The sequence below is a fragment of the Nematostella vectensis genome, chromosome 15 (assembly GCF_932526225.1).
Source record: "Nematostella vectensis chromosome 15, jaNemVect1.1, whole genome shotgun sequence".
NCBI classification, from domain to species: Eukaryota; Metazoa; Cnidaria; class Anthozoa; order Actiniaria; family Edwardsiidae; genus Nematostella; species Nematostella vectensis.
Window position 1 is genome coordinate 2,058,065 of NC_064048.1, and position 70,316 is coordinate 2,128,380.

The following is a 70,316-nucleotide window of genomic DNA, read 5'->3' on the forward strand; positions in this document are numbered from 1 at the left end:
TTGAGGAGTGTCATTGTGTGGTGGGTACTCCCACAAGCTCCATCCAGGTGGCCTTGCGTGCAAGCTTGAGTGTCATTGTGTGGTGGGTACTCCCAGAAGCTCCATCCAGGTGGCCTTGTGTGCAAGCTAGAGGAGTGTTATTGTGTGGTGGGTACTCCCAGAAGCTCCATCCAGGTGGCCTTGTGTGCAAGCTTGAGGAGTGTCATTGTGTGGGGGTAATCCCAGAAGCTCCATCCAGGTGGCCTTGTGTGCAAGCTTGAGGAGTGTCATTGTGTGGTGGATACTCCCAGAAGCTCCATCCAGGTGGCCTTGTGTACAAGCTAGAGGAGTGTCATTGTGTGGTGGGTACTCCCAGAAGCTCCATCCAGGTGGCCTTGTGTACAAGCTTGATGAGTGTTATTGTAAGGTGGATACTCCCAGAAGCTCCATCCAGGTGGCCTTGTGTGCAAGCTTGAGGAGTGTCTCATTGTATGGTGGGTACTCCCAGAAGCTCCATCCAGGTGGCCTTGAGTGCAAGCTTGAGGAGTGTCATTGTGTGGGGGGTACTCCCAGAAGCTCCATCCAGGTGGCTGTTATGCATGTTTTTGATTGATGTTACCATGGAGATAGCGTGCTTGATCGGAGAGAGCGCGCAGAATTTGTAGACCAAGAAAGCAATTGTTTTAGCTAATCTGAATCCCGATACGTTCCAACTCTTGAAGAATTTGATACAGCCTGCTAAAACCGAAGGACGACACGATAACGTATGATGTTATTGTGAAAACACTGAAAGAACACACGAAGCCAGAGAAGTCTGCCCTTGTGGCGCGATACGAGTTCGATAACCGTTATCGCAAACCAGTGGAGTCCGTAAGCGAGTACGTGGCTACGCTCAAGCACTTGGCTGGAGATTGCAAGTTTTCCGATGAAGTAAGAAGCGAAAGAATGCGAGACAGGTTATTGTCTGGAATTAGAGACGACAAGATGTTGAGAGAACTACTGAAAGAGAAACTCGTCGACTTGAACTTTGAAAATGCTGTGCGAAAGTGCCAAGCGGTCGAACAGGCAAATAAATATGTCTTGGCATTTAGGACGGAATAGCTCCATCTCGAGGTGAATAAACTGGAGGAAAATAATGGCCAAAAGCATTTTTTGCGAGATGGGGATACCACAGGGGACCCAAGGAAACCACCCCAGAGTGCTACAGTTTCAAAATGTTACCGCTGTAACGGGAAGCACGACCCACAGTCCAGCGTTTTCAGTCAATCCAAGTGTTTCTCATGTGGCAAAATAGGGCACATTAAGACAGCATGCCGGCAGGTCAAGCCCAATGAGAAACCACAGGCACCCATACAGGGGTCAAGGTTATGAACGAAAACTATGGGAGAGAGGAAACATAGGGTGACGATGGATGGCATGGATTGTATGGAGTGGGCTCTAAGCCATCTAGGTAACCCACCAGTGTCGACATAAAGGTAGAAGGGTTTCTAATGGAACTAGATACTGGGGCTGCTGTCTCAGTTATATGCGAGGCCAAATAACGCGGGTGTTTGCGTCATGTGCCCCTGGAACATACTGATCTAAAACTACATACCTACACAGGAGAGAACTTGGTTCCGCTTGGAGCCATAACAGTCAAAGTGCGCTACGGAAACCAAGACACTTCCCTTCCCTTATATGTCATTCCCGGGAGTGGACCCACCCTGTTCGGCAGGGAGTGGTTACATTCAATCACCCTGAACTGGCCCTTGTTAAATCCAACCGCAAGCAAGAATTTAGAGGATGTACTTAGCAGCCATGCTTCAGTTTTCAAGGAAGACCTTGAACACTTAAGGGCATCAGGGGTAGTATTCAGTTGAAAGACGGCGCTTTCCCTAAGTTTTTCAAGGCTCGCCCTGTTGCGCTGGCCCGGAAGCCTGCTGTGGAGCGTGGTTTGGAAGCTTTAGAAGCGCAAGGAATAATTAAGAAGGTGGACCACTGTGACTGGGAGGCCCCAATTGTAACGCCATTCAAGAAGGACGGAGAAGTGCGGGTATGTGGAGACTTTAAGGTCACAGTCAACCCCCGATTACGAGTGGACGAGTATCCCCTGCCACGCATCGAGAAGTTATATGCTAGCTTAAGTGGGGAGAAACAGTTCAGTACCCACAATCATGCGTGATTCAGTGGAATACTTGGGTCATATAATCTCTGCGGATGGTCTCCATCAGTCCAAGACCAAAACTGGAGCTATGACACAGCTCCCCAACCCAGAGAACGTTGAACAGCTGCGCTCATTTTTAGGAATGGTACAGTATTACTCACGGTTCTTGCCTGATTTGGCAACTCACCTAGCAACCTTACACCAGCTACTACAGAAGGGTGTGTCGTGGGTGTTCGACAGGAGCAGAGTTTCAGGAAGGTCAAGGGCATGCTGTCGGAGGAGCGTGTCCTTACACACTTTGACCCGGACTTACCTCGCCTGCGACAGTTTTCGGTTGAAGGCGGGTATTCGTACCAAAGCACCTGGGGTGGGGGGGTGGAGGGGGTGGGTGTTAGGTGGATAGATAATCTGGAAGGGAGGAAACTGTGGAACATATATGATGGCGTGGAATGGCAAGAATGGGGATGACAAAAATAAGTATATAGAGTTACAAAATGGAAAGGTGGGATATTTCTTAGAGCTCTTCAAAATGTAAAGCAACCTTACGTGTATTCTAGCACAAGGTTTATCATCAGGAGGTAAGACCAGGTACTAGTCAAATGCGCAGGGGAGAAATGAAACTGGGAGCCGAGGGATGCTAGGGGGTGGGAGGAAAGATGGAGAAGGTCTAGTGAGAAAGGAGTTCGCATTTAAGATGTGTTTCAAAGTGAATGAGTGGCTAGCCAATTCACCTTACCCCTACACGTCTACGTAAGGTTGCTTGGGGAAGGAAGGGGGGGGGGGGACGGTGTTGTTGTATGTGGACACAGACCTTTGACTAGGTACATTTTTTTCTTTTGCTTTCTTCTTCTTCTTCTCCTTCTTCTTCTTTCTTCTTCTTCTTTATCTTCTTCTTCTTCTTCTTTACTTTTATGATTTCTTCTTTTTTTATTTGTTTCTTGTCTTTTTTGCTTGATTTCTCGCTTTGACTAGTTGTTACGGGTATGAAAAAAGGACATCGGTGTTTGAGTGATGTTTTATTACTATATATAAAATTGATTAAGTAGATGTGTTTTAAAAGGAAACTTTACAATACATTTATGTCTACAATAATATAAGTCTAATATATAATAACAAGGTGTAGGGTGTTATGTAAAAATAAATGTGAAGAATTACCTGTAAATGTCTGTCTATATGCGGCTGCGGTGAGTTGTGGTGAACCGTTACAATATTACGTGAGAAATGTATGCGTGATAACGGATGGTGCGATTGCGCGATCAGCTCGTGCACATCAAAGACCCTGTGCGCGCAGAATGTTCCACTCCCATTCCCAAGCACCCTTTCCCCACTCAGTCCACTCATCCACCATCCCCACCACCCCCCACCACCCTATATAATGACTATGTAGATGATGACACCCTTCTCCACATGCTACTCCCTCCCTCCCCTACTCCCAACAACCCGCCCCTTACCGATACTGATATTGATAACCTTCTCACTGATGAGGATATCGATAACCTTCTCTTATTCACCTCTCCCGTTAGCTCGTCACCTCCATCCCCTTCCACTCCCACCACTCACCAACCCAACCGCACCCCTACCCACAACCCCCCTCTACACCCATCTCCTACTTCTCCGTCCCATACCTCTCAGGGACATATATCAGCTCCCTATATTAGACCCCTTACCTATGCCCAAATTACTGCCAATAACCATCCTACTACCTACCCACCTGCACCCTCTACCTCTACCCTAGTTTACCCATTAGCCCCCACCCAGACCACCCATCCATCCACCCCCTAAGAAATATCCCACCTTTCCATTTTGTAACTCTATATACTTGTTTTTATCATCCCCATTCTTGCCATTCCACGCCATCATATATGTTCCACATTTTCCTCCCTTCCAGATTATCTATCCACCTAACACCCACCCCCCCCCCTTCCCACCACCACCCACCCACCCCAGGTGCTTTGGTACGAATACCAGCCTTCAACCGAAAAAGGTACAGTATTACTCACGGTTCTTGCCTGATTTGGCAACTCACCTAGCACCCTTACACCAGCTACTACAGAAGGGTGTGTCGTGGGTGTTCAACAGGAGCAGAGTTTCAGGAAGGTCAAGGGCATGCTGTCGGAGGAGCGTGTCCTTACACACTTTGACCCGGACTTACCTCGCCTGCGACAGTTCCTCTTATGGGCTAGGGGCAGTCCTGTCACACGTGTTGGCAGATGGTAGTGAAAGACCAATTGGAGACGCATCCCGCTCATTGAGCAAGACAGAAAGAAAATATGCTCAAATTGAGGCTCTGAGTTTGTACTGGGGCGTGTGTAAGTTTCAGATGTACCTAGAGCGGCGGAGGTTTAAGTTGATTACGGATCACAAGCCTTTTAAGTATATCATGGATCCCGGAAAGGGAGTTCCAGTTACCACGGCAGCACGACCGCAGCGATAGTGTCTTTTCCTTGGTGCATTTTCGTATAAAATCGAGTACCGTGGAACCCAAAAGCATGCCAACTGTGATGGATTGTCGAGGCGTCCGCTAGTGCAGTGCTGTTCCATATGAGTGTTCTTGATGTGTCACCGGTCACTGAAAAGGAACTTCGCCGCGAAACCAACCGAGACCCACTCCTTGGTAGAGAGGGGATTGGGAGGGGCTGAGGTTAACCCGGACTTGGCACCCTACAGCAGCCGCAGGGAACAGCTTACTGTCTGTCACGGCATCACCATGTGGGGTAACCGTGTGGTGGTGCCACCCAAGCATCGGCGGCGAGTTCTTGACATACTACATGAGGGTCACATCGGACATGTAGAGCAACTTCGCTCCCCCACTCCAGGAGAAGGCAGCGAGGTGTTGGACAAGCCGGCTGGATGAGAGCTGGACAACCCGGTATACCCCGCCCTGCCTAGAGGCAGGTCCGACTGCATCGATGTTAACGACAACAGAGTTGACACCGACAGAGCAACCTGTGGCCGAACCAGAGATGCCAGAGGCCATTGGAGATGTTTCGAGCCCCACGGCACTGCGATCATCTCAGCCAAGTACTACCCGCACTGGGCTTGTAGTAAAGCCCCCTGAACGTTTTCAGGACCCGTCCTGTAACATACCCCCCTTGTCAGCTTCGTGTTTGTCCTCGAACACAATAAATTACAAACGATTATAAGTATCAAAACAAAAATAAACTTGGACCTAGGATCTTCCTTTTCCAAACACCAAAGAACTTTGGACACCGTCCACTGTTCATTGTCCGATTCTATCAATATTGGGTTCTGCCGGCTTCCTTTTTGATATACATACATATATCCGCTCTCGGAAGAATCTGAATCACAAGGCGACACAGGACAGTACTGCATTTCTCCCACCATGGAACTGCTACATTAAACTGCTACAGAATCCGACGATGTAGGAGAACATTCTGGTCCTCCCGATTTAATTGGAAACACGTCAAAATGTTTATCAAACTGATGTTGATTGAATATCAGGGTATATCTAATGCCCTTTCTGATAACTATTGTTTCCTCCATCCGCAAGATCTGCAGCTTTCCTTGAGCGAGTGACTTGCCATCTGTGTAAGAAGCAGGACAGAACAACATGAAATCTACAGAAGGCTGCCCTCGTATACAACAAACTTTGGTCAAAGTTGATGAAGATACTTTCTTTAATTTTATCAATGTCCATCTTAACTTTCCTCAGCTTGTCTGTCAACCGTCCATTATATTCTGTATACAAGGAGTCAAGTTCATTCATTATCGTATAATTAATGTTCACTGTCTTTCGTTCACTTCTCTTTTAAAGACTTGAAGTACCGGTGAATTATAGTAGGATCCACGTCCCACGGCACAAACTTAAAGGAATTATTCGTGAAGAATGGGTAGATGCATATTTAGGGGACTCTTTATCTTCTGTGTTAGAAATTTTTATGTCCTCTTGCTCATTCCTTTTCTTATTTGCTTCGTCCTTTTGGACGAGCCGGGGAACTCCACCAGTGTAAGGGGACTAGCCGGGGATCTCCACCAGTGTTAGAGGACTAGCCGAGACGAAGGCGAGGCTGGTATTTTCAAACTTTTAATTGTCCGCAGTCGCAACCGCAGAACAGCAACCACAATATACAGCAGCCACACATAAACATAGAGTACTAGGCTCTCTACATTTATACGCTAGAACCAGACAGCAATCTGTGTGGTGGTGCCACATGAAAGGAAATAAATGTAAAACAAATCAAGAGAGAACAGGGAGAATTGGATACATTCGGCAAAACGAAGCAAACAACGAAAAGCGTGAGGGCGTAGGAAATCACAGAGTTGGTTTCTCGTCCCTACCTATTTACAAAAATAATGAATGAAGTTCTCTAACAGCGCTCGACTACAACATTTTCCCACGAAATAACGATAAAAATAATGATGTCTAAATCTAGAGGTGAACATGGCATGTGGTTTCGAAGAACATTCAACTTGCCAAATCAAATGTCCGAAACGAAAAGAAGAAACCACGATTTTGCCACGTATAAGAAACTGGACACTCCCTGGATTTAGACGCGCCAAAAGGTCATCGAAGCGGAGGGTTCACGGGCGTGCTAAAATCTAGACTAAGGAAACAAAATCCAAATTATCCTTAAAAGATAAACAAAACTTCAGTCTTTTATGATAAGAACATGAAATACTAGACGACAAGTAACTATAACCTAAACAATATGACAACCCGTCCTGTAATAATACTTCCGTATTGGGGCGACAAGGGCAGTCCCAAGTAAATCTGTCCCGTTTGCGCTCTCCTCAGCCTGTTTCAAGTCCACCATTCTTCCTTCACACATTTCCTTTTCTTTATGTCCACTGATGTCCCACTCACAGGGAACATCCTTTTTCCTTCCTTCTAGGACATAGTCTTCAATTTCTCGTCGATCCCGTCTCCCCAAATACTGTTGTGTTTCATTTGCTCCTTTCCCATTTCCACTATAAATTTGTGCAGCATGGATTTGTTCTGCAAAAAAAGCCATTATATGAACAAAAACAAATTTATCATATATTACATGAATATTATTTACCTGGGAGAAAGACTGTCTCTTCTCTGAAGTGTCCCTCTTCCATCAACCTCAGCTTGGCAGACACTGGTTAAAATTGATAATTTCGCTTTGTTATTATGTTGCTTTTTATTATGCTTATTATAATTATGATTATTATGCTGATCATTATCGAATGCTACAAGGGTATCTCCTTCTGAGAAGGGAAGCAACTTCATGGAAAGGTTATTCAGCCAGGATTTTATAGTAGAAAAGGAGCCACTTGGATGCATTTTTCCGTAAAGATCAGCAATAGCCTTTTTTGATGTAAGCGAATACAGCACGGTACTTGTACAGAAACTTAGAGGAGATATAAATCTCCTATTGCAAAGCTGATATAAGTGCTCTGTGGCTGCAACCTTCAGGAGGGTAGGCGTGTGACGGTCACTTAATCCATCAACAATCTGTTGAACTAGGGGGACTCGTTCTGACATCCACTTGCTGTTGTCATGTTTGGATATTATCTCAATGTCATTGGGAACCCCTGATTAATCTCGAACATCAGATTATATTTGCTCTTCTTGGGATTCTATAATGTGTGCAACAATCTGATCTTGGTGATCCCTGTCAATCTTGGATAGAGAACCCTGCATGTCATTAATATCAATTATGCAGAAGTCATGGCGCAGTCCTAATGCCTCTGCTAGCTCTAAGCTAAAGCTAGCCGGCAAAGAAACGCTTTCATGTAGTAGCCGATTCAGTAGTATCTCAGCCTCATTATCTTCAGACTCACTGGCTGTATCTGTGTCTGATGATTCCTTGCTTGTGGAAGGGCATATTAACTGTTTTGTTGTTGTTGGTCTTCCAGATTTTTTAGTCAAACATTTGCAGGTCTCTGTATGTGCCGTCCATTGCACTAGAGCTTTCTTTGACACAAATGTTTGTCCTTTGATTTTTGCTTTTTTGAAGCGTCCCAATGAGAGAATGCATTTATAGCACAAATATGGCGGGTGAATAGTCGGAAGATCTTCCTGGACTACAATGCCAAAGAGACCAAAGCAATCACTTTCGAACTTTTTTACTCCAGCTTTTCTTGAATCATTTTTAATATGAGCAGCACAGACCCTGCATTTCGTTTTCAGATAATTTCGATGAGAATCTGAAACAATCAGCAAAAAAGATGAATACTAATTAATCAATGTCGATATAATAACTATAATAATAACTTTAATTGATTAATGTCGATATAATAACTGTAATAATCGAGCGCAAGGTCTGTACGGAGAAACATCAGACTGAGGTCTTGAATGTACCCAAGGCCGCAGGCCGTGCAAAAAAGACCAAGCCCTTCAGACGTAAATAGAAGAATGATCTGTGCGCCCAGATGAATGAAAAGCGAAGCAAAAAGGTTACTTGGTTCATTGACCGTTGTGATAAGCACCGTGATCAACGACTTTTCGGGCTATTTATTCCTATTTTTACCTTTTGGGAGCTACAGGCTTCATCCCAAGGTGCTTTAGATCCGAACAATGAGAAAAAAAGCCCAGAGGTCGGTCTTCACGGCATGAATAGGCTACGGTATGTTAAGAACTCTTGAAGTAAAGAAAACATTTAATTTACAAAGAAGCTGCAGTATCTTGGGGTAGTTGCATTCCTTGTTAACAATTCTTTTGCTTGTTTGTCCGATATGAATAAGCTTTGTATTTCTTGGCTATCGGTGGAGCTCGCCGGCTCGTCAGATTGTTTTTCTTCTTTTCAAAATGTTCTTTTGGACAATCTTGTCAGGATAATAAAACTCCTACTTAAAGTGAGCGTCGTCGTCCATTCTTGATTTCTGTTTCTTTCTTTCTTTTTTTTTATTTTTTTTGGTCGAAATTCGCAAACTCACTCAGCTATGTAAAAAAAAGCCCGCTGCGAAAAAAATATCCATAACTGCCCACGGGCAATATTTTAGGATTCCAGCCCGCTCAACAGCTAATCAGGCCTTTGGCCTCGGTCAGTATTTTCAAGACCTCGGTCACGGTATTTCATGATACGGACCTCCCAGCTGGTAAATAACATATATTTATTAGCTTAACCAGATTTTCAGAGTGAACTTTTCCCATCATCACAATACTGTTGGCTAACCAGTCAAAGCAACTTTCACACATCGAAAATCAGCCTGAAACGTCCTAAAATGCTGCAATTAGGCACTAGCTTTACCGCCATGTCAAACGACACAGCCCACATTGACAACCTTCCCTTGTTTCCTTATTCTTATGTAGGTGTTGGGCAAAGCTCACACGAAATTGTTAAAAGAAACCAAATGTCCGAACCACTAGCGTCGCGGTCACATAGAGACATACCGCTTTCCAAAGCTACATAACTCCTCATTATCGGAATATTTTTTTCTAAGCCCAGAAAAACTATTGCATAGAGATCTTGGCAAATTTCTACATGTGTTTGGGTTCGAAATAGGTAAAAAATGGCGCAAAAATCCCTCTATGTTGGGTACCGACTTGCCAAATGAATTACAAGCGTGGTTTCTGTGCAGAGCAGATCATTCACAGGTGCGAATCGGACAAAGCCTTTGCAACATTTTTCACATTTCCATGATTTTTTTCCTGGTGTAGGCATGTTTCATAACAAATGTCACACTTGCTGAGTTTCTGTTCTCAGTAAATTACCATAAGCGTTTTCTTAGGAATTAATAAGGTCGGTTTACTGTCTAGAATGAACCAAGTCATTCAGACCTACAGTTCGGACAAAGCACTTCATTAACCTTATTCGCATGGTTTCGGTCCAGGTCAAGGAAAAGTCATTAAAGCCGCATTATCACCGGTTTACTTCCGGTCGATTACGAAACAGTCTCCGATGATTTTTAACGGACAACGCGAAAAATATTTTAAAATATTGACCTCCGAAAGTAAACTGGTCACAATGCGGCTCTTCTCCCATTCATCACATTTGTACGGTTGCAATCCATGATCAATCATTATCAATCATTACTTAACATTTTTAGGGCTTCTGTCTTGAGTGAATGATTAAGCCTGTCTTCAGGTGTGTTTGTTGGGTGAAGCACTAGTCACATTCATCACATTTGAATGGTTTCTGTCCTGAGTGAATCATTACGTGTCTCTTCAACTTTCCTGATTCGGTAAAGCACTTACCACATTCATCACATTTGTGTGGTTTCTCAGATAAATTTAATGCTTTTGATGTCTCCTTTACAATACTTTTTAAATCAAATAGTTCTGGCTCAACTTTTATTTCCTGTGTACATATCAAATTCTGACACTGATCAGAAGGTTGCTTTATAGGTTTCTTCTCTGACATGACTTCCTTGACTTTTATCACCCATAATACAAATGAGGCCAGAATCACTCAACTCCTATCCCTGAAAAAGAAAACAAATACTTCTTTAAAGCATTTTTGACAAATGGGGGAGTAATAAAATTTTAATTAAAAAATTGCAGTATCAAAGAAAACAGGAAACTTCGCAAGCGTCAAGCATTGTAAAGTCACCACAAATATTTATAATAATAAAAAAATAAAAGCAATAATAATAATGATAATATTAATAACAATAACAATAATAATAATAATAGTAATAGTAACAGTGACAGTGTAATAGTAAAAGTAATAGTAATAATGATAATGATAATAATAATGATAGAAAGATAATGATAATGATAATTTACAATTTGATTGAAAATAATAAAAAGGCAAGACATAATATATTCAAGCTAATTTAGGTAAATATAAGATTTGTAAAGGTAATCATATGGTTTTTGAGTTTAATTTGGAAATAATTTGCGCATGTGAGATTTTCAAAAGCACAAATTTCACGAGTCGCTTCGGCGAGTGCAACCACAGGCAGCCCAAGGCTACTGTCAGTGGTTTATAAAGGAATGTATGTGGGAATTTATATGTTAGCGAAAAAATATTTTATCGTAAAAAATAAAACTTCAGACCATGTAATATTGTGTTTGAGTCTTCCTTTATTTCAATTTTGCCGATAGAATGTCAGTAGAGTGAGTTTGAAGTCTGCTATGAATTGTGTTTCTTACTGTATGTAAATGACATTCTATCAGCAAAATTGAAAAAAAGGAAGACTCAAAACACAATATTACACATGGTCTAATTCAATTTCAGCTTTTGAAAAACTCACAAATTATTGTCTGGCAAAGCATTCCAGAGTCTGGGTGCAGCATACAAAAAGGTCTGTGTCCATTTTTAATTAGTTTTGCTGAAGGTTGTTTCAATAGATTTTTCTAGGCAGACCTGAGGCTGCTGATGCTTCCAGGAAGAAATCAATTGGAGCATATATCCACACTACAGGAACATCAGAGAAAGACACAACCTGATATACAGTGTGTATACCCAGATCAGGACAATTAAAGTCTGTTAAAATATGGGAAAGCGAAAAAAAATGTTACATGACCTAATTAGTAACTAAATCTCATATTCATGTGTGATGTAGTAATTACATAGTTGCCGTTATTACCATGTTTATTTGAAGGTGAGTCAAACTTTTGTTCACATAGTTTGAAAGTTAACGGTGAAATGAATTTAATGCTTTACATAAACCAGTCCTTCTGGTAAATTAACACCAACTTTTTGGGTGGGAATGGAGCACTGTAAAATGCTTTTACAATAGAATGGGTGTTAGGAAAAAACACTGACCATCGACACTTCGAAATTGAAAACATTTACAATAAGTACTGTATAAAGGTTGAAGAGTGCATGCAATATACATAACAACAGAGTCCTATAGAATAACACAACCACACAAAAAACCTAGTCACAGACAAATACTATCCCATAATCAGTAAAATGGTAAAATGAAGTAGATTATACTAACCTTCTCCCCATGCGTCGACACGCGACTCGTCCGCCATTTTGTTCTCTTTTGTGAAACACACAGGAAGCCCAACAAGTATGAAAGATATTTCTTTTGGTGATTACTATTTTAGAAGCTTACTTTTTCATGAAATTTATGTGCAAAGGAAATTATGTCCCATACATCGCGGGATGACAGATTGCATATTGCAATTAAAAATAAGGTTTGTTCTAGCGTTTGATCTTGCATGTTTATTTGTTTTATGGGCACGCTCTGAGGGGGGGGGGGGGGGGGGGGGGGAGGGCAGGTGGTTTCATAGAAACGAGTGGGAGGCGCGAATCGCCCCTCCGAGCCCCCCAGCCCCGTCTCTATATATCAGGCAGATGATGCTTCACGTACATAAACAATCGGCAAAAGCTAATGTAGGCCAAATCGATTTCACGTACATAAGCTTTTGGCAATTGCTAATGTAGGGCGGGCGCGTTTCGCGTACATGAATAATTAGGGCTGTAGGCCGGGCGCGTTTCACGTACATGAATAATTAGGGATGTAGGCCGGGCGCGTCTCGCGTACATGAATAATTAGGGCTGTAGGCCGGGCGCGCTTCGCGTACACTACTTTTTGGGGCAATTGCTGAGCTTGGTACTTAGTAACATACGTTTTAAGGACTTTGTGACCCGCACCCTAACAAATGAAGCTGTTATGAAGTGTCATGGCTATATTTTTCCAATGATGCAGTTCGAACCCCCAAGGACTTGCAATTAGACATCCGTCTGTCCTGTAGTATACCGAGCGTTCGAAGGATGAAGTGCGGAAAAGATTATTGCGGGTGGCTAAAGGTCGGCCACGCAAACACGTGCGGCCGGAGGTGCATGGACACCTACTGCAAGGTGCACCTCCAAAGGCTCCGTAAGGGCAGCCCTCTCCCCGTGCCGTGCAGGGTCTGCGGCATAGGGACTCATTCGGAGACGCGGTTGTGCCGCCCCTGCGGAGCGAATCGTGAAGGGCAGAGGATGCGTGGCATCGAGAGGCGCGCTCGGGGATGGTTCGCACTCGTCCTGTCTGACATCGCAGCCCGCAGTACGGTCAATTAGAGACTGGGTGGCACAGGGTATACCCAAACGCTCAGTTAGAGACTGGGTGGCACAAGGTGTGCCCAAACATGGACGCTTACATAGAGGAGGTTCTCGGTAGCATGCGTGACAAAGAGGCGCCCGCCGTACTGGCAGGGCTGGTCCAGAACATCCTGGACGGGGACATCCCCGACGATGTCAAACACAGGCTGCTTAAGCCGCTCGTACCGGCGAAGGTGTGGACAGAGGAAGTCGACCCTTTGCTGCCGGAACGGCGGGAAGAGGGCCCGGAGAGCTTAGACCCCGAGGAGTACTATTCTCTCTTCGTCGGGGGCACCCATCTTCGGTTCCCAAGCGTGGATGCCACTCTTCGGGGCCGAGACATAAGCGCCGGTGTTTACCAGGAGATTCTCGATAGCATGCCTGACAAAGAGGCGCCCGCCGTACTGGCAGGGCTGGTCCAGAACATCCTGGACGGGGACATCCCCGACGATGTCAAACACAAGCTGCTTAAGCCGCTCGTACCGGCGAAGGTGTGGACAGAGGAAGTCGACCCTTTGCTGCCGGGACGGCGGGAAGAGGGCCCGAAGAGCTTAGACCCCGAGGAGTACTATTCTCTCTTCGTCGGGGGCACCCATCTTCGGTTCCCAAGCGTGGATGCCACTCTTCGGGGCCGAGACATAAGCGCCGGTGTTTACCAGGAGATTCTCGATAGCATGCCTGACAAAGAGGCGCCCGCCGTACTGGCAGGGCTGGTCCAGAACATCCTGTACGAGGACATCCCCGACGATGTCGAACACAAGCTGCTTAAGCCGCTCGTACCGGTGAAAGTGTGGACAGAGGAAGTCGACCCTCTGCTGCCGGGACGGCGGCAAGAGGGCCCAGAGAGCTTAGACCCCGAGGAGTACTATTCTCACTTCGTCGGCGGCGCCCATCTTCTGTCCCCAAGCGTGGATGCCACTCTTCGGGATCAAGACATAAGCGCCGGTGTTTACCAGGAGATACGAGATCTTGGTGGAACAGGTGTCATTGCTCTAAAGCCGGTTGTGCGGGGGCCTGATATTAATGACGACGGCTCGGTGTGGTGGGTCTCGCACGAGCGAGAGTCTCTGCGGGCGAACGCAGTGCTTCCGCTGGTGCTCGAGATGGTAGACCCCGAACGGCGTTACGGACTCTTCACGGTCGTTGGTAAGGCCCCCGCAGAGCCATTGGCGCCAATCACAGAGGAGGAAGGGCGCTCGGAGCACAAGATCGGTGGGTCGTTAGTCAAAAGAGGGGGCCAAATCGCATTCGGTGCCCTGGAAGGCATCGATGCGGGTATTTGGGAGAAATGACGGGAGTACCTCGTCTACGTGAGATACGAGCTTCGCCCTCTACCTGAGCAAAATGGTGAGCCTGGGCCAATGTTTGAGCGAGAGGGGAGTGACGCCTTCGCTAACTGTGTTGTGAGCTATGTTGCCGACTTCTTGAGGAATCCCTTGGTCTAACCAAGACACGAGGCAAGATCCTCGAGCGATTTGACAAGAAGCTGGCCACTACGGGATGCACCAAAGAAGACCTCTTTGAGATGGAAAAGAAGCTCGAGGTAAAGCTAGTAGTCGTGGACGCCCTGGGTAACGTTCTGTGGGACTCGGGGAAGTACAAGACTAAGACGAGGATCACCATCCCTTGCCACAATAACCACGCCTGGGCGGAGCTTCCGACTGAACCACTTGCGATCGCGAGCGTCCACGAAGTCTAGGCTGAGGGGGAGCTTCGTTCGTTATGTCAGGGGGAGGCAGCGCCTCGCGCTACCAGTTCCGCCGCAAAAACGCGCGAGGCAAAAGTGCGAGAGGTGCTCATTCGCTTTATAAACAGGGCGATCCCCAGAAGCACGAGGATCTGGCTGTGTGGGCGTGTTATAGTCACGCACGAAGGCAAACTGTACCGATCGGGACAGGACAGGGCGGCTATCGACAGGGCGTTTACAGACGAGACTGGATATGATCCTCAATGGCTCCCTGATGACCACCCAGCCTACCAAGAGTACACCGAAGCTACGCACTCGATGGACGGTGCAATAGGGTATCGCTTCAAGAAGTGGACCCAAAGAGAGAACATCAGGCCAACGCCTCTTAAATACAGGGACGTCTGGCGAGCGGCGCAGGTTGAGTCCAAAGTGTAGAACAGCAAGGAAAACTTAGGGGCGCAGCCTCATGCGCATATCGACATGCGTGCGGAGTACCTAGGATGCGAGGACAGTCTCTCCGGCGGCGCCTCGGACGCCATTGATTTGGTACGGAAATACGGATTCCCTACGAACGTGTATCGTATCGCGGATGTTGCGGGGCGGCCATTGAGCGAGGTTCTTCAACTGACCGGGGCCATTCAGCTGACCGAGTGGGGGTTCTCTGAGGCCTGCCACCCCTACACTACCGGGAGGGTAGGACAGCACTTGGAACAAAACGAGGGCTGGATCACCACGCCAGAGCTCAAGGACCTGTTACACTCGGGTGACCTCGTCATGGCCGCGGCGAGGGAGGTGTTGTATAGCGTCGGAATGATTCCATCAAGTTCCCCCACTCCATCGCGCGCCGCCCCGGCGGCGAAGACTCGCAGGGTCGAGATCTCGCTGTCCGTTTTGGAGGCAAGTACGCTCGCCATGGCGACGAGTCCTCGATCGTAGTCCGCGACCGTGAAGAAGCCGCGTATCTGACAAACCTCCTTGCGGGCACCGACCACTTACTTAACTTCGAGCATGCCGACGGGGCTCATCTGATCCAATACAAAGACGGTGCCCGGCGCTCACAATGGTACCATATCAGGGCCTTCGTCTTGGCGTACACAAACATAGCGTTGCGACGCATGTTGAGGCGGATCCCTCGCGAAGACGTCCTCCGAGTGTGCACAGATGCCATATACGCAAAGGCGGTGCCCGGTGGTGTGAAGCTCGTGGAGCGAAATCCGAGGTATGGAGAGTGGCGCCACAGGAAGCTTGGGTACGAGTGGCGACTCGAGGCGGCTTGGGGTCCGAAGAGGTCGCCTAGATGCCGGAACGGCAGCAGAAACACGTTTCAACGGCAGCTGCATCACAGCAAGCGACTAGCTACGTAGCCGATGGCGAAAGCGCCGGCGCCAATGTACGCCAACTCGGCGTTTTTCTGTGTTTTGCTGGGGATGTAGTAGTCGGACAGCTCAGGAGCCCGCATCGACTCCAGGGATTGTTCCGGCCGTGTCTGGTTGTGAAGTTTGAGCGCGTAGTCAGTGTCGGTGAAGTTTTGCTTTGCGAGGGACCCTCTCTCGCGACTTTGAGCTTGCCAATCTAGGATTTTTTTGTAGCCGCTGTTGGTAGCGTCCATAGTCTTGTTGGTATTTCTCTAGGGCCTTGTCGTGCCTCTCCTTCTCAGCTAAGGCAGGGCTCTCATCGTTCGACAGGAACTTTGCGAGGTAGTTGCCACCAACGAATGCAGTCGCGTTTAGGACGGCGCCGCCAACCAAAATCGCGATAGAGGCCATGTTTGTGCGAAGCACACTTCACGTACGCACACTTCACGTGCGCACACTTCAGGTGCTGTGTGTATGTATACGTGTACGTATACGCATGTGCAAAGCACGCACGAGTCTAATACGAGGCCTACGCACGCCACAGTACACTACTACATGGGCAGGATCTTCTGGTCCTCAAGGTAACCCTTCAAAGCGACAGCACCTGCAACGGCGGCAGTCATTTTTGCGTAGTTCATGGCGTTCGCGGAGGGTTCTTTGGTGAAGTCCTCGCGTAAGACCTTGCGCCCAACCCAGCCGATACCGGCGACGAGGCCGGTTATGACTGCGGCGTCGGTGATGGTCTTTGTAATCTAGCTCTGCTGTGTCGTCGACATTATATATATGCGTACACGTACACGTATACGTGTGAGATGCACGGACGTGCGGATATGGGTGGGGCCCTCTTGTCTAAATGTCTGCTTACTCCATGGATAACAGCCGAGATTTGCATTGTCCGGGAGCGCGAAGCGCTGTCGCCGGAACGCGATCCTTGGTCTGCTGGGCGGCCGCCAGCGGCGGCCTTGCGGGCGGAGTCACGTCGTCGGTACCTTCGGTAGCATGCGGGTCGGTAGCTCGCTGGTTAACAGCTGGTGTGCGAGTGAACGCGGCAGCTAGCTCCCGCCTACGTGTGTAGAGGCCGAACAATGTCACTAGAAGACCAGCGACCCCGATAACCGAGCTAGCCGGCCAAGCAGAGTTGCTTTCCGGGGCTGGTGTGTCTGTGACGCCTTCGGCATCGTCGGCGCGCAAGCCCTCGCGTCCCTGCGGCTCGCTCGGCCCCGGGGCCACCGGCGACTGCACGACACGAAGCGTCTCTTTCTTCGCTCTGTTAATCCGGTTCCACTTTGCCAAGCGCCTTCCGGCTTCAACTCGCCCAGGGTGTTTAGGCCGGGTCGCGGGTGGTTCGGGGCTCGTGATTCTCTCCGATAGCTTTGGGACCGCCACATATAGCGTCTCGCCTGGGGAGGCCGTCGACGGGCTGCGAGCTTAACCACTTGCGCACTCGATCTATGGATGCTGAGCCCTTGGGAAGTTTGGCATGCAGAGCGGTCACTCCCTGGAAGCCGCCTCTGGCGTAGTATATAGGACGAAGGAACGCACCAAGTTCTTCGTCGGACATGCGCTTGCCGTTCCGGCGGGCCGTTACGTGTGTATCGCGATACATTGCAATGCGTTGCAACGCATGTATCAGTCTCCAACAGGCGGATGCCGTCTGCTACGCCTTCGGCGTACGTATACGCATGCGTACACGCACTGCTGCGCGAAGCGCTCGGTCTGCAATCATCTACGTATACGTACGTATAAGTACGTATACGCACAGCATGGAAAAAGGCCGCCTAGATGCCGGAACGGCAGCAGAAACACGTTTCAACGGCAGCTGCATCACAGCAAGCGACTAGCTACGTAGCCGATGGCGAAAGCGCCGGCGCCAATGTACGCCAACTCGGCGTTTTTCTGTGTTTTGCTGGGGATGTAGTAGTCGGACAGCTCAGGAGCCCGCATCGACTCCAGGGATTGTTCCGGCCGGGTCTGGTTGTGAAGTTTGAGCGCGTAGTCAGTGTCGGTGAAGTTTTGCTTTGCGAGGGACCCTCTCTCGCGACTTTGAGCTTGCCAATCTAGGATTTTTTTGTAGCCGCTGTTGGTAGCGTCCATAGTCTTGTTGGTATTTCTCTAGGGCCTTGTCGTGCCTCTCCTTCTCAGCTAAGGCAGGGCTCTCATCGTTCGACAGGAACTTTGCGAGGTAGTTGCCACCAACGAATGCAGTCGCGTTTAGGACGGCGCCGCCAACCAAAATCGCGATAGAGGCCATGTTTGTGCGAAGCACACTTCACGTACGCACACTTCACGTGCGCACACTTCAGGTGCTGTGTGTATGTTTACGTGTACGTATACGCATGTGCAAAGCACGCACGAGTCTAATACGAGGCCTACGCACGCCACAGTACACTACTACATGGGCAGGATCTTCTGGTCCTCAAGGTAACCCTTCAAAGCGACAGCACCTGCAACGGCGGCAGTCATTTTTGCGTAGTTCATGGCGTTCGCGGAGGGTTCTTTGGTGAAGTCCTCGCGTAAGACCTTGCGCCCAACCCAGCCGATACCGGCGACGAGGCCGGTTATGACTGCGGCGTCGGTGATGGTCTTTGTAATCTAGCTCTGCTGTGTCGTCGACATTATATATATGCGTACACGTACACGTATACGTGTGAGATGCACGGACGTGCGGATATGGGTGGGGCCCTCTTGTCTAAATGTCTGCTTACTCCATGGATAACAGCCGAGATTTGCATTGTCCGGGAGCGCGAAGCGCTGTCGCCGGAACGCGATCCTTGGTCTGCTGGGCGGCCGCCAGCGGCGGCCTTGCGGGCGGAGTCACGTCGTCGGTACCTTCGGTAGCATGCGGGTCGGTAGCTCGCTGGTTAACAGCTGGTGTGCGAGTGAACGCGGCAGCTAGCTCCCGCCTACGTGTGTAGAGGCCGAACAATGTCACTAGAAGACCAGCGACCCCGATAACCGAGCTAGCCGGCCAAGCAGAGTTGCTTTCCGGGGCTGGTGTGTGTGTGACGCCTTCGGCATCGTCGGCGCGCAAGCCCTCGCGTCCCTGCGGCTCGCTCGGCCCCGGGGCCACCGGCGACTGCACGACACGAAGCGTCTCTTTCTTCGCTCTGTTAATCCGGTTCCACTTTGCCAAGCGCCTTCCGGCTTCAACTCGCCCAGGGTGTTTAGGCCGGGTCGCGGGTGGTTCGGGGCTCGTGATTCTCTCCGATAGCTTTGGGACCGCCACATATAGCGTCTCGCCTGGGGAGGCCGTCGACGGGCTGCGAGCTTAACCACTTGCGCACTCGATCTATGGATGCTGAGCCCTTGGGAAGTTTGGCATGCAGAGCGGTCACTCCCTGGAAGCCGCCTCTGGCGTAGTATATAGGACGAAGGAACGCACCAAGTTCTTCGTCGGACATGCGCTTGCCGTTCCGGCGGGCCGTTACGTGTGTATCGCGATACATTGCAATGCGTTGCAACGCATGTATCAGTCTCCAACAGGCGGATGCCGTCTGCTACGCCTTCGGCGTACGTATACGCATGCGTACACGCACTGCTGCGCGAAGCGCTCGGTCTGCAATCATCTACGTATACGTACGTATAAGTACGTATACGCACAGCATGGAAAAAGGCCGCCTAGATGCCGGAACGGCAGCAGAAACACGTTTCAACGGCAGCTGCATAACAGCAAGCGACTAGCTACGTAGCCGATGGCGAAAGCGCCGGCGCCAATGTACGCCAACTCGGCGTTTTTCTGTGTTTTGCTGGGGATGTAGTAGTCGGACAGCTCAGGAGCCCGCATCGACTCCAGGGATTGTTCCGGCCGGGTCTGGTTGTGAAGTTTGAGCGCGTAGTCAGTGTCGGTGAAGTTTTGCTTTGCGAGGGACCCTCTCTCGCGACTTTGAGCTTGCCAATCTAGGATTTTTTTGTAGCCGCTGTTGGTAGCGTCCATAGTCTTGTTGGTATTTCTCTAGGGCCTTGTCGTGCCTCTCCTTCTCAGCTAAGGCAGGGCTCTCATCGTTCGACAGGAACTTTGCGAGGTAGTTGCCACCAACGAATGCAGTCGCGTTTAGGACGGCGCCGCCAACCAAAATCGCGATAGAGGCCATGTTTGTGCGAAGCACACTTCACGTACGCACACTTCACGTGCGCACACTTCAGGTGCTGTGTGTATGTATACGTGTACGTATACGCATGTGCAAAGCACGCACGAGTCTAATACGAGGCCTACGCACGCCACAGTACACTACTACATGGGCAGGATCTTCTGGTCCTCAAGGTAACCCTTCAAAGCGACAGCACCTGCAACGGCGGCAGTCATTTTTGCGTAGTTCATGGCGTTCGCGGAGGGTTCTTTGGTGAAGTCCTCGCGTAAGACCTTGCGCCCAACCCAGCCGATACCGGCGACGAGGCCGGTTATGACTGCGGCGTCGGTGATGGTCTTTGTAATCTAGCTCTGCTGTGTCGTCGACATTATATATATGCGTACACGTACACGTATACGTGTGAGATGCACGGACGTGCGGATATGGGTGGGGCCCTCTTGTCTAAATGTCTGCTTACTCCATGGATAACAGCCGAGATTTGCATTGTCCGGGAGCGCGAAGCGCTGTCGCCGGAACGCGATCCTTGGTCTGCTGGGCGGCCGCCAGCGGCGGCCTTGCGGGCGGAGTCACGTCGTCGGTACCTTCGGTAGCATGCGGGTCGGTAGCTCGCTGGTTAACAGCTGGTGTGCGAGTGAACGCGGCAGCTAGCTCCCGCCTACGTGTGTAGAGGCCGAACAATGTCACTAGAAGACCAGCGACCCCGATAACCGAGCTAGCCGGCCAAGCAGAGTTGCTTTCCGGGGCTGGTGTGTGTGTGACGCCTTCGGCATCGTCGGCGCGCAAGCCCTCGCGTCCCTGCGGCTCGCTCGGCCCCGGGGCCACCGGCGACTGCACGACACGAAGCGTCTCTTTCTTCGCTCTGTTAATCCGGTTCCACTTTGCCAAGCGCCTTCCGGCTTCAACTCGCCCAGGGTGTTTAGGCCGGGTCGCGGGTGGTTCGGGGCTCGTGATTCTCTCCGATAGCTTTGGGACCGCCACATATAGCGTCTCGCCTGGGGAGGCCGTCGACGGGTTGAGAGTGACCCGGTGAACAGTTCTCTCGGCTTTCAACCCCAGAGGAGTTCTGGGTGTTCGCTGGGGGTCGAGTTTATCGCTGACTGACATCGTATACGTATATCGTATATACATAAAGTACGAAGCCGCGTGGCTATGGTGCGGACTGTTAGACATGTCTAATATAGCATAGCACGAGTTATGCGCACGCATTATGGGTGCTGTTGACGTTGACATTGACGATACCTTGCCGGGTGCGTCCGCCGGTCGCGGGGCGGGGGACGACGAGACGACGCCCCTCATCCCGTTTGACCCCGACGATGGGGAGTCGATCCCAATGACGAGCACGTCGTCGCGTACACATGCTGCGCATAGCATGGCTACGCGAAGCGCAACGCAAACCGCCGGAACGGCAAGCGCTGACAACTCGTTCATCACAGCGGGTGCAGCGACAAGACTCGGTCTCCAGTCCCTCAGGGAGGAATACCCAGACCTTAACGAGAATCTGCTACGGTTCCAGTCAAACCGGAGGGGAAAGACGCTAATACAGGTTCGCAACCTCGGCAAAGGAGGTTGGTCTAAACCAAGACAGCTGTTCAACGAGGACGGGGGCGTCCGACAGGACGTTGCAACGCTGAGAGGCTTCAGGCTGGCGATGGGGTCCGTGGCAGAGATAGACGCGGTCATCCAGGAGAACACAGAACGGGTCCAAGAGCTGCTAACCCTAACCCTAACCCTAACCCTAACCCTAACCCTAACCCTAATTCTAACCCTAACCTAACCCTAACCTAACCCTAACCCTAACCCTAACTGCCTACTAGTAGGCAGCATCGCGAACTTCGTGTTTAAGGCTGCAGGAGAAGCGGTGAAATTCCTTGGCGAAAATGCGTGGCTGCTCATTCTAGCCGTAGCCGCGTTCTTGGTTCGTCGAATGCAAAGCAGTCATCGGAACAAGTAATACGCCGCGGCCACCGCGAGTGCCGACAGCCCCGCCTTGAGGGCGGTGTGGTCACTTTTTTCGCCCGACATGCTATGCGCAGCGTGCGTACGTGGAGAGGGGGCAGGGGCCGCGCCCTCTGCGTGCACTTTCGCAGGGGCGGAATCCTTGCTTTGCCGCCGGGACGGCACGCGGTCGATCCCAGGGTCAGTCACGTGTTGCACCCTAGGATGCCCACCGGCCATGTTATGAGAACCGACTGGCTTTGTCTCGGTGTTGGTCGCGTTTGAGCCGAGCGTCATGGAGTCCGTGGCTTTCTGTAGCTTATATTGTTGTAGCCCACGACGCTTTGCGTGTTTATCACCAGATCGCTCGGCATCAGCCACACTCCTGGTGCGACCGCAAGACTCAGTCTCACCTTGGCCTCCTGCACGGCCAACTGGTACCTTTGCACGCTTTGAGCGATGTCGTTTTCTATGATCGCGTCTTCAAGCAGCTTCGTGAACTCCGCCTGCGCCTCCATGGCCGGCCCAAAGGCCCCCGCGATAGAGGAACGGACGTTTACCTGCGCGCCAAGCACTGTGTAGACGAACGCCTCGACCGAGCGATCGAGTCTTCCTAGCCCTGCTTTTGTCAGCCCCTCACCTTTGGGAGGCGCAAACCAGCTATATTGCACGCCCCCGTGGTCGTCGTTGCTTCCCACTATTATACGTCCCACCTTCGTCGCTAAACAGATTGAGGTGGCTCGGGTACTCGTCCGCCGCCGTGTCGTAGCCACGGATCACGTGCACGTTGCGATACCCCTCCCCCGGGTAGAACACAAACACATCGCCTAGCCCGTGGTTCCGCCCGCCTTCCCATCGGAAGTCCGGCTTACGCGGCAAACCGAACTCTATACATAGACGCTCGAAAGCGGCCTTCTTGTAGGGGTTACCTTTTTGCGTGAACGGGCTGTCGCCAGGCAGGGGGGCGCCGAGCTCGTAGAGTATCCTCCGGGTGGTAAAGTAGACGTGAAACCTTAGAAATCCCCTGATGACAGAGGGGAGCGTGGTGAAAGTGGTCGACTAGGGACACCCCACATCCGGCGGTCGCAAAGTTGAGTTGCTGTGGCCAGTACCCATAGGAAGGCTCCGATAGCCACCGGCGAGACTCCTTGGCGGACTTGTGCGTGACTACTGTCTCTTTGCATATGTCTCGGATCCTAGTCGTGAATGATTTGTCCTCAGCCACGTGTATCTCTAGCAGCGTGAGTAGTGGGGTGATGTCTGAGGCCGTGCTCTCCACGGGGGTCGCGGGCACGGCGTAGAGCACCTTTTGCGCGAGGGTCAGAGACCTGGGGAAACCGGTCTTTGCGCGTTTGACTTGTTCGGCTATAGCGTGTTTGATATGTCCGGCTATAGAGGCTCCCGCCGCAACTGCCACCTTCTTCGTCTCCTCCTCCTCCCTTCGGGGAACCTCGTTCAGCATCCGCCAGCCTTCCCAATCCATGCTCAGCCCTATTAAACACGAAGGCGGGCTATGTTCAACACAATGGTGGTCCTACATGCTGTGTTCACCGGAGGCGAACTGACGCTCTTCTTCGAGCAGCCGATAAGGCGCCCACGCTTCGTGGCGCTCCGGCAGTGCTCGCTGTTTAACAGCTGGTATAATCTCGAGCGGGAGCATCAGATAATGACTATAGCCTCCCTCCCGCCCATCGCTACTCTGCCAGCCGGGCACCACACGGCCGAGTCCATCGTGGGAACGATCAACCGCGCTGAAAGCAAGATTCTGACCGCGAAGCTGGATCCCCTCACCGGGAAGATCGCGCTCGTGTCCAAAGGCGTTGCGTTCCTGAACGCCGAGCTTTGCGCACTATTCGGCCTAGAGGCTAAAGACGATCAGTTGGGTGGGCGGGGCCTCGTACTGCCCGTAGGGGAGCCCCCACTTAAGGTAACTTTGCCGAAAATAGAGGCCCTCTACATCTTCTGCGATATCGTAGACCGCACGCAATGCCTCGCCTTAGACGAGCCTTCAAACGTTCTCGCTTGCCTAGAGACCCGCGGGAGGCCGCACGAGAAAGTCGTCTATGGGCCCGACATCCCCGTTTGTGTCGCAGCATCTTCCTCTGAGTTTATCTCAAGTATCCAAATATGGATCAGGGATGACCACGGTAGACGGGTGGACTTTAGGGGCAAGCCTGTTCGCCTCGTATGAGAGCTAACCTAGGTCCGACATAACCAGCATGGCAAACAGCGACGTTAGCAGCGGTGCCATATACCCCTCGCTTCCCAGCGTCTGCCCCCCGATTTGCCCGCAAACGCACATGACGCCCACCGCTCCGGCAAGCATCGGCGGCGACGTGCAAAGCTTCCGACTCCAGAAAATATGTGACACTCAGGCGGTTCTAGACAATGAGATAACGCATCATCGACAGGTGCGGAAGAAGTATAAGCGCGCCTTTGCCGTTACCCATGCTGTGTCTGTGGCATCCGGCATCGCTGCAGGGGCGCTTTCCAGTGCCGGGGTGGGGGTCTCTTTGAGTGGGATAGGGGTTCTGATCGGCGGTCCGCTGGCAGGGGTCGCTGGGCTGGTCGGTGTCGTGGGCGCGGGCGTAGTCTCTAGGGGTCTTACGAGCAAGGTGGCTAAACACGAAGACACGATGGTTTTAGCGGAGAGTAAGAAAAACTCGCTCAGCGAGCTGGTCTCTAAGGCTCTGCAAGACGGGCATATCTCAGACGAAGAGTTTCGGCTAATACTTCAGGAACAAGAGAGATACTACGCGCTCAAGGCCGCTATCAGAGCTCGGCACGGCCTCGCACCGCGTGATAAAAAAAGCGGGAAAGGGCCCTCCCTGGAGGCACGCGAAAAGATGAAAAAGAGGCTGCGAGAAATTCGCGAGGAGTTCGGGAGCGAGGTGTTCGAGTAGAACTCGGCGTGGCGTTTGAATTTACGGCCGAAAAACGGTTATTCCGCGCTCCGTAGGTTTTGCGTAGATTTATCCATGCGCTTTTTCGCCCAGACCTTATGTACGCGGAACGGCCCCGGCCTACATTAGCAATTGCCAAAAGCTTATGTACGTGAAATCGATTTGGCCTACATTAGCAATTGCCAAAAGCTTATGTACGTGAAATCGATTTGGCCTACATTAGCTTTTACCGATTGTTTATGTACGTGAAGCATCATCTGCCTGATATATAGAGACGGGGCTGGGGGGCTCGGAGGAGGGATTCGCGCCTCCCAAGCCTAAGACGGGAAAACGGGGCTGGGAGGCCCGGAGGGGCGATTCGCGCCTCCCACTCGTTTCTATGAAACCCCCTGGTCCCCCCATCTGAGCCTGTCCGTCTGTTTCTTTGACCGTCTGTCCGTCTATTGGTTTTACCGTATGTTTGTCTATTTGCCTTTCTGTTTTATTGGCCCTCAATGCACAATCTAATAGCTAATGTTTCTTGCCCTTCGTTTCTTTCGACAGCCATGTAACGATGCCTATTGTAAGCAGATCAGCAGTCTTTATCAACGCCGAGGGCTTCATGTCATTGACAAACATACGTAAACTGTTCATATGCGGTGGTGAGTACATCAAGAAATGTTAAAAAAACATTTTTCTAATTATGAGTATCATAGAATGATGATTTATGACAAGGGGCTGGTAGTATCATTAGGTCTGGCTAAAACATACATTTTTCAAACTATACTTTTTGTTTGAGAGAATTTTTTTGTTGTTGGAGAGGGGAGAGAAACCAAGAACTAGACAGAAAATTACACGAGATTGAAATTAACGCCAAACATTCAGTCGACCAATAAGAGGCCTAAGACACGACGGCGCATGTAACAGGAAATACCTCGCGATCGTCAAAATTGATAATTATGATAGAGATGATGATGATGATTATAATAATGACCGTGAATTGGTGATGATAACGACCCATTTCGGGTGGTAATATTCGAGTGAAATTTCTTTTCTCTCACCGAGCTAACTAACCCCTTATCTTATGATGATAATAATAAAATAGAATACAATAATACAATGATAAAAAGTACATCTTACAATGTTACTTTTAACTTTCTTGTAGGCTTTTTTCTTCACTGTATTTGCCTCATCGTAGTGACATATACGGCCTATAACATAGCGCCATTCATCGTTGTTGTTTTGAATTCGATGTCATTTATCAATTGTGGGGTGGGCGTCAATGCATTGGACATCGCCACCAGGTTATCTTGTGCCATTATGGGAATGGCAAACACTTTTTCGACGTTCAACGGAATTATGGCACCAATAGTCGCTGGACTGATCGTAAGATCTCAGGTAAGACTGTTAGTGAATTGTCACTTTAGGGTGCGTTCGATCGACCATTTTTCTGGAAAAAGAAATTTGGAAAAAAAAAAACGAAAAGACCGTTCGATTGACTTGTAGATAACTTAATCCTAGTTCAGTCCATCCGGACAGCTTTTTCACAGTCAAGGCCCTCCGGACAGCTTTATCCCAGTTAAGTCCATTCGGACAACTTCTTTCTAGTTCACCAGGCTAGCTTTGCCCGAGTCAAGTCCATCTGTCCAAATTCAACTCTACAGGCATTCTTATATAATTTCTCAAAATTTACAGTGCAAGCATTATCGATTTGATTTTAAACATCAGATTCCGCTATAAAAGGGAAAGCTCCTCCCACCCCCGGGCTCATAATTTGCAATAATAACCAGAACACTGCCAAGCTAGCAGTCACAAATTATAAGCCTTCTGCAAAATTGCTTTTCTCTGAGCGTCAGTAGGCTGGAATAAAAATTTTCTTGCACAGGTAACAAGACAGTTGTGTTAAGATGTTGTTAAATTAGGTATTTGCTGTCCACTCACGTTTTGGCTGCAAAATTTTAAATTTTGCGCTATCCATAATCAAGCGCACCTGCATAAATTATTCTCGCGCTGTGATGAAAATGCTCGTATTTTAGAGCGCACACAGCTTGGTATAGCATTATTTTACGATAGATAGAAACATTTTTAGATGGACATTTCTAGGAATGATATTTATTTTGGTTATAATATGAAATTTGAATTTAGCGCTCAGAGCAATTGTCCTGACATGTTGACCCATTGACGGCTGATTGATAACTGATTGTCCTGTCATGTTGACCCATTGACGGCTGATTGATAACTGATTGTCCTGTCATGTTGACCCATTGACGGCTGATTGATAACTGATTGTCCTGTCATGTTGACCCATTGACGGCTGATTGATAACTGATTGTCCTGTCATGTTAACCCATTGACGGCTGATTGATAACTGATTGTCCTGTCATGTTGACCCATTGACGGCTGATTGATAACTGATTGTCGTGACATGTTCACTCATTGACGGCTGATTGATAACTGATTGTCCTGTCATGTTGACCCATTGACGGCTGATTGATAACTGATTGTCCTGTCATGTTGACCCATTGACGGCTGATTGATAACTGATTGTCCTGTCATGTTGACCCATTGACGGCTGATTGATAACTGATTGTCCTGTCATGTTCACTCATTGACGGCTGATTGATAACTGATTGTCCTGTCATGTTGACCCATTGACGGCTGATTGATAACTGATTGTCCTGTCATGTTGACCCATTGACGGCTGATTGATAACTGATTGTCGTGACATGTTCACTCATTGACGGCTGATTGATAACTGATTGTCCTGTCATGTTGACCCATTGACGGCTGATTGATAACTGATTGTCCTGTCATGTTGACCCATTGACGGCTGATTGATAACTGATTGTCCTGTCATGTTCACTCATTGACGGCTGATTGATAACTGATTGTCCTGTCATGTTGACCCATTGACGGCTGATTGATAACTGATTGTCCTGTCATGTTGACCCATTTACGGCTGATTGATAACTGATTGTCCTGTCATGTTGAGCCATTGACGGCTGATTGATAACTGATTGTCCTGTCATGTTGACCCATTGACGACTGATTGATAACTGATTGCCCTGTCATGTTGACCCATTGACGGCTGATTGATAACTGATTGTCCTGTCATGTTGACCCATTGACGGCTGATTGATAACTGATTGTCCTGTCATGTTGACCCATTGACGGCTGATTGATAACTGATTGTCCTGTCATGTTGACCCATTGACGGCTGATTGATAACTGATTGTCCTGTCATGTTGACCCATTGACGGCTGATTGATAACTGATTGTCCTGTCATGTTGACAAATTGACGGCTGATTGATAACCGATTGTCCTGTCATGTTGACCCATTGACGGCTGATTGATAACTGATTGTCCTGTCATGTTGACCCATTGACGGCTGATTGATAACTGATTGTCCTGTCATGTTGACCCATTGACGGCTGATTGATAACTGATTGTCCTGTCATGTTGACCCATTGACGGCTGATTGATAACTGATTGTCCTGTCATGTTGACCCATTGACGGCTGATTGATAACTGATTGTCCTGTCATGTTGACTCATTGACGGCTGATTGATAACTGATTGTCCTGTCATGTTCACTCATTGACGGCTGATTGATAACTGATTGTCCTGTCATGTTCACTCATTGACGGCTGATTGATAACTGATTGTCCTGTCATGTTGACCCATTGACGGCTGATTGATAACTGATTGTCCTGTCATGTTGACCCATTGACGGCTGATTGATAACTGATTGTCCTGTCATGTTCACTCATTGACGGCTGATTGATAACTGATTGTCCTGTCATGTTCACTCATTGACGGCTGATTGATAACTGATTGTCCTGTCATGTTGACTCATTGACGGCTGATTGATAACTGATTGTCCTGTCATGTTCACTCATTGACGGCTGATTGATAACTGATTGTCCTGTCATGTTGACTCATTGACGGCTGATTGATAACTGATTGTCCTGGCGTGATGACGCATTGACGGCTGATTAATAACTGATTGTTCTTGAGCCCGGGAGTGGGAGGAGCTTCCCCTTTATAGCGGAACCTCGTGTTTAACATAAATCCACTGCTGTTTCCTTGATAAAAACGGTGCAATTATCTTGTACAAGATTTTTGGTCGCCATTAGGCTGCTGGCAAATCCTCTCGTCACAATAAAGGAAAAAACCCAACCATGTACAATACATCTCCCTATTTTACTCAAAATACTGTTTCCTCCGTTTTTATTTTTGAATCCTCAGAGGATCCATGGTTCTGCGGAGGAGTGTTTTACGCAATCAGCGCGTCGGCCAAGCTGCAACCATAAACACTGCGACAGTAGCAGTTTAGTTTCTAAGCAAGAGTACTCATTCCGACAACAGCAGGTTATGCTTGTCTTTTTTAAAAATTGCAGTCTGTTCGCCGAAAACCGGTTCGCCGACAACCGTTATCGTGGGCGAACAGCTTGTCGGCAAACTGATACGTCTCCTTCACTAGGTGTAAATGATGAAGCCATGTGAGATGTTTTTTTACAACCAGCACAGGCAGCCCAAGCTCTTTCAGTGTTTATATATATGCACTTTGAAGGTCAAAATTCGAAATCTTCAAATAATTTATTATTTATAGTGAGGCAACCTAGTCTTTGCGCACTGCAGAGAGCAGCAAGAGAACCAAGGTGGTGGAAGTTTTGTGTATCCGGCAAGAATAGTACCAGTAGAACGGGATTTTGCGCGAGTTTGCCACCTTAAAAATTCACATGATTTTTTGGTGCTAATCGCTTAAACTTACTCAATAATTTCCTTTAAAGATTATCGTGTTTTGCTGTATATCACAGCAAATGATGGGGCATCATTTGCTGTGTTTTTATTCCTCTTTGTTGGGCACAGACTTGCCACATGAATTACAAGCGTGGTTTCTGTGCAGAGCAGATCATTCACAGGTGCGAATCGGGCAACGCCCTTGCCACATCCATGCTTTTCTTCCTGGTGTAGGAATGTTTCATAACATATGTCACACTTGCTGAGTTTCTGTTCTCAGTAAATCACCATAAGCGCCTTCTTAGGAAATTAAGGTCTGTTTACTGTCTAGAATGAACCAAGTCATTCAGGCCTAAAGTTCGGGCAAAACACTTCATTCACCTTATCCGTATGGTTTCAGTCCAGGTCAAGTATAAATCATTGAAGCCGCATTATCACCAGTTTACTTCCGGTCGATTACGTTACAGTCTCCGATGATTGTTAACGGACAACGCGAAAAATATTTCAAAATATTGATAGCAGTGTGTCAATTGGAAGTTTCTTTGATGATTTGATTGACAATTTAGAGCGGATGGCCTGTTGAAAATCTCTGATTCCAATAGATTCTTTTGTCTTTTAACGGTTGAGGTTTCCGTTAGACCTTCGGAAGTGAACTGGTGACAATGTGGCTCTTCTCCCGTTCATCACATTTGTATGGTTGCAATCCATGATGAATCTCTTTGTTCTTCTAAGCTTAAAAACACAGACTTACCACATTCATCACATTTGTGTGGTTTCTCTCATGAGTGAACCATTAGGTGTCTCTTCAGGTGTGTATGTCGGGTAAAGCATTTGCCACATTCATCACATTTATATGATTTCTGTCCTAAGTGAATCATTACGTGTCTATTAAAGTTGCCAGATTGGATAAAGCACTTGCCACATTGATCACATTTGTGTGGTTTCTCTCATGAGTGAACCATTAGGTGTCTCTTCAGGTGTGTATGTCGGGTAAAGCATTTGCCACATTCATCACATTTATACGATTTCTGTCCTGAGTGAATCATTACGTGTCTATTAAAGTTGCCAGATTGGATAAAGCACTTGCCACATTCATTACATTTGAATGGTTTCTCTCCTGTGTGAACCATTAGGTGTCTCTTCAGGACTGTATGTCGGGTAAAGCATTTGCCACATTCACCACATTCGTATGCTTTCTGTCCTGAGTGAATCGTTAGGTGTGTTTTCAGATTTCTAGATTGGTTAAAGCACTCGCCGCATTCATCACATTTGTATGTTTTCTGTGCCGAGTGCATCCTTAGGTGTCTTTTCAAGACTGAATGCCAGGTAAAGCCCTTATCACACACATCACATTTGTATGGTTTTTGTCCTGAGTGCATCATTAGGTGTGTTTTTAGGTGTCCCGATCGGTTAAAGCATCTGCCACATTCATCACATTTGTATGGTTTCTGTCCTGAGTGAATCCTTAGGTGTGTTTTCAGGTTTTCAGATTGGTTAAAACACTTGCCACATTCATCACATTTGAATGGTTTGTGTCCTGTGTGAATCCTTACGTGTTTATTCAGGAATCTAGATTCGGTAAAGCACTTGCCACATTCATCACATTTGTGTGGTTTCTGTCCTGAGTGAATCATTAGATGTGTCTTTAGGCGTGAGGGTCGGTTGAAGCACTTGCCACATTTATCACATTTGTGTGGTTTCACAGATAAATTCAATGCTTTTGATGTCTCCTCTACAATACTTTTTAAATCAAATAATTCTGGCTCAACTTTTATTTCCTGTGTGCATATCAAATCTTGACACTGATCAGAAGCTTGCTTTATAGGTTTCTTCTCCGACATGATTTTCTCTTGACTTTTATCTCCCATAACACTTTGTCAAATCAAATAAAACAAATGAGGAAATCACTCTACTCCAGTCCCTGAAAAAGAAAACAAACACTTTCTTAACCCCTTTGTAGAACAAAGATAATAGGAGACAAATCAGCTGCGTACTTACTCGTAAGTATTTATACAACATATTTCAACAGCTTAGTTCATAATTAAAAATATATCTATCTCACAGAATCAAACTCAACTAACAGTTTACCTTCGATTTCAAATTCATCAACATATAACACATAAGCCCAAGCTCTGTCAATGAGTAACAGTCTACGGAACAGATGCTCATTTGCATTAGCCACTCTCCGGCGTCCTCGATTCCATGCGACGCCATTTTCTGCCATTTGTCATGACAACAGCCCACGCTTTGACGAAGGCGATGTTTTATTACATTTATAACATTAGATAGTATGCTTGCCTGTTATACTTTAAAAAGAATATCATGACAATAAAGTATAAGGGTCAACTTATTTCATGTTAGCAAATCAACTTCCTAAGAAGTCTTAAAAGAATCAGATTTTGGCGATATTTTGAAGAGTATGAATCATATGAGAAAAGTTCTAACTCACTAAATTTCACATTTTTGGTACATCCAGTCATAAGCAAAATTAAAAGCCAAGACTCACAGCATAGCTAAAACTGTTATTTTACTGAATCTGAGTGAACTCTGAGCACATATTTCCACCTGGTTTTAAAATTATTAAACGATTACGAGCTTACATGGTTTAACCGTCTCCAAACCGCAAAGCACGCATGTAAATATATTCTAAATATCGTGAAAAGGCATGGAAAACGCTGGAAAGTTTGTATTGGACGTTTGATTAGAATTTCTTCAGGAATTTGTCTGGGAGGTCTGATTTCCGTAGCACCCTTAATAAAGAGCAAAAAGTCCTTTAATAGCATAGACATGCAACAACAGCCAATAATTATGTTTGCTTCTAAAAACATTTTGGTACACCTTGTCATAGACTCGTTTTATGGAAATCATGTACAATATATGAATCTCCAACTAATAAAATCTCGGTGTGTGAAAGATGGGCTCCAGATCCTAACGCGTTAGAAAATAGGAGGATAAATTAAAAAGTGTGTCATTCCTTCAGTCTCGACTAAGTCTTTGTTCTAGCCGTAGAAGCGTGCGTAAATAGCAAAAGAATGAAATGAACAAGTGACCGTGCATTCCAGCATGGCAACTGTGTTAAAAATAAACTTTTCTTTTTCCCCCCAAATTTTTTTTATTTGGACTAAATAAATTTTGTTATTATGTGTGAACATTACTCTTTGAATGAGGTACAATTTAGAAAATGGAAACGAACAAAACGCTCTAAATATAATTTTATTCACGTCCTAAAAATTTTATGCTAATGAGTCGAGCATGATTTTTATTGTAAATTTCCTCTTCGCATTATCATGGGGGCAAGACACCGAGAGAGAGGGTAGAAAATCAGCGAAAGATACCTCTTAAGCCTCTTTGAAGCTAGAAACATCACTTTTGGTACTCCGCCTGAAGAAGGAAAATGTCCTTTGTATGATAGTGTAGGTTGTTTCATTTATATGTTGTTTTAGCAGCTTTTAAGCAAAGCGATTCAATCGAATCAAAATGTAAACATATGATCAATGATTGATATTAACCAAAAAAAATACTTGCAAAATAGGTTTTCTATGACAAGAGTCATCGAACTATCATGTGACCCATAGTCCCTAATTTGTCATATTAAAGCGGTTAAAATCAAGAGAATCCTCTTGTTTAAAAACTAATTTAAACCACGCAGTGCATGTTGCAGTGCTCCAAAAAGGTTAGTGAAAAAAAAAAAGTTAGAAGACCCATTTTTAGCTATGGTTGCAAATCAGACAGCCTTTGTTGTCAACCGTATGCTAGATCAAAGGTAAACCCCCGTGAGCCAACTTAGAGGTCATCAATTACAATTAATTTTATAATTTTAAATAGTAGCTTTAAACGACCAGAAAGGCGTAATGCGCCATTGCAATTGTTGTGTGTTGTTGTGAACAATAATGCGATAAATTTTAGTGAAGGAAAGAACCAAATACGTCCGATCTTCAAGATTTCTAAGAAATGATCATGTTAATGTGAATGATTTACGAAGTTTGGCGATCAGCTTAGAAACTTTGAGGAAAACAGCCTTCTAACTCAAACCCCCGAATGCACCTTTCGGTCGCATTTCTCCTCAGAAGCTCTCTTCCAGCATCAATATTTTTAGTGCGTTTCCTGAAAAAAATTTAAAAGAATTCGGCTAGAAAAGTTGCTCACGTTAAATTTTGAAATGTTTCAAAGTTTGTGGTCGAGTACAGACTTGGGTTTATTATCATTGAGCTAGGTAGAAAGCTTGATAAGTTATCTCACCCGTGTGAAACGATGACTTAGAATGGCGTCGCATGGAATCGAGGACGCCGGACAGTGGCTTCTGCAAATGAGCATCTGTTCCGTAGACTGTAATTTGAACCGGCTGGCTCATTGACCGTTAACAGAGAGAGAGAGAGAGAGAGAGAGAGAGAGAGAGAGAACATATGGAGTTGTTACTTTATGCTAGTTTTTTTTTTCCATAAAAATGCAATAAATTCAATCCAAGGGCCATTTCATGAAGCTCAATGGTGCTTCAAATCTTCTTTAAAATAAAAAAAAAGGTTAACATAAAGGGAAAGAGAAGGATGATAATTTATAATTTGATTGAAAATAATAAAAAGGCAAGACATAATATATTCACAAGCTAAGGCCTGATGCACACTGGCGATATAACGACATAACAACATAACAATTTGACATAATGGCATAAGGGAAAAAACATGTTTTTTTCTTTTATGTCGTTATCTCCACGTTATTATGTCGACGTTATTGCCATAAGTCGCACCCTTCACACTTGAAAATAAGGACATAAGAATGCGCGCGCCTATCTTGTTATGTCATTATATTGCCAGTGTGCATCAGGCTTAATAAAGGTAAATATAAGATTTACATGATAAAAAAAACTTCATAGAGACGTTAAAGAAAATAATCAGAACAGAGATAAAAAAGTTATAAATTAACATTAATCATAACATTGTTTAAAGGTTTTTTCTGTTATTTTAAAAATAGTCAATGAAGGTTGTTTCAATCGATTTTTTAGGCAGACTCGAGGCTTCTAATGCTTTTAGGAAGAAATCAATCATACAGAAAATAGCCATGCTACATGAACATCAGAGAAAGACACATCCTCGTATACAGTCTGTTGCTCCAGTTACAGATGGTACCCAATTCCGGACAGTTTGCATCAAAAGCATGTTAAAAATATGCAAAAGCGAATAAAAAAATCCTGTATGACCTAATTAGTAACTAACTCTCATACTCTTGCGTGCAAATGTAATAAAGTAGTTGGCGTTATTACCATGGGGAAAATTCAAGTTTATTTGAAGGTGAGTCAAACTTTTGTTCACATAGTTTGAAAGTTAACGGTGTAGTGAATTTAACGCTTTACATAAACCAGTCCTTCTGGTAAATTAAAGTATATATTTAGAGTAAATATTTAGTTTGTCAAACTTTCTAAACATATTCTAATGGCTATATAGACAGCCCAAACTATAAATTACCGCCTTTAAGCACTTTCAGGATATACTATTGCTTCTTTCTCTATGCTTATTTCATCAGGTTACAATAATTATTTTGAAAGAGTCTTTTTAGAGTGATTTCTTTGGGGGAGCCCATTCAGAAGTGAAGTACAAATGCCGCTATGTTTTACAGATATTGATATATAGCCATTTGTCTATGACAAAAGGTCAAAACAAGATGATGTGAGAAAAAGCATTTTTATTAAGTTGATCCAGTAAAACTTAATAAGATTATTGTTAATATGCTAAACTTCATGATTCAAATGGACGAATTTGTGATTCAGAGAGCACTTCATTATAAATTAAACAAATGCTAAAATGCTCTTTGCAGATCTACATCATTAAAGTTGGGTTTGCTAAAAAAGAGAAATTCTTATTTTGATGTTATAAGAATCGGAAATATAGGGGAGAAGTTACGAAAATCGTTCCTGAAGTTTGTGTCCGAAATTGGGGCCAGTTGACTGGGATTAGAGCAAATCAGTGACACATTATTTTCGAGCATGGCACCCTAAACTTAAAAATATATATTTATATTATAAGTATTTTATTAGGTTAAGGTCCAATCTTGTTACTAGCAAAATATCAAAAGGGTTTTTATTGCTAAAAAGTAATGGAGCTAATTGCAAAAACTGTCGGTAACTGGGGCAAAATACTGTATCATATAATTGAAAAAAATCTCGATTGAACTAAATCAAAATTCCAATCTTCGGTTGGCTTTGATTGGGGTCAGAAATCGGACTTCAATAAAAGCGATTCCGGGCGATTTGAAAGGGTTGAGAACACTAAAACAAAAGGAGACTCGATACACAGGAACCTCATAAGGAGCGATTTTTAAAATACTACATAAGTACTCACAGTTTGAAACTAACGAGTCGCCCCATAACAGGTAATCCGGAATCCGGAATCCATGAAAAAATGAGATATGGGATCCGGAATCCATGAAAAAATGAGATATGGAATCCGGAATCCATAAAAAAATGAGGTATGGAATCCGGAATCCATGCTGCTGGAATCCGGAATCCATGCTGCTGGAATCCGGAATCCACGAGAAAAAACCCACATGGAATCCGGAATCCACACACTAGGATCCGGAATCCAGAACCCTATTGGAGAACCTGTCATGGGGCGAAACGAGGAAAATGCCCAAAGCAGGGGAAATTGAAATGAAGTGTCTAGAAACTAGAGAGTCGGGAACGCATGCCCAAATACTAGCTACCTGGCAAGTTTTATAATTTTGTAAAAATTAGCCATATGAATCATATTTATCTATCCAAAACCATGTAACATTGTTAAGAAATTAAAGAGATCCTGATGCACGAAGCTATTTGTAAAGGCTGGCCATACCACAACAAGAAATTTGGGTATACACTTAGTGATTGTCAAAACACTACATACCCGACAGCCTGAAAATAGCGAGGAAAATTCCTTAATGAGAATCTAAAAGCATTTTACATCATTTTTGAAGTGATTTATTACTCATATTTTTTTACATAAGGCCGCAAGTTAACTCACAGAAAAGATTCTCAGAAGGCTAGAAACCAGGCAGCTACATGGCACAATTTTTTTTCCGATTTGTGTTCCTTGCAAATGGCTTTAATTATGATCGGTAGTTAAGAGAGATTTAAGATCGGCTCTATAAAGTTGTTAGAAATACTACACGTTTTGAGATAAGCAAATGTTTTAGAGACAAAAAACCTGTCGGGTATGTAGTGTTTTGACAATGGTTCCCGTGAGGTTCGTATTAGCTCATTCATCCTGATTTGAGTTCTTTGCGAATCTACATATTATGAATGTTTTGTGAATAGAGATCGCTTTCAAGTTCTTTGAATGTTAGATGTTTATATATTCACAAATATTGTTCCTTGAGTGATTTTAAAGGAAATGCAAAACCTGTCAGGTATGGTATTAGTGTTTTGACAATCCCTCCAGTGAGGTTCGTTCGCTCGAAATTTTTCCCAAGTCGACTTGAATTTCTTTGTTATGGTGTCCCTTTGCGAATCGCTCTAAATAACAAACGCTTCTTGCATCGGAATCGCTTCCAAGTTTTTAACAATACTAGTTTCAGTTTCAGTTTAATCTTTGTTTATCGGGGGTAACATATTTAACCGAATATACAGTTTTGTAACATATGGCCCTCGGTTAGTAAGCACTGTCACTGGGGGTGGTCATATGGATATATTTTTTTAAATTCTAAAAGTTGCCGGCAATCTAGTATTTGGGATCGCGTTCCCGGCTTTTGGGTATCTAAACACTTTGAAATCGAAAGCTTGAAGATTGCAGGCAATATACATAACCACAGAGTCCTAGAGGATAACACAACCACAGACAAAACGCAGACAAATACTATCAGACAAATACTACCCCAGAATCAGTAAGAATGTTAAAAGGGAGTAGATTGTACCAACCTTCTTACCACGCGACTGGTCCGCCATTTTTCTCTTTTGTGAAACACACAGGAAGCCCCAAAAGGATCCCTCTTGTGACTAATGTGTAAGACGGGACTTCTGTGGAAGCCTCGCCGCTACTGGGGTGGGGGGGGGGGGGGGTAATAACTGTCCAGTGAAAAAAACGAAATCAAGGCGAATCCAGGAGATGCAGAGAGGAGGGGTTCCCCATTTGAGCTTCTTGGGTTTGGGGAGTTCAGCACGTAATGCAAAGCCGGAATTTTGAACACTCTATGCCAATTGTTTCTACAAAAACGTAGGAAGAAACCACCGGACAGCCTCTATCTGCTGGTGTGCGTCGGACCTTGTGGTCTGCGTCGACAGTTGATTAATTAATAAAACCTTAATCATCAATGAACTTTGTACTTTGTCACTCAATTACTATTTTTACCTTTTGTTAGTTAATCATCAATGAACTTTGTACATATACTAGCTATAACATGCCATTGTAACTCATTTATAACCTGAAGAAGGCAGGTATTGGCCTGCCGAAATATCGTTCTAAAAAACATAAATCTGCCCAATTGTTTCAATTCATAGATCCGACGCGCGCACGAATATCCAATCAGAAAGCAGCAAATAGAAACCAGCGAAGTGCAACCAAAATGTCCCACAAAAGTCCCACAAATTGTCCAACATGTCGGATGAAGTCTGTGAGTCCTGCCCGGAGTTATTTTAAATACAGACGTTTATAGGGGTTTACCTGCGACTTGGAAAATAAAACACAGTAACCTAACATGATGGAAACTTGTCTTGTTGTCCAAGCTTGGTGAAAATCTTGTGAGAATGAAGCATAGAAATAGATAACTACGAGTTTGATTGTTGAATGGAAACTGCACGAATCCAGCTTAAAATACGAAAAATTGGAAATGATAAGATAAAGCGGTGCTCTCTACTGTGGGAACTAAGTGTTTATGTGTTTTCAAGCATTTTTTTGTCAACTTGCAGTGATTTGAAGTGCGGGGAAAATCAGAAGAGAAAGCCGAATTCGCTGTTTACGACCGACTTCTATCGATCCTTCTAACTACAAGTTTTATCGGCAAACGTCAAGATTTACAGCAAAAATACAAACGACAGTCTCATTCCTATATGTAATTGAAGTAGCCTAGGTATAATATCAAACACAAGTTTAATGGTAGGACTTGTAAGTGGTTTGTTTGCTTTTTGTTTCTTCGTAGTACATTTTACGTGTTTTTCTACAATTGAGTCCCAACTCTACACTAAAAGCGGCCGGGCAAAGAAAACAGGGCTAGCACTTTCTACGCTGACCGGAAAATGCTTATTTGCTTGTCCAGATTCGCAGAAAAATACCTCAATCCAATCTTTTTCGGCGTCGATTGCCGACTTTTTGTGGGACATTTGTGGGACCTCATGGCTGTTATTGCACCATCTCTTTCCTGATTGGCTATTCGTGCGCGCGTGATTGACATGTCGGAGCTATGAATAATGCCAGCACACACTTTGAGTTTTTGGCCTCGCATCGCAAGGCAGTGGAGCAAAGTGCACGCGTGAAGTTTTCACCTCACCGTACTTTTCACATAAAACAATTTTATCCCCCGACAGTCCAGGCCGTTTTTCCGATTTAGTTCTATTCACAACAAAACTCGTTGAGGAATTAAGAATAAGAATAACAAAAAGAGATATTTTCCTCTCGTATATGGCAACGAAACATTAAGGGTAATTCCCTGGAGCGGGTTGCCTGTGGTAGGGACGTATTCTATCTTTACTTGTGCGCACAGCGATTATCACGTACCCACAACACACCAACAAACAAAGATGGCGGATCCCGAACCCGACGACCTCCCTTCAAAACGCCTCTGCCTTTCTCCTTCAGTTGAAAGCAGCAATCAAAACTACATATTTAGCACATCAGATAGTAAACTACCTTCTGGAATCGACCGAGATGAGAATTTAGATAGTTATATTGCTTTTTCGGGCACTTTTTCTGGCGAATTTGACAAGTCACGTGACCAAAATGGCGTCTCAAGCATCTTTCAAACTTCGTCGGATCTAAGCGAACACGGTTGCGAAGACTTCCCTAGTTGCTTCAGCGTCGAAGATGACCTCGACGATATCGATGAACACCATTTCCAGCCAATTGCAGGTAGAAGCGGATTGTTTAATTTTTTTGGGTGACAGCGTTTTCGCCGCCGCCATCTTTCTTGTCAATGTCAATTACATTGGTCTTTATTGTTACGTGACGCGGTAAATTTTGAATCAAAAGTGAGATATTGTTTATGTTATGATAGTTTACTCGTAGAACTAAGAATATATTTCATAGAGTTACCGAATTCGCTGATTATTTTTAACCCTTTTATCTTGTGGGGTTATGATACTTAACTTATAGCCGCCGCGTTGTCACGTACTTGGGAAGTACGATCTCGAATAATACCAGAACGTGTCGCGCTCGCGTGAAAACTTGCATGCTTGAAATTTATGCTTGACGTGATAAATATACGCTTCTAAGTATTGATTTAACTTATTTTTAATTAGTCAAACCAGCGTTTGTTTGAATAGTAGACGTGATTTCGGAACGTTTTACTTATAAGTTAAAAAAAGGTTTTGTGAGATTAATTTATTTTGTCCATGTTTTTGCAGTGCTTTACATTTGTTGTGATGATAATTTGTAACTCATCCTCAGAAAGCCAGGTTTTTATCTCTTACTGTTTTACTCAAACAAGCTTGTTTCGCCCTCTGTATCTGAACAATAGGAACAGCGATGATAGGTAAAGTCTTGTCAGAATCAAACAAGCCCACTATGAAGCTGCAGTACTATATTCATAAGTGAGTTTTTCGGAGGCAATTTCAGCTTTTGACTCTTGGACTTTTTTTACTTTTGCTGTGATGCTGGCAAGTTATTAACCAAGCTACTGAATCAAACTTGTTTTTTTTTTACTTCATAACAATCACTGCATGACACACAACAATCCAGCTTTGTGATGAGTGATGCACTTCTCCAAGCTCATGTCAACATTGAATGCAAAAAGGGGATTGATACAAAAAGAAAAAGTTTACTTTCTAACACTTTTTTTATTTTACTCTCTTCTAGGTCCAATGGGCTGGGTCCAGCGGCAAATCGATCTTGGCATTAGTCCAAGGGATATTCTCTCATACATGGTCCCCCACGCACGTGTGGTATGTTAGATAACAACTTTTCACAACAATGCGATCAGGCTACAAAGTGAAATGTACAACTAACCAAACCCTGTTAGAAAAAAAAGTTGGGTACACAACCAACCATTTTGGCAACAAAATATTAAAATGTATAAAATATTTTTCGACTGTTTTATGACACTACTTTTAGAAAACATATTTTTCTCCTTTTTCAGCCACCAAATGTTTCCAATTCAACTCTGTGGAAAATTGTAATCGATATTTTGACTGAGCCGACAAAGCGACAAAAGTTGCCCAACGTCAACACTCTGGATGATGTTGTTCGGTTGATCAAGAAATGCAAAAATATTATTGTCTTAACTGGAGCAGGGGTGAGTTTATTTTCCTTATGTTGAATTTTGGAAATGCTGATGTACACGCACAGGTTAAACACCTTGGCTAACTAGGCAGATCAAGAGAGCTTTCTATTGTTTTATTTATTCAATTTTTACCTGACAAACAATAAGTTCATCTATTATCTGCACCCTGATTTAGGAGTTCATTTTCACTTGAAAAAAATGTGTATTATGCATGAGTAAATCTGAAAATATCCTTAGCATTTCCTAGCATGAATGTTAGTGTAATTACTGATCCTGTCATTCATTTTAACAAGCATATAATGGATTTCACATGCTATACTGTACCTCCATGTACATACATACAGTGTAGTATAACAATTTATGTTTATGTATAAACAAGGAGTATTACATGGGAGCTCAGAGGTACAAATTCTTGGTTTGTTTTGATTCTACTGTGAACACTGGTTTAATATTGACCCTTATGTACTACTGTATAATGTAAATTCTCCAGATGTCTCCTTTTACCCTTATAGTACTTTTATAGTACTTTATTTGTTTTGATCATTCCCTAACCTTAACCCTTTGGGGTTCTGATATGCATTTTGGTACAAGATTTTCAACATCAACATGTTGTAAAATGCATTGCTAGTGGCCCAGTGTGTTAGCACAGTAGTATATGGGGCCTTTAACCTCTGTGTAAACAGGTTTGATTTCCGATCAAGTCATGGATAGTTTCTCTGCACCTGATATTGACTTGTTGAGTGTATGTATGTGAACTTGTGAAGTGCTTAGAACATAGTTTATAACTGGATAAACACTACATAAATGCTGGGTTTTTTAATGTGCAGGTGTCTGTATCATGTGGCATCCCTGACTTCCGCTCTCGGGATGGTATATATGCCAAGCTTAGTGTAGAGTACCCAGATCTCCCTGATCCTCAAGCCATGTTCGACATCACATACTTCAACCAAAACCCCAAGCCCTTCTTTAAATTTGCTAAGGTACAGTACAGTTACATTTATGTTAAGCGTGATATATACTTTAAACACTCATCAATATTCAATAGGCATGTTGACCAATTGGATGTTGTTCTTTGGACATGTGAATAGGCTTTATACCTAGCAATACACTCATCAAATCTAAAGCACAGGGAGGGAATTGAAATCGTCTCCAGGGGAATAGTGGCCGCAACCCCATCTGGGTACGGGCCTCCTGCCCCAGAAAAAAAAAAGTTGATAATAGGCGACAAGCACTTTGAATCAGAGTTTTATTATCCTTACAAGATTGTATAAAAGAAAATTTTGACAAGAAGAGAAACAATCTGACGAGCCGACAAGTGCCACCGATAGCCAAGAAATACAAAGCTTATTTATATCGGACAAACAAACAAATGGATAAATAACAAGGGGTGCAAATACCCAAATGAGTCTCTTTAAGATACTTCAGCTTTTTGTAAATGCAACATTTCCATCAAATCATCAAAAAGCAGCAAAAAGTGTTTGGTGTTTTCTTTTACATCAAAAGATTGTTCTCTACATACCCTGGAGTTTTCACACATAACAGTCCATTTATGCTGTGAAGACTGACATCTGAGCTTTCTTTCTAATTTTTTTTTATCTACAGTATCTGTATAGCACCTTTGGGATGAAGCCTGTATCTTTCGTATGGTGAAAATAGGAATATACTGTAAAATAGCCTGAAAAGTCATTGAATTATATCACGGTGCTTGTCACAACGATAAAAACAACGCTGAATGGTAAATAAGCCAAGTAAACCTTTTTGCTTTGCTTTCCATTCATTTGAGCCTACAGACCATTCTTAATGTTTACATCTGAAGGGCTATAAAACCAACATCTCTCACTTCAAGGTCTATTTGGTAACTGTTTCTTGTTTTCCCACCTCTTTGAAATCGATTGATAAACTTATTTATATTTGCACAAAAGCGAAAGTTGATTTGTTTTCTCATCATTTTAATTTTTAAAAGCCATATAGTAAAACTGTTATTAACCTCGCTTACTCAGGCAGTACAGAGAAATATCAGACCTCGGTCTTTCAAGCACAGCCCTTGGCCTGGGGTCTTGATATCTTTGATATTGGGTCTGATATTTCTCCATACAGCTCTCACACTTGGTTAATAATTAGTTAGTATATATCATACTTGATATGTATCTTTTAACTTGCTTGACACTTATCTTGCAGTAAACATACCATATGTTCATGTTGTTACTGTTATCGAGTGTCAAGTATTTAATTCGGGCTGGACACTCAAATTGGAGGTTATGACACTTGCTGGATATTATTGCACAGTCATTGTAATATTGCAGTCAAGCACAAAATAATCTATTAAATAATGTGATTTTATAGTAGGAACAGTTTTTTTTGGTCCATAGTATCTCTTGATGTTTCACATATTTGGTGAATAAGATAACAATGCTATAGAAAATCCTGGTCAGCTATGCTTTAGATTATCCTAAGCTCCTTTCTTTGTGCAGGAAATCTACCCTGGCCAGTTCAAGCCATCCCTGTGCCATCGATTCATTCATCAGTTAGAGGAACATGGTCACCTACTACGGAATTATTCACAGAATATTGACACTCTAGAACAAGTAGCTGGCATCACACGTGTTATACAGTGCCATGGTGGGTAATATTTGAAGTTTATATGCACATAATATGACATCCTTGAACAAGTAGTTGAAAATTCATGTGTAATCCAGTGGCACAATATATAGTTTTTGGAACTTTATCAACAACCTAAAGCAAGTCACTGGTTTAATCAACATATTTTTTCCTACTAATTGTTTATAAAGGCTCAGTAAAATAATTTTGTTCTTCTCAAGCCTTTTCTGGCTTGTGTATAGCCGTCCTGAGAATGAATATAAAGGCTGACACTATAGAGCGAGTGTAGAAATATTGATATTTATTTTTAACCATTTTTTAATGCTAATCCTTTTTCATTTTATCATTAGTGAGATCTGTGCTGATTGTTAATTGTCTCTTTAGGATCCTTCAGTACAGCATCATGCATGCGCTGTAAGCACAAGGTGCCATGTGAAGCCATTAAAGAAGACATTTTTAGAAAGGTATACAGTACCAACCAACCTGGGTGTTATAGTAGGTTGAGCCTGGGTGTTATAGTAGGCTGAGCCTGGGTGTTATGGTAGGCTGAGCCTGGGTGTTATAGTAGGTTGAGACTGGGTGTTATAGTAGGATAAGCCTGGGTGTTATAGTAGGCTGAGCCTGGGTGTTATAGTAGGCTGAGCCTGGGTGTTATAGTAGGCTGAGCCTGGGTGTTATGGTAGGCTGAGCCTGGGTGTTATAGTAGGTTGAGCCTGGGTGTTATGGTAGGCTGAGCCTGGGTGTTATAGTAGGATAAGCCTGGGTGTTATAGTAGGCTGAGCCTGGGTGTTATAGTAGGTTGAGCCTGGGTGTTATAGTAGGCAGAGCCTGGGTGTTATAGTAGGTTGAGCCTGGGTGTTATGGTAGGCTGAGCCTGGGTGTTATAGTAGATTGAGCCTGGGTGTTATAGTAGGCTGAGCCTGGGTGTTATAGTAGGCTGAGCCTGGGTGTTATAGTAGGTTGAGCCTGGGTGTTATAGTAGGCAGAGCCTGGGTGTTATAGTAGGTTGAGCCTGGGTGTTATGGTAGGCTGAGCCTGGGTGTTATTGTAGGTTGAGCCTAGGTGTTATAGTAGGTTGAGCCTGGGTGTTATAGTAGGCTGAGCCTGGGTGTTATAGTATGCTGAGCCTGGGTGTTATAGTAGGTTGAGCCTGGGTGTTATAGTATGCTGAGCCTGGGTGTTATAGTAGGTTGAGCCTGGGTGTTATAGTAGGATAAGCCTGGGTGTTATGGTAGGATAAGCCTGGGTGTTATGGTAGGCTGAGCCTGGGTGTTGTAGTAGGCTGAGCCTGGGTGTTATTGTAGGTTGAGCCTGGGTGTTATGGTAGGCTGAGCCTGGGTGTTATAGTAGGATAAGCCTGGGTGTTATAGTAGGCTGAGCCTGGGTGTTATTGTAGGCTGAGCCTGGGTGTTATAGTAGGTTGAGCCTGGGTGTCATAGTAGGCTGAGCCTGGGTGTTATAGTAGGCTGAGCCTGGGTGTTATAGTAGGCTGAGCCTGGGTGTTATAGTAGGCTGAGCCTGGGTGTTATAGTAGGCTGAGCCTGGGTGTTATAGTAGGCTGAGCCTTGGTGTTATAGTAGGCTGAGCCTGGGTGTTATAATAGGTTGAGCCTGGGTGTTATAGTAGGCTGAGCCTGGGTGTTATAATAGGTTGAGCCTGGGTGTTATAGTAGGCTGAGCCTGGGTGTTATGGTAGGCTGAGCCTGGGTGTTGTAGTAGGCTGAGCCTGGGTGTTATAGTAGGTTGAGCCTGGGTGTTATAGTAGGCTGAGCCTGGGTGTCATAGTAGGTTGAGCCTGGGTGTTATAGTAGGCTGAGCCTAGGTGTTATAGTAGGCTGAGCCTGGGTGTTATAGTAGGCTGAGCCTGGGTGTTATAGTAGGATAAGCCTGGGTGTTATAGTAGGCTGAGCCTGGGTGTTATAGTAGGCTGAGCCTAGGTGTTATAGTAGGCTGAGACTGGGTGTTATAGTAGGCTGAGCCTGGGTGTTATAGTAGGCTGAGCCTGGGTGTTATAGTAGGATAAGCCTGGGTGTTATAGTAGGCTGAGCCTGGGTGTTATAGTAGGCTGAGCCTAGGTGTTATAGTAGGCTGAGACTGGGTGTTATAGTAGGCTGAGCCTGGGTGTTATAGTAGGTTGAGCCTGGGTGTTATAGTAGGCTGAGCCTAGGTGTTATAGTAGAATAAGCCTGGGTGTTATAGTAGGTTGAGCCTGGGTGTTATAGTAGGCTGAGCCTGGGTGTTATAGTAGGCTGAGCCTGGGTGTTATAGTAGGCTGAGCCTGGGTGTTATAGTAGGCTGAGCCTGGGTGTTATGGTAGGCTGAGCCTGGGTGTTATAGTAGGCTGAGCCTGGGTGTTATGGTAGGCTGAGCCTGGGTGTTATAGTAGGTTGAGCCTGGGTGTTATAGTAGGTTGAGCCTGGGTGTTATAGTAGAATAAGCCTGGGTGTTATAGTAGGTTGAGCCTGGGTGTTATAGTAGGTTGAGCCTGGGTGTTATAGTAGGCTGAGCGTGGGTGTTATAGTAGGCTGAGCCTGGGTGTTATAGTAGGTTGAGCCTGGGTGTTATAGTAGGTTGAGCCTGGGTGTTATAGTAGGTTGAGCCTGGGTGTTATAGTAGGCTGAGCCTGGGTGTTATAGTAGGCTGAGCCTGGGTGTTATAGTAGGTTGAGCCTGGGTGTTATAGTAGGTTGAGCCTGGGTGTTATAGTAGGTTGAGCCTGGGTGTTATAGTAGAATAAGCCTGGGTGTTATAGTAGGTTGAGCCTGGGTGTTATAGTAGGTTGAGCCTGGGTGTTATAGTAGGCTGAGCGTGGGTGTTATAGTAGGCTGAGCCTGGGTGTTATAGTAGGCTGAGCCTGGGTGTTATAGTAGGCTGAGCCTGGGTGTTATGGTAGGTTGAGCCTGGGTGTTATAGTAGGCTGAGCCTGGGTGTTATAGTAGGTTGAGCCTGGGTGTTATAGTAGGTTGAGCCTGGGTGTTATAGTAGGCTGAGCCTGGGTGTTATAGTAGATTGAGCCTGGGTGTTATAGTAGGTTGAGCCTGGGTGTTATGGTAGGCTGAGCGTGGGTGTAAGAGTAGGCTGAGCCTGGGTGTTGTAGTGGTCGGAGGAAAGGTCCAAGGAAACCCCCTTATTTACTTGTGTGCACATGCTGAAAATAACAAATAGATATAGCACACTTGTGCCTAGAACTGTGTTTGCAATGCAATTCAAAGTAATAACTTTAAAATACATAGGACAATATAGTTGAGGTTCGCAGGCATAAATATGTTTTGGCCTGATAAAAGATAATTTGATACCCTTTAATTTGTTCATTTAAGCCTGTAAAATGCACGGCAATGCAATATAATAGAAACAACGGTAAAGAGGTCACATCTATTTCTGTTGCAGATGTGAATGTACAGACCACAGTATACTGTATGTTCTCCTCAAAGAGAGCTTTTATAGTCTCCTCAAACTTTTATAGTCTCCTCAAACATTATACAAAAATTCCTTTTTTTACTATGCAATGACATCTAATCTTGCCCTATCTATTCTAGAATATTCCAGTGTGCAGTACATGTAGTCCTGACGAGGAGTTTCCCTCAATCATGAAACCAGGTAATGTGATAGTCAGAAAAACTGGTAATATCTTGGTCCCTGCCTAGATGCTCTAAATAACTGCTAAAAGAACTATTATTTATCGCATTGACCCCTCAACCGGCCTGTACCGGCTTTGAGAAGTACCCACAACCCCAAAAATTCATAAATGCAAAATAAACACAACAAGATGAAGATACTCAGGCATCAGTCTAAGCGATAAATGGTCTTGAAGATATGCATCCAACCAGGTGTTGGCAACTATTCTTAAGCCAAATAATAGCACAGGTTATTTGACAAATTTCAAATCGAACAAGGAAAGAAAAGCAAAATCACCCCTCTTAATAAAACGCTCAAAATTCCACACAAGGGAGAGAGATCAGCAAACACAGCTCAAGACACAAATAGATACCTTTATTCTGATCCTCCAGGTTCATTTCCATGGCCTCAAAACACAATGTTTCCAGAAAAGACAAAATAGCACAATGACGAGGGATTAAAAGTGGGGACTGCAAAGCACTGTTGGAAAGCTAGGACACCGCTGACTAGGTGCAGCTGTGTTTAACTTTGACGGGCTGTATAAAACTCAGAATAGGGGGGAGGTATCCGTTTTCAGTCCGTTTAAATTCAGCTCAAAAATAGCCAAAAAAAAAATATCTTCTAATTTTCCTCCTGAAAGTTTAAAAAATCCGTCCGATTAGGTACTTGCACGTTTGACAAATCAGGCTTACAATGTTTTTATAATGTTCTTATCTTTTTACATGTGGATCACTAGTCACTTTTCCAAATACATTGAATGCTCAAATAAGAAGAGTGAAAATTAGAGCCTTTTTCCTCACTACCAGGCTGATCAGGTTCGATATGCAACTATAATTAAGCATTTGATGATTGCTTGATTACTGGCATTAATTTAAGTTGCATTCTCCCTTTTTTACATAGATACTGTATTTTGTAGATGTTTTAATCAAAGATGAATTCAAGTCTTGTTACTACAAACATTTAGGCACCGCATTCTTCAAGCATTTCTGATTCTGTTATGTTTTTATTCCCTTAGACATAGTGTTCTTTGGTGAAAGCCTACCTTCCAACTTTTATACCCACCTTGGAGACGACTCCAATAAGGCAGATCTACTCATTGTCATCGGCTCATCTCTCAAAGTCAGACCTGTGGCTCTTATTCCTAGTAAGTAATGTCAGTTGACTCCCGCGTCCCACCATCAGTCCCTTCACTCAACTCACTGAAAGTCGCATTGTCACCAGTTTACTTCTGGTCGATCTCCGATGATTTTTAACGGAAAACGCGAAAAATATGTCAAAATGTTGAAAGCATTGTGTTTATTAGAAGTTTCTTTGAGGATGAGATTGATAATTTAGAGCGGATGGTCTGTTTAATATCTCGGATATTAATAGATTCTTTGTAACTATGCGACAAGTCTAGCATGGGTAAAAACCACTGGCTAATATATGGAGCTAGGCGCTTCAGTGTCATTTACCCATGCTTACATGTGGGCTTGTCAAGTAGTCGCAATGTTTTGTCTACGCACTGTATCACTTTATGGAAATCATTTACTTTTTTTTAAAAGGAGTATGATAGGGGAGAACGAGAGGGGCGGGGGAAGCTTTGTCCTTAAATTGAAAAAACAATCTCACCCTTCCCCTATTTTCCGTCCTATTTTTTCGTTCCTGATCATATTGGTTTGGTCATTAGAGGGTGTTTTCAGCGTAAAATGTATTGTTTTTACAGGTCATATATCCCCAGAAGTACCCCAGATTCTGATCAACCGCGAGCCCTTGCGTCACATGACGTTTGATGTGGAGTTGCTAGGAGACTGTGACGCTATTGTATCTGAGCTGTGTCAGAGACTGGGCGCATCCTGGACCCATATACTAGATGGCTACACCGCACCACCTCTTAGGATCCCTCCCTTCATGGACATGCCGCCTGATCTTGTGTCATGTAACCCAAGCATCGCCAAGGTGTGTATCTGGCTGCCAATACCCTCTGACTAAATCTTTGTTTGTCCAACAGCCTCTGTCCGTACATCCGCCTGACCATCGTTTCGATAACATTTTTACTTGTCTTCCGCCGATATATCTGTCTTTTTGTCTCTGTCGTTATACCAGCCTGTAATATGTCCTTCCTTTTGTCAGTCTTGTTGTGTCCATATGTCTGTTTGTTTGTTCGTCTGTTTATCCATGGCTAGTAGAGGAGACTGGTAAGGAAACGCGGCGACCTTCTTTGAAGTTTGTCATTGTTAGCTTTTTCTCGCTGTCACGTGACATCGACCCTGCACAAGTCGAGCGTACAGTACAAGGAAATACAAGGGGATGCATTTGTCACATACCCGGGCGTATGTCGGCGGCGAGATAAGTTCAAAGAGAAAGTGAGCTGTCAATCAATCATGTCTCATACCAACACCACAATATTGGCCGTAACTAGGCAGGTTTTCGAACAATGAATCGAGCATTGTTTCACTCCCTTCTTATTTTATATAGAACCTAAATACGAAGTAAGGTTCGGAGAGGGCCCGGCTTTGTCGTGATAAAAACCCAGATTAAAAGAAACTTAATAAAAAAGTTTCAAATAAATGAATCGGCGATTTGTGCCCGAATGCGCATATACATAAATTTCGTTTTCTTGGTTTGTGCAGGATGGTGATCACCTGTTAGGTTGGTTCAACATCAGTAAGCGCCTATTGTTTATGTCCTTTGAAGTTCGCCGGGTTTTCTTACCAGTCTCCTCTTGTAACCATGGTTGACCTGTGTCTTTTTGTCTATCTCTTTGTCTGTCCATCTGTTTTACATCTCTTTTTGTGTATATACAGTAAAGCTATTACGAAAACTGTTGTCATTACAGACGGCAAATGTCGATTGGCAAAAGGCAGTTCTGCGACCGAAAAGCACCATTTTATATATTTCTTCCTAATGTAGATGAATATGTATCAATCATACGATAATAAGCCATCGATGCCCGGCTCAGCCATCTCTGGAGTTTATTTATAACCTTTATGTTTGCGAAGAATTATTATCCATAAACACCTTTCGGTCTTTATTCCTGATGAATCCATCATTTTTATGATGTTTTTTTCTAACCACCTTTTTGCTTAGGAACATGATAAGAGTATGCCGCTTGAGAAACCTCAGCAAACGACACAAGACGCAGCTAGTAGAACAAAACTAGCGGCGCGCGAGGGTGACAAAGAAAGGAACTCTCCCTCCAGTGTGCCTGACACACCCAGTGATGGAGGCAAAGAGATGGAAGACTTCTCGACAAAGAAGAAGATGGAATGCGTAGAAGGAGAGACTGTAGATGACAACCTGACCAATCTGTTAATCTCTGATTTAATCTCCACGCAATCGACCCCAGAACGCCTCAGCAATCAAGGTAACTATTTTCTTGTATCTTCAAGTGGTAGTATAAAAGAGCGCCTCTATTATTTGCCTGCATCCTACTGAAGCCTCCAGTAGACCGGGAGCCAGTGACTAGGGAAAAAATGTTCGTTAACTATGTTGGGTGACCAATTTTTGACCTTCCTTAGTTAAAGTAATGTAAGTTCATCTATGGGTGGCAGTAGAGACCGTTGGTAGGCCAACCCTCCCACATAGTCACCTTTGAATTTTCTTTTTCTAGCTCTGTATGGCCCCCATGTTGGACCATTGTTTTAGTGAGCTGAGGCGGGACAAATCTTTCGATAAAGAAGAGTATGCATTGCTTAAATGGCGATCCGATCGGCAAATACGAAACTTAGCTATTCAACAATCATTTCACGCGCAAAATTAAACTTTGAAACGATTAGATCTATGCCGCAGAAAGCCATAAATGCCTCTTTCAAAGACTAAAATCTCATGTATAACAAAAGAATTACCGAAAGAATCTGAAACAACTATTGCAACGACAGAGAGAGCGTTAACTCATATTTTTCTTTTTTTCAATGTTGGCCCACGTGGTCCATTTGTTATACTGCCTCCCAAAAATTATTCTCTCATCGACAATCAAACAATCCTGCGGGACAAAACTTCGGGCAGCTTATTAAAGTTGACCAACTCGTGTTTTACCCCCCTTTCTCAGCGCTGGCTCCCGGGCTATAGTCCCTTTGTGGAATCTTTCTTCCTTTTTTCATTCTGTTAGCCCTTTGTTTTTAGCCCTTTGGCATGTGTTGGCCGCGATACCTTTATCATACAACATCCTTTTTTTCTTTCTCACAGATGCAACACCCTTCATATTTCTGCCTCCAAGTCGTTATGTCTTCTACGGTGCAGAGCTCTGCAACTCCCCCCTCTCCTCCCCCCGTGAGGACGTCAGCCACCTCCTCCCGAGTGATGATGACCTCGACAGTGAGAGTGACAGCGAAGGCTCGAACGTTGGCAGCGGTGTCTCATACGCTAGTGCCAACTCCAATGTCGGCAGCGGTATGTCCTACTGTAGTGCAAACTCCAACATGGGCAGCGGCATCTTGGCGGTGCAGCCTCAAGGCACGCCCGACCAGGCTGGGACAGGGTACAGTAGTGGGGACGGAAGCGAAGGCTATGGGTCCGGGGTCACTTCTGGAGTCGATCTGCCCTTTACTGATATCAAAGGAGGTCAAGGGAGATTTGATTGTCCAAGTGAGGAAAACACCGCCATGTCGACAGCAGATGTTTTAGCACCCGAAACCACACCCTTTTCTATAACCGACACAGGATGCCCGTCAGCAGAACTTGACTCTGAGCTAGGGCTTGACTCGGCGGATCCTTTCAGCTCTGTGCAGCTATTCCCAAATACTACAGAGACTGATAATTTTGAGGATAACACAGCAAAACAAGACTTCTTTCACGAGGTTTCTGACAACGTTATTGATACCCGGGAACAGCCGTCGACAATAGAGAGTGTCGAGGAGTTAAGTCAGTAAGGTGGAAAAGCGGTAGCCAGCGCAACGACGGCTTCCAGAGCCGGGTTCCTAGAAAACTAGTTAACCCTAACACAGAAATGAATGGCCCATTTATCCAATCGAATGTCGAGAAAGCCGTATTTACTCCTTGGTTAGTGATAACCTGCTTTCTAGGAACCGGTCCCAGAATGTTTATGCAGAAGGAAAAGCGTATGTTTATTTTGCCGCAATTCAAACTCGAATTTCGCACCAGAACGTATTTACGTACGTACTTATTCTTCGAAATACCCTATTTAACATCGCTAGAATAGAAGGATAGTAGTCAATTTTCAAATACTAGCGGAAATCTTCTCCGACGGAGAAAAGACATTTGAATCACAGCCCTTTTATCGCTGGCATTGTATAGCTAGTGAATAAGCTGATTAACACTTCGTGGTCAGTCAGCGCCATTATAGGCTGGCACGAGAATAGAAATAAAAAGGCGGTCAATGAAAGAGCTGCAACTGGACAAATCATATACGGTACTGGTTAAATGCCTTGCACTTTATCTTGCTCAGGACTGCTTTCCTATAAACTCATCTCACCCATGATGCGTTTCAAATATTTTGTTTCGCCACAGAAAAAGCCAAAATAACGGGCGTTTAAAGAAAATGTATTTAATGTTCTTTCTCAAAGGAGTAGAGCCAAGATATTGGTGATTGAGATATTGATGAATCGTCTTCAAAGCACTACGTCCATCTAGGGACGGCTGGGTCAGTGCCCCCCAAAAAGAAGCCTAGAAGATAAAGCGGTTTAAAACATTTATTACAATGCAGTGTTGAGTCAATCAATATCGTCATGTGTCATGAACATAGCGTATATAGATGGCAACACTTTACTTACATGGTATATTAATTCTCTATTACAAGGCTCAATGTGTCCACTGTATATAGCAAATCTGTAGCTCCATTCTTATGACGTTGTTGTTAATTATGACGTCATTTGTATCTAGAATTAAACATATTTTATATATGACTATTGTACATAAGACAAAAGCTGTCATCTGCGCTTTACCTGCTAAAGTGACAAGAAGTATTAGAAGTTTATTGAATACTGTTGTCCTGTTTTTATCTGGAGCCCTGTTTTTTTATTCGGAACATAAATGTGAGCTTCCTTGAGCAGTGAATACTGTTGAGTATTGTGTATTGTACATTATGTTTATTTAATAAAGGGCTTTCATAAGGCATAATCTATAAAATAAAGCAACGTCACATATAACGTATGTTTTGTTCTTTGATACCCATTTTAAACCAATTATTCAATTCAATGTAATTGCATATAGAAGTTCTAATAGCCAAAGCGTGTACCATGCATCATGTTTCCTAGCCGGTAATATGTAGCCTGAGCTATAAAAAAATCGGTGGGAAATCAGATGAAACGGAAAACAGGCGAAGATGAGAACGAGCCAGAGGGTTGGCATTGCCCCCCCCCCCCCTCCACCCCTTTTTGGTCCAATAAAACTATTACGTCTCAGTTGGAAACAAATGCTCGTGTGAAATCAGCCCCCCCCCCAAAAAAAAAAAAAAAAAAAAAAAGGAAACATCCTGGCTACGCCCCTGCGTGCATGCCGCATAAGTCATGTCAGACTCCCACGCCGCTGGACGCTTCCTAAAACCTAACCACTCAGCTTCAGACATAGAGCTCATACCTATTGAAAAAAATAAGAAATAACCGCGACTCCATCCGCAAGCAAGAGAGGCCACACTAATAGCTCGCGCTGGCACTCTTGAACCCGGTGGCCTCAACCGGCGTGAAGAAACCGTTTAGCTACTTAGTAATCCACACCACCCTATTTACTATTTACCACCTTCCATAAGTTACTCCTTACTCAATTACTATTTTTACCTTTTGTTAGTTAATCATCAATGAACTTTGTATATATACTAGCTGTAACATGCCATTGTAACTCATTTATAACCTGAAAAAGACAGGTATTGGCCTGCCGAAATATCGTTCTAAAAAACATAAATCTGCGTTGTTGTCGACTTTTTCTTTTAAAGGTTTCCCAGTTAGGGTGGGTCGAGGTTGAGCAAGGTGACAGCCACGTGCACTTCTCTGTTATTGACTCAATTCCATAATACTAAGAGAAGAGAATCTGTTCCTAAGAGCAATTACGAATACCTAACCACGACAGGGCCCTAGCAGGGGGTGGGGCAAGTGCACCCCACCCCACCCCAATAATTTGAAAAATTATAAGGAAATGACCAGTAGGGGCGTGGCTGTGCCCCCAATATTTTCTTAGCCCTGCACAAAGCGTTCACAATAGGACTCCACAGCTTGATTTCTATAGAACGTTACGAGCCAGAAGTTGACGGTATGAAGTTTAGCCGAATTGCGTTGCAATTTGCAATTCTGATTAATGAATTAGTTGGCATACGCTACGCGCACTTAGATCAGGCTCATGCCAATGGTGCCCGGGTTTCCCTCAGCCCAAAGCAGCCCTATTTAGAATTCGTTCGACACGCGTTTAGCTTGGCCAGATCGTGTTCTCTTGTGTCAACTAAAACAGCCAATCAGGACTCCTGGATTTGATGGCAAATCACGATGGTATGACGCGGGGTCGAATTCTGAGAATCAGGAATTTATAATGACACTGTTTAGATTTTGCGTACTGCAGGCGAGTTCTCGAGAATTGGCTGACCGACTTCAAGATTTCTCACAAGGAGGCATTTATTCAGTGAAATAAGGTAAAGGGGAATGTGTTTGTCTTGAATACTTTTCGATAACGTTTTCTTTCAGATTACATGTTTAAAGGTTCATGGTTTCCCCAGCATGGATAGCGATCAAAATATAGAAGTCTGAATGTCTAGAAAAGCCTTACATGATAATAAGTATCGCTTCTAAATCATAATAAGTGTTTTGTACGGTTGGTCGAGTTTATAGAACCTGAGGTCATGCTTAACTAGAGCGGCATTCACACCAAACCCATGTTTAGTTAAACAAGGTTTTTTTTTTGCCTTGATAAACTTACCAAGTTTCTGTGTTGAGAGGGGGGAATAGAGTCTCTCTTGTATCACCCGGATTTTGTAACAATCAACGGGATGTGTAACAACAACCGGATTTGTAACAACAATCAATCAGATTAGTAACAACAACCGGATTTGTAACAATCAACGGGATGTGTAACAACAACCGGATTTGTAACAACAATCAATCGGATTAGTAACAACAACCGGATTTGTAACAAAAATCAACCGGATATGTAACAAACTAGTCAACTGGATTTGTAACAAAAATCAACCAGATTTATAACAACGTTTAACAACCGGATTTATAAAAACAATCAACCGGATTTGTTACAACCTATGGATTTCGTCGAATCGTTTGAATACAAGCTCCATTATTTATAGCAAAGGTCAAACATTCCAAGTCTTCGTTGGTTCTAAGGTAAGTCGGGGGGGACCCTAGCGATGACGTCATCAAAATACCGTTCGGTGCATATCTTTTAGCAGATATATTGTTTGAAGGTCAAACTTGGTTGTCCTGTCCATGAAGACAAGGGGGTGTACTGGCGATGTTACGTGACGTGACGTCATCGATGACGTCATCAAAACCTATATCATCCCACACCAAACTTGGTTGACGTGTCCAAGGCGGTAAGGGGGATGAACTGACGGAGTCACGTGACGTGACGTCTTTGATGAAGTCATTGATAAAGGCCAAACGTGGTTGGCCTGTCCCGGTAGGCATGTGGGATAGGTGTGGTGCTATTTAACGATGAGACATATACTTTTACGTTATCTTTGAATAAGACAGAGGGCACTCTTTTAAATAAAGTTTTGGATATGTATTTGCTTTTTCCTTCCCAAGATATAAGAAAGAATAGTAAAAGTAACACGGAGAAAATTAATATATCTTACAACTTTTTATTCTGGGAACTTAACATAATCTTCTGTTCAAGGGATTAAGGGAGTCAAATTAGATGTTCAAACATGTGACACGAGCTTTTCACTCATAAATATAGGGCAACCATTTATATAATATAATAAAACTTTAAAAGATAGGGCGCGTGAAGCCCCTGCCATAATTATCGCTTCCACTTAATACTACGGACGACAAACCAATTATATCCCGTATACACAAGAAGAATCCGCGCTTGGCTCCACTTTTTGCCGCTGATTATCTGCTCGAGAGTAAGGGCGACACCAAATCCTTTTCCGAACCTTCGTATCAGGCTCATTACACTGTTGTACCCCGGATCTACTTTACTTCTATCGTGTGAATGTAAACGTGGGAGCGTCAGGCCCATAGCCAGGATTTTGAGCAGGGTGGTTCGTTTATCCATTTCAGCGGACTAAATTTCTGGTATACATCAGGCAATCAATATTATATTTAAAATGTTATTAAAAGGGTACTTTTTAACTTTTAGAGAGATAATAATAAAGATAATTATTATAAAAAGATTTCTATAGTCATTTTAAAGACATATTGATGTGCATGGTTATATATTTTTGCTTGCTATGAGGGGACCTTCAAGCCGGGTGGGTGGGCTCGTCCGAAACCCCCCTGGCTCCGGGCCTGAGCGTGGTAGTGATTCTGTGATTCTGCTAAAATGATGACAAACGTTACTGAGTCGCGAGAAAAAGCAAACGAAAAATCCCCCACTTAAACCGAAAAGCGAGTACTCCGGTATCATTATGACAACTTCATCCGGTAAAAGATTAAACAATTCCACGTTACTCATGCTCCTTTTTCCTTGATTTGACTAACGCTTGCCTTTTCATTCTTATCTACAAAATCATCTTTACTTCTGTCTCTTATGTCATCACTATCTTCACTTTCATCCTCTTTCAAGTTTGGTCATCTAGGACTGTTTCAGTGGGATGAGGTTTTGACGACGTCATTGATAACGTCATGTCACATGACTGATAGTGCAGCTACCTTGTCACCATGGACACCATGGTTAATAATTTCGGTCTAGTTTGGCAATCATTCCTTTGCCTATTAGGTTGCTTCCTTACACTTCACTTTGTCAATTTGTCTGATAGGTATTTATGGGAGCCGCAGTGGATATCCGCTCTGGTCAGCAGTGGGAAGAGCTAAATGATATCCTGACGAGTAATTTCGAAAGTATTTTCGAGTTTGGAGACATATCCAAGAAAAAGGCAGTACAAAAAACGTTTGAAATAGTACCATTCATAACAGGTGGGTCGAATATTTTAAAAATAATACTAACTATGGCAATACTAAATACTTATTAACTGAGCGAGAGGTCTGTACCGAGAATATCAAACTGAGATCTTGAATGTACGCCCAAGGCGTCTTTAGACAGGCTGTACTCCATCTGAACTAGTTCCATCTCTCATCTCTCATGTATACTGTAACTCGCGGTAAGTCTTTTGTCGTTCATTTTCTTTCAATCTATTTTCTTTCCTCGTCTTCCCTTCCCTTCTGTTCTATCGTTTTTGTTCCTTTATATTCCTTTGATTTCCTTGCCTGTTTCCATTCCTTTTATTTCCCTTTCTTTCTTTCCATTTCTCTTTCCTTTCATTTCCTTATCTGCATTTTTTCTTCTTATTATTCCACTCCTTTTCTTTTTTCCTTAATATCTTAACATTATAACACTACTTGTTATCTTTGTTTTTTATAGAGCTTATAACGGGCGTAAAGATTTTACCAAGTGGTAGTGCAATGGAGGGTAGTATGATGGACCCAAGATTCAGAGGAATAGAGGCCGATGCCATGATATGCCCCCGACAACTTATCATTTATCCAACCCAACAGCGAGATATGTTCCAGTACATCCCAGAAACCCCAGGATACATCCGACTTCGCATTCCCAGCGAGCAAAAGGAACATATGCTTCAAATAATGGAGGACCTGAACAAATTCGCTATACATAAAAAATCTGATTCTGGGGAATTATTTCTGATAGCAAAATTTTCAATTGACAGTATGTTAGAGAATATTCAAGAAAAAATCCCAGATAATATCTTAATGAGAGTTCTTTCGGACAGCCTGCATCTAGACCGTCTATTCGCGTCTGGTTCAACTCAAGGTCCTGCGGCTAATATCTCTTTGGAGGGGTTTGCAAAACCATTAGAAGAGTTGAGTAAGCCTAAAGACCTACTGAAACAATTAGCAATCAACATATGTGATAAACGGATTTCAAAACCAGCTAACGAAGACAGATATGAAGACAATTCTAACAGAGAATCTCCTTCCAAACGGAAGTGTTACGATTACATGTGTCTTGACAATGAATTACCTAATGCACTAAGTGTGGACTGTGTGATCGCATTAGAATGCGTGGGATGGCCGGAAATCGCTTCAGGATTCTTCAAGAGAAGCAGAAACTGGCCACACCCAATAACCCTTGACAAGATACGCAACGACTGCTTCCATCTTGTGTACAAACCGCTGGACAAGGAATCCGCAGACTCGGTCGAGTGGCGAATCTCATTCTCCAAAGCAGAAGCTGCTCTCTTTTATTCCATGAGCCCTCCCATGATGCATTGCTACCGCATCTTTAAGGCCATTTTCTACTGCGAGCTGACATTACCCAAGGTTCTTTGCTCTTATTACATGAAGACGATCTTCCTGTGGACGTGTGAGCGGCTTCCTGAAGAGGTCTGGGACGAGTCTTGCCTGGCGCAGGTGGTGATGGGATTGCTTGACGAGCTTGTACATTGCCTGGTTACAAAGTCTTGTCCACATTACTTCATCCCAGAATGCAATCTGTTTGAACATGCGCATCAGGATTTCCTTCTGGATCTGGCGAGAAAGGTGCTGGAGATACGAGCCCACCCCGACAGGTAACCATGGAAACAAACTACTCGAGACATATTTGACGTGTTCAATTTGGAATCGTTTCCCTCCAATTATTTCTGTTTTTTTTTTGCCGCTTGATTGTTTTTCAATTCCAGTTACAGTGCAGCCTCAACTTAACGGACTTAGCAGCCGCCCCCTATTATATTTACCACATAATTTCCTCTAAAAATTGAGAATTCTGTAAGTATAAGTCAATCCATCCAGTTTGAGCGCTTTTTTAGCCGTTCGGTCCTCAATGTTCTCAGTGCTCGAATGGTTGTCATCGGTAAAAAGCATGTTTATGTGCTTGTGTTTTAGTTAGGCCTTAAAGCCGCTTGATAATTTAGAGCGGATGGCCTATTTAATATCTCGGGTTTTAATAGATTCTTTTGTCTTTTAACGGTTGAGGTTTCCGTCGGACCTCCGGAAGTAAACTGGTGACAATGCGGCTTCAATACTCGTCAATTTATATTGGCTTATGGAGAATGGACATCAAGTAAAATGAAATAATTGTTTAGGCGAATATTTTTTACATAGTAAATTTTACCATAGTAAATCTGCAAGTTCCATAATATATTAGTGCTTTTTCAGGTATCCCAAAAGAACGTCGAAGGTGCACGGCGGAGACTCAACCCAGTCCCCTCAGTCGCAGATGGACACTGCGCAAGACATAGAGCTTGACTAAACCGTCAAAATAGCCAATTAGGGTCCTGATTGCACCACTAAACAAACTTAAGCCAATCAGGAACCTACTTCTATATAGTTGCAAATGGAACTAGCCAATGAGATTTACTTTTATTATTCAAATGGGAAACGCTATTCAGGGTCGCTGATAATTGAAATACGGATAGCTTAAGGAGTGTTCTAGAAGGTCCATTATTGTAAAAAACTTACGATGATTTCAAATTGAGACAACAGCATTTGTAGGTTTTGTAATCGTTGTGAGCTTACTCTTTTGTAAATAATGTTTTTTTTTTATATATCCAGAAAGAAACAATCGTGATATCGAATAAGTATGAATCATAAACATGCAACTTGATTATCGTCATGCCAGCGTAAAAATCTTTTCCGTAAATGTGAAGTGTGAAAAAAAAGAAACAAAATAAGGTGTCTTTGCTGCTCTGTCAGTTATATTGTCTAATTACCTACAATCTGTTACAAAACTAATGGGAACTTTCCCTCCCCCTTCCTCAATGTTGGAGGGCAAATGATCACCTTGCTACTGCTTGTGTTTTGAGCTGAAAATCGCCTCTAACCAATATTAATCGGGGGGAGAGGGTTGGCGGTTGTTCGTATGGGAAGTGTCCCACTTACTTTTCTTGAGGATTGTAGGCTAGTTATATAGCCTTAGTTAAACAGATTAGCTATATAGCTTTGACAGCCAGATTAGCTCTGATAGCCTTGTTAGCCAGATTGGCCAGGCTAGCTATAAAGCCTATTAAATCTACTTAAATATTCAAAACAATTTTGTACAAACATATGGTTTGTTTATTTAAAATAACAAAATCTTTTAAAAAAAGCTTACTGTGTTACTTGCTTTACAGCTCTTCTCTTCTTAGAAGCTACGCCTCGATCTTTTCATGAAAACAGAAATAAATGGAATACAACCTGAGGCCTCTGGCCGACCTTCAGTGTTAATTTTAAGATACAAGCGATATTCTAAAAGTCTGTCGGGAATCCTCGGTTACTGGAACACTCGGTAGTTGGAACCCTCGAACCTTCCCGGGGATGCATCTGTATAAATCCTTGGCATTTATAATGAGCAATCCATCAGCCCCGCTCTTCCCTGCTGAATATCAAAACCCTCCCCGGGCTCTTAGCTTAGCTTCTTGCCTATTAATGAGGTTTGTACGTGAAATAAAGCCCCACAGAAAACAATGGAAACCGTGTCAGTCATGCAAAAGGTTGACAGAATTAACCGGCGCTCTCAAATATTTCCACATGTTTTAAATAACTCGCTTCACTCAAATGGATAATTTATGAAAATGTAGTCCCTGTCACTCCCCGTTGAACCACTGGCCTATATATTGTAGCGGTTTGTAGCCTGGCTTTTTGACGCAGTCGTCTTCTTGTTCCTCACCCCTGTGCATGAGCCAGTGAATAACATGTGCAGTGACTGAGAAGATGGCGACGCCGGCTGCTAGCGCGCCGAAGATGAGGAAAGTCGCGCGGATTCCGTAATCGGCCACGAGGAATCCACCGATGATTGGCCCAATACCAAACCCGAAGCCTTCCAGTAGACTTTGGACGATGCCTGGGAATGAAAAAGAAATGGAATGATACTTGTTAAGTGTGAACTAACATTGCGAGACATGATCAAATGCGCTTTACATCCGACTAACTTTACTTTCACAAGCGCTGGACTGCGCAAGGCTGATTTCAAAACCACAAGATTTAGTTGAAGTGTGCCTTGTATGTTTTGCAACGCGATTTTCGTGTCTACATAAAAAAAAACATTCGGACATGTTCGGCTGGGGGATGGTCGAGGTTCGTATGTATTATAAACCAAAGGAGATGCGCACGTTCTATCTTCTCCCCAACCCCCCCCTCCCCCCCACCCACCCCACCCCCAATACCTAAGCAATAAGTTTCCTAAGCTCCACTATGACTTGTCCCAGTCTCTCTCTTACCTTGCACAGTGGCTGCCCATCGGGGCGGGGTGATATCACTGAAGAACAGAATCACTGCGACTTCCGTCAGCGCCTTTATGACGTTCTGCATCGCTTCCGGTATAATGGCGAGCCAGGGGTTACGCATTAACCCGTACAACACATAAATCCCGCAGTAGATCGCGAGACTGAAGTGGATCACGTTAGTCACTCCGAAAACGCGGATCAGGGGTCCGGACACCCGGAATGCTACGATGATGTGAGCGATACGTAGCGCGAGTGCGACAGTGATGATTAAATTAGCGCTGCTCCCGGCGATATCCATAACAAACCAGAACATAAATGTATTAAACGTGCCGTTGAGTACACCAATACAGAACGTTATGATGAGTATAGTCAGAGCTTCAAAGCTAACAAGGATATCCGAGAGCTCTGTGCTCTTGCCATCGACATTAACTGAAGTCTCTGTTTCTTGAGGACCTCCCTTAAGTCGATCGTCGCACGCGAAGCCAAGCGCTGTAGGGAAAGAGAACGCCATCCACGCGGCGATCACGTAAACTGCAAATTCGTAGTTTCCTTGAGATAAGCCGCGGATTAGAACCTTCTCGTACCGAAGCTCAAGATAGATGATGATTGTTAAGATCATCTGCCCGATATTCCCCCAGAGTCGTATGTACCTGAAGTAATATCAGTGTTAACTTTATGATACAAACGTTATTCTAAAAGTCTTTCGGGAATCCTCGGTTACTGGAACCCCCGGTAGTTGGACCCCTCGAACCTTTAATAACTCGTACCATTGGTAATTAAAACTCTCGGTAACTCAAACCCTCGGTAACTCAAACCCTCGGTAACTCAAACCCTCGGTAACTCAAACCCTCGGTAACACAAACCCTTGGTAACTTGAAGCCGCGGTAACTCAGACCCTCAGTAACCCGAACCCTCGGTAATTGAGCCCTCAGTAACTCAAACCCTCGACAACTCAAGCCCTCGGTTATTTGAACCCTCGGTAAATCAAACCCTCGGTAACTCAAACCCTTGTAACTTGAATACTCAATGACTTGAACCTTCGGAACCCAAACCTTCGGTAAATTGGAACCTGTTTAACTAAACAACCCTGTAACTCGAACCCTCGATAACTCGAGCTTGCCGCTAACTCGAACAAAAATCAGTTTGTTTTGGATTTTTTTCACATAAATCACTTCTCCCCCCCTTTATTCTTTCTCTCACTAACTCATGGATATTTGTTTATCCTAGGTAATTTTTCATGCACATTTAAACCAACATTAATCCCTAGACAACTAATTTTGATGTGCTTTGAACGTGTTCTAGTGCAAATGGCGAATGCCAGTTCCAAAGCAGCTGGGTTGAAAGGCAATGATAATTTGTAATAATTACGATAATAATTAAAGTAAATGATCCATTTTTTTCTTGCATTTAAAAGAAATATGAAGATACTTTTTTCGCTTTTTTTTTTGCTCTTTCCAAACAATACAAGTCGAGAAATTCCACGTAAACTTGCAAAAATTAGTATGTACTTTGATTTTGCTGACCGCCATCTTGAAAAAAAAACCCGCTCCAGACCCTAACGTTTTAGGTTGTCACAGATTTCCCGCGCGCTCGCCCCAGGCTCTTTACATTTGGAAAAAAGGCAGTCATTGATTGAAATGAAAACCCACCCGAATTTGTTTTTGTCTTTGCCAAGTGCTTGCAGGGTAGCAGCGTCCGCCAGACTCCGCGCCGGGCCGCCCAGGAACTCGCCTATAGTGATGATCGCGAGCAAAACCCAAAAGGTCTGCTGGATGTCCAACTTGATGTCGATCTTAGGGAGGTACGGTGAGGTGGTATTTGGGCTGGGCGTGGTCGGAAAGGTGAGGTTGAGGGCCGCTAGGGTGTAGTTGTAGGGGATGAAACCGCTTGCGTTGTATGGGACTGCTTCGTTGAGGATATCGTCTTCGAGACAGCCAAGGGTATTCGGACTACAATCCTAGATATCATGGAATCACGTCAGGATTGAATGTGAGAACTTGTTTTCTTAGAAATAACAAGAGACTTCGGTCCGCAAGTATGGAATATGCGACTTACACTAAGAAATCATGTGACCTTTGGAATGGAAAACTCGCGCGCGCTCGAACTTTTGGCGGCAAAATAACAACAGCAAAAGGCCACTTGATCAGCGCTTATGAATCAGCCAGAAAGTTTCTATGCCAGAAATGGCTTTTTTTTTTTACTGAACAATGTTGTTTTTTGTGGCTCTCTGGCCCGATGGCCGCATCCACTTCTGTGTTCATTTTTACTTGAAACTGCCACTCCGAAAGTCATGTCATACAAAACAAAACCATACTGAGAAGCTCAGAATAAATCAAATAGAAGAGAGGATCGTGAAGCAATTCTCACATAAAAGCGCTAGTGTGCATACCAACAGAGATGGTGATCGTGAGTCGAGCCTTCAAAATGCGCATGTGTGCACATCAACAGATAGATGTTGATCGTGAAGCAATGCTTGCATCTCAATAAAGATTATAATTTTCAAGCAGTGCTTACATCAAATACGCATGTGTACATTTATAAATAGAGATGGTAATCTTCAAGCAATGCTTACATCAAATACGTATATGTACATTTATAAATAGAGATGGTGATCTTCAAGCAATGCTTACATCAAATACGCATGTGTACATTTGAATAAAGATGGTAATCTTCAATCAATGCTTACATCAAATACGTATATGTACATTGTACATTTATAAATAGAGATGGTGATCGTCAGGGGCACATCCAGGAGTCTAGTAAAGGGGGGGGGGGGGGGGGGGGGGAGCGAAGCAAAAGATTCCAGAAAGGGGGGTCCGGAAGAATCATTATCCCGTGATTTTGCTATTTATTAGCCAAATATCCTGAAAATAGGGGCCCGCCTGCCCCACCCATTGCTCCGCCCCCAAACCGTCAAGCAACGCTCACCTCAAATTCGCTAGTGTCCATCTCAAGCATGCTCTGGTCTCGTACGGGGAAAACATCGCGCCACTCAACGAACCAGCTCGAGTTGAAGTCGAAAGGGCTCTCGGGAAGGAGGGCGGGCATGGCGTGCTCGGGTCGAGGGATCAAGCACAGGAGAGGCGTCAGCGTCTGAGCGACCAGGCTTAGGAGTAGTACCACCTGGTGAACAAAGATCACGTGGCTATGATTAACGAATGTCGATCAACCAATCTTTCTTGTTGTTTATCATTGAAAATACAAAGGTTTATTCGGAAGGAAGATAAACATCTACGAATGAAGTTTGATTATTGACGATATCTTGGTTACTCGCTTAAATAGGCCGATGGAAATGGATGCTTTTTGTTACTCGGCATTGAGCGAGAGCATGAAATAGCGGCATAATTGTTTTTCTTTAATGATGATGCAATCTCACAACTCTACGTTCAGAACTATTAGACATTCCGGGTTAGGGTATGGGGGCTTTTGTTTGTTTCTTTCTTTTTTTCCCTAATTAACGGTAATAATCAAAGTAACGATATTATTATTCTCATCTTGTTAAACGTAGGTTGACTCGCCCCTCCCATGGGGATTTACCTTTTTGCCTCTATCTTTTTACGTCAGCGAAATGGAAAGTCTTCGGTAACGTATACCTTTGCGTGGTTATCTTATAATAGCCTACCTACCTTTCTAGTCTCCGGTTTCTCGGCTAGCAAACCAAGGAAGAAGGACCCTGCCCCCCTCAGGAATGGCGAGATCCCCGCCAGTACCCCTACATAGTCGGCCGGTAGACCTATCTGCTTGAAGTACAGGGGCAGGTAGACGATCTTCATCCAGAATGCGCCGATGAAAAACATGTAAAAAGCCTGCGTGGCAGAAATGGTCAATGGTCAATACTGAACTCTTTCAATAAAGACATCACTGCAGACCTCATTAACTGGGTTGGTCTGGGTTGGTCTGGATTGGTCTGGGTTGGTCTGGGTTGGTCTGGGTTGATCTGGGTTGGCCGAGAACGTAATACTTGTTTAGTGTACCTTGTACCAGCCAAGCTGTTCGCCGCAGTGTCTCCTCGCCTGGCATCCCTGGTCTTCTTCGTCTCTGTCCTTTTCTTCCGTTCCAACGTCCGGTTCCATGTTTTTCTACACTGAAACACAACATGCAACTGATAAGTAGAGTTCGTGCCAGACCCTTGTCGGTAAAAGCTACCAAAAAATCCGTTTACATATCTACAGCATAACTACTTTTATTATTTAAAAATCATATTTTTGTGTAAACAAAGCTATGTTTCCGTGGACTCATGTTTTTAAGACGGATAATATTTTGTCAATAGCCTGCTGTATAGCAATTGTTTCTTTGAGTTTCCGTTGAAATTTTGACAAAGAAACCCACGCGCTTCCAGCTGTCCTTCAAAATCTAAAACGAACAGAATCGCTTGCTAGAATTCGATTTGCTTATAAATGGGACACAATGCAATAAATCTATTTATAAACTAGAAGTATCTTCAAAATAGTGAAGTGCTCCTAGATTGGATTGTGAGGTCACGGGCTCTAGGATAGCTTTACTCCAAAGTAACGTGTAATGCCTTGTTAGACTTAGTGTTTAATAAAGTACGCATTTCTTTCCTCTTCTGGTTGTGTGTGCCTTGCTCTGGCTTCTCCAGCGAGCTGTCCCTATGCTTTTGTTACGACAAACGAGTCGACCACCAGCGGCACGTTTTTTCCCATCCCCGCTTCCCCACTATTTTGTGGTTAGAGCTGGATAGAGGGCCATTAGTACGGGTACATTGATTACTTAAAGTTTGTTCTAGGAATACAGGACTTCATTTTTTTTAGCCAGGGAATAAAATTGGCTAAAAAACTACCACTTCTATTTTTAGAAACAACAAAATGATTTTTGTAGTTGTTTGCAATTTCATTCAATTTCGATGATTTGGGGGCAAATCTTTTCTGTAGCACTTTCAGTCTTTTTCTCAACTTTCTTTTTTTTAAAGATTGCATTAGTTTCTTCTAAGGAAGTCTAGATGGAGCCCGATAAGGTAATTAAGACAATTTATAAAGCTTGACCTTACCAAAAACCTCCAAGATACCTCGCCAAAAATGAGAAGTGTCGAAACCAAGTGACGCGGAGTCCGAAGAACCAAAAGCGATTTTTGGAGCATCGACTCTACTAAACTGGCATGCATGCGCCGTAATGTAACACAGGGAACCCATACAAAGGAGATGATCGAAAACAAAATTAGGCTTGCTCTCTGCTCTCTGCTCGCTGCGCTCGCTCCGAGCAATTAGAGGGGAAAATATTTGCTCGCATGGACTACACCAGTACAACACCCCCGCAAATTTAAGGCTCGTTCACGTCACTGTTTTTCACTTTTTACTTTTATACCGCCATAAATCCTCGCTCCCTTGCGTTACATAGCCTTGCGTTACATACATGCGTGGCTCTCGTGAGCGACACAAAAGCCGTGACCGGAAGTGACAGCAAATGCTCCCGCATATCTACAGGAGTTTAATTTTGCCGCACAATAGAAATACCATCGACGGACTACCAAGCGCTGAAATTGCTACACTGTTTTTGCAATAAAAGCAATAAAATGTTTTTCAAGTTAAATAAGTGTCACGAATTAATACTTAAATAAAATAGCCTATTATAGCAAACAATTATAAATATTATATATAGAAAACTATTATACTGAATATCTGTGGATTTTCAGTATATGGATATTCAGTATGTGGATTTGTATCGATAGACTGATCGATACAAATACAAAAGCATTATCTTATGAAATCCTAGTTTTTATCTCATAATAATGCCTTTCCCTCCTCTCATTCAGCATATGAATTCAAGTATTAAATTTTCAAACAAATTCTTTAATTAAAAGTTTCGTGTAGGCAGTATGAAATATTTTCAGAATTACTTGTTTTTTTATCTCTCTCAAAGCAAAATATATATAGACCTACAAAGTTCTAAGGGAATCTTTTCTCGAATATGTTGTATTTACAGTACAACAGACCTCAAAGTCACTTAAGTTTCGGAAAAAGTTAAAATAAATGAATTTAGAAAGAAATATAATTCTATAACTTATAGAAAACTTACCGGAACAACAATAACACAATCTCCTCCTTTCCACAGCAAAGAGGGCAAGTTATATTATTAGATGTAGACTCAAATAGACCAGGTACATCACAAGACCATCTAGATAGTGATTCCTGGGGACCGGAGCTCAGTTCCCGGGATGATAACCACCGCGTGCCGATTAGACACTCGCGCGTACATTATGTGCGACTTGTGCGATAATTTGTTGCCGCGATATGACCGCGGTGTTATCATGTTGATCTTATGACCGCGGCTTGTTTCCCGGGCTTGAGCTACTAACGCATGAATGGGATTTTTGTGCTCCTCTCCATACAAAAGAGCTGTTGACCCTTGATTATTTAACGAATTTAGTTGTTTTAATTTTAGAATTGTCTAGCACATGCAAATCACGGCTCATGTTGTTATTGAGATTCAATTGGTGTGTAAATGATTTCTCCTCATTTCATCGGCAGTTGTAATCTAGGCCATAAGTGATTTATTTGTTTTATTTTATTGATTTTGCCTCAAGTGGCAGAGTTATCTCTATTTATTGCGGGCCTTGGGACACCTTCCCTCTCGGATGTTGGACAATACATAACCATTTGACTGCTACTTGTAATTAAATCCGAGAAAAACGCTTTAGGCCAAGTTCAAACGTCGTATTATCCATGAGCCGTATTCAATGCAAATGAATGCAAATGAATCGAGTCGATTGTTTCATCTTCATTTGCATGCATTCGCATTGAATACGGCTCATGGATAATACGACATTTGAACTTAGCCTTAGACCAATATCCACTAGGGTGAGGGGGGAGGGGGGGTGTATTGCTTTCAAAGCGTCCAACTTCGTGTTGTTGGGGATTGAAGTGAAACGTGACAAAATAGCACTCGATTTGAATTTGTTTTGCTTCAAATGAGTCAAAACAATTGCAACTCTAACTATATTTCAATAAACATGTACACGTGTGTAAAGAAAACAACCATTTATTTTCCTGATAATATTTATTCAGCATCAAATCTTTCTAGAAATGGACAAAAATGAGAGCTGTAATGCTCCATTATTATGTCGTAGACAAAAGTTACAACAAAAATCCAGTTTTTATCACCATCAACAATTCTGTCGTACCGTAGCTACTATGGAACCCCTCCATTACCAAGCTTCCAATGAGTGAACCACTCTATCTGAAACTTTCGATTTCAATATCTCTACAGATGTCCCGAGGGTGTCTGTTATATGGAGGGTTCCATTGTATCTAACTGTAAATAAGACAAGCAAGAGTGCCCATTATGTGGAGGTTTCATTGTATCTAACAGTTATGCAAGTTAGACAAGCGTGCCCGTTGTATAGAGGTTCCACTGTGGCTTTCTTTTCTAGGGAAGGTATGTTCGGCAAAATCCATAGGTTTCTCTCAAATCTGCTGTGAAACACCGAGAACTCTAACTCTATTAACTCTAACTCCAAGTCAATTCAATCAAAAGTAAAGAGTTTCAGTCATATTCCAATCGAATATTCGCTAACTGTTTTTCATCTCATTTTAGGGTTAACGGGGGTTTACTTCCTATTCTATCCGTCTTGGAGCTCTACCGCCACCGCTCAACGTCTTCCCGCGGCGGGTGCTGGGGCCGCTGGCACGGCAAGGGCCGGGGGCAAAGGTGCGACAACAGCAGCCGGAGGTACTGGCAGGTCACTCTGTGCGGGTGGGGGAGATGATGACCCACCAGGTGGGGGTGGTGCGGCGGCAGCGGCAGCGGGTGGGGGTGCGGCGGCTGCTCCAGCGGCAGGTGTGGTTGCTGCAGTCGTAGGAGTTGTTGCGGCAGTCGTTGGAGTTGTTGGTGTCGTAGGGGCGGTTGTTGGTGTTGTTGGAGTGGTCGCTGCGGTGGTGGGGGCGGTAGTAGGCGTGTCTCCACCACCCTCTCCTTCCTCTTTTTCCTCTGCTCCGGCGGCCCCCCCCTTGCTGTCGTCCTCGTCTGGGGGGCAGTTACCTGCATAGCAAAAAATGAAAACTTTTGAGTAAAAAAAGTTATTGTTGCCATGGTCACAGACTTGATTGATATGAACTTTGTAATTGGATGACTCGTTCTAAAAAGAACACTAAATCATTTCTTGCCCTGTTAAGTTAAATATGATTGCGGTATTATGGTCGTACCATAGATAATCCACATTTACATACATTTTGCCACTTTTAAAGATTCCCTACAATGCACATGTACAAAATAATTCTTCTAACGTTAGTTATCGAAAACTGTAAAATAATACAATAATATATTGCTTGATGTAGCAATGCAACTTGGTAAGCGTGAGCTAGCCCCTTTAAATTGCTTAAACGGCATCTATGAGCGGCATTATAAATATTTACTTATACGGCATCCATTAAGGCATTATAGAACTATAGATATTTACTTACACGTCATCCATGTAGGCCTTATAGATATTTACTTACACGGCATCCATGAAGGCCTTATAGATATTTACTTACACGGCATCCATAAAGGCATTATATATATTTACTTACACGTCATCCATAAAGGCATTATATATATTTACTTACACGGCATCCATGAAGACATTATATATATTTACTTACATGGCATCCATGAAGGCCTTATATATATTTACTTACACGGCATCCATGAAGGCATTATATATATTTACTTACACGTCATCCATGAAGGCCTTATATATATTTACTTACACGGCATCCATGAAGCATTATATATAT

General features: G+C 44.0%; 5 protein-coding genes and 1 long non-coding RNA gene across 11 annotated transcripts in view; 2 read left to right on the forward strand and 4 right to left on the reverse strand.

The window, feature by feature from the left end:
• LOC116610280 overlaps positions 1–1,832 on the reverse strand; it is a 4,417-nt gene extending 2,585 nt beyond the window's left edge. For 2 of the 3 annotated variants that reach the window (XR_007306759.1, XR_007306761.1), the window contains exon 1: positions 1–1,832. This exon is cut by the window's left edge and continues 816 nt beyond it. This is a non-coding gene — a long non-coding RNA (uncharacterized LOC116610280). The other variant, XR_007306760.1, reaches the window with a different exon arrangement.
• A 4,319-nt stretch (positions 1,833–6,151) lies between these two features.
• LOC116610163 (zinc finger protein 239-like) lies at positions 6,152–37,693 on the reverse strand. 4 transcript variants are annotated; one of them, XR_007306756.1, is made up of 6 exons: positions 37,608–37,642; positions 33,965–34,067; positions 31,814–33,829; positions 30,477–31,646; positions 7,144–8,257; positions 6,152–7,079 (listed from the first exon to the last, which is right to left on the reverse strand). XR_007306756.1 is itself a non-coding variant. In XM_048722754.1 (4 exons), the coding sequence occupies exon 4, from the start codon at positions 31,591–31,593 to the stop codon at positions 30,673–30,675; it is 921 nt and encodes a 306-aa protein (XP_048578711.1). In that variant the 5' UTR covers positions 31,594–31,646; positions 31,814–33,829; positions 33,965–34,067; positions 37,608–37,642; the 3' UTR covers positions 29,380–30,672. The 4 variants fall into 4 exon arrangements, 1 of the variants encoding a protein (XP_048578711.1); XR_007306758.1 differs by lacking the exons at positions 30,477–31,646; positions 31,814–33,829; positions 33,965–34,067; positions 37,608–37,642 and adding exons at positions 10,248–10,474; positions 11,362–11,481; positions 11,942–12,171; XR_007306757.1 differs by lacking the exons at positions 31,814–33,829; positions 33,965–34,067 and having other exon boundaries at positions 37,608–37,693.
• Positions 37,694–39,384: 1,691 nt separating this feature from the next.
• LOC5502613 (NAD-dependent protein deacetylase sirtuin-1) lies at positions 39,385–53,416 on the forward strand. The gene is made up of 11 exons (XM_001623734.3): positions 39,385–39,750; positions 40,696–40,781; positions 40,976–41,131; positions 41,947–42,099; positions 43,591–43,738; positions 44,102–44,181; positions 47,252–47,312; positions 48,346–48,474; positions 49,036–49,268; positions 50,400–50,676; positions 51,498–53,416. Exons 1-11 carry the CDS (start codon positions 39,423–39,425, stop codon positions 52,178–52,180), a joined length of 2,334 nt encoding a protein of 777 aa, XP_001623784.3. The 5' UTR covers positions 39,385–39,422; the 3' UTR covers positions 52,181–53,416.
• Positions 53,417–54,755: 1,339 nt separating this feature from the next.
• Positions 54,756–60,033, forward strand: LOC5502609. The gene is made up of 4 exons (XM_032370897.2): positions 54,756–54,885; positions 57,187–57,343; positions 57,789–58,953; positions 59,540–60,033. The coding sequence occupies exons 2-4, from the start codon at positions 57,193–57,195 to the stop codon at positions 59,631–59,633; spliced, it is 1,410 nt and encodes a 469-aa protein (XP_032226788.2). The 5' UTR covers positions 54,756–54,885; positions 57,187–57,192; the 3' UTR covers positions 59,634–60,033.
• Positions 60,034–60,418: 385 nt separating this feature from the next.
• Positions 60,419–67,785, reverse strand: LOC5502615 (major facilitator superfamily domain-containing protein 6). Its single transcript, XM_001623731.3, has 7 exons — positions 67,618–67,785; positions 65,559–65,668; positions 65,211–65,390; positions 64,513–64,707; positions 63,234–63,541; positions 61,579–62,234; positions 60,419–61,202 (listed from the first exon to the last, which is right to left on the reverse strand). Exons 2-7 carry the CDS (start codon positions 65,655–65,657, stop codon positions 60,946–60,948), a joined length of 1,695 nt encoding a protein of 564 aa, XP_001623781.2. The 5' UTR covers positions 65,658–65,668; positions 67,618–67,785; the 3' UTR covers positions 60,419–60,945.
• A 779-nt stretch (positions 67,786–68,564) lies between these two features.
• The window catches only part of LOC5502614 (mucin-1), a 3,556-nt gene continuing 1,804 nt past the window's right edge, over positions 68,565–70,316 (reverse strand). The window contains exon 3 of the mRNA XM_032370899.2: positions 68,565–69,579. Coding sequence (XP_032226790.2) covers positions 69,191–69,579 — 389 coding nt within the window. The 3' untranslated portion in view covers positions 68,565–69,190. The remainder of the gene's footprint in view (positions 69,580–70,316) is intronic.

What these genes read in the sequence shown, in the direction of transcription:
- LOC116610163 (XM_048722754.1), bottom strand. Translation starts at nt 31,593, where the DNA reads ATGGGAGATAAAAGTCAAGAGAAAATCATGTCGGAGAAGAAACCTATA.
- LOC5502613 (XM_001623734.3), top strand. Translation starts at nt 39,423, where the DNA reads ATGGCGGATCCCGAACCCGACGACCTCCCTTCAAAACGCCTCTGCCTT. An exon ending in ACGTGTTATACAGTGCCATG is followed by an intron (nt 43,739 to 44,101) that starts GTGGGTAATATT and finishes TTGTCTCTTTAG; the next exon opens with GATCCTTCAGTACAGCATCA. An exon ending in GTAACCCAAGCATCGCCAAG is followed by an intron (nt 49,269 to 50,399) that starts GTGTGTATCTGG and finishes CTTTTTGCTTAG; the next exon opens with GAACATGATAAGAGTATGCC.
- LOC5502609 (XM_032370897.2), top strand. Translation starts at nt 57,193, where the DNA reads ATGGGAGCCGCAGTGGATATCCGCTCTGGTCAGCAGTGGGAAGAGCTA. An exon ending in AATAGTACCATTCATAACAG is followed by an intron (nt 57,344 to 57,788) that starts GTGGGTCGAATA and finishes TGTTTTTTATAG; the next exon opens with AGCTTATAACGGGCGTAAAG. An exon ending in ATACGAGCCCACCCCGACAG is followed by an intron (nt 58,954 to 59,539) that starts GTAACCATGGAA and finishes GTGCTTTTTCAG; the next exon opens with GTATCCCAAAAGAACGTCGA.
- LOC5502615 (XM_001623731.3), bottom strand. Translation starts at nt 65,657, where the DNA reads ATGGAACCGGACGTTGGAACGGAAGAAAAGGACAGAGACGAAGAAGAC. An exon ending in AGAAACCGGAGACTAGAAAG is followed by an intron (nt 64,708 to 65,210) that starts GTAGGTAGGCTA and finishes TTTGTTCACCAG; the next exon opens with GTGGTACTACTCCTAAGCCT. An exon ending in TGGACACTAGCGAATTTGAG is followed by an intron (nt 63,542 to 64,512) that starts GTGAGCGTTGCT and finishes CATGATATCTAG; the next exon opens with GATTGTAGTCCGAATACCCT.